This window comes from Euphorbia lathyris, chromosome 7 (genome assembly GCF_963576675.1).
Source record: "Euphorbia lathyris chromosome 7, ddEupLath1.1, whole genome shotgun sequence".
NCBI classification, from domain to species: Eukaryota; Viridiplantae; Streptophyta; class Magnoliopsida; order Malpighiales; family Euphorbiaceae; genus Euphorbia; species Euphorbia lathyris.
The window spans coordinates 35,713,617-35,785,705 of record NC_088916.1 but is presented as its reverse complement, the minus strand read 5'-3'; the positions used below and the strand labels follow the sequence as shown (position 1 = coordinate 35,785,705).

The window sequence follows — 72,089 nt, the reverse complement described above, 5'->3', positions numbered from 1 at the left end:
GGAAGTCACCTACGAAGGAACCAACAAAGTGAAGGAGTCCAAGGTGAACCAGCAGATGAGACTATACGAGCTGTTCGAAATGAACGATGATGAAGGAATATCTGACATGAATGCAAGGTTTACAAACATCATCAACGAGCTCAAGAGACTTGGGAAGATCTTCACCGAGGAAGAACAAGTCAAGAAGATTCTTAGGAGTCTTCCTAAAAACTGGCAAGCAAAGAAGACTGCTGTTGAGGAAGCTCAAGACTTAACCACCTATAAATATGATGAACTCATCGGCTCACTGCTGACCCATGAGATCTCAATGAAGAATTTCGAGGTGAAGGAAAAGTCTGAAGACAAGAAGCAAAAGTCTCTTGTCATGAAAGCTGACTCCACTGATGGGAGCTCAACAGATGATGAGGAGATGGCTATGTTCACCAGGAAGATGAAAAGGCTGTTCAAAAAGAATGACAAATATTCTAAGAAGCCCTACAAAAAGTTTGATGAGTATAAAGCTGAGTCCAGCGACAGCAAATACAAGAAGGACAACTCAAAGCCCATTACATGCTTTGAATGTCATCAAACTGGCCATATTAAGTCAAGCTGCCCCACGCTGAGGAAAGAAAGGAAAAATGAAAAAAAAGGCAATGGTGGCAACATGGAGCGACAGTGATGAGTCTTCATCATCAGAAGCTGATGCCACTGAGTCAGCAAAGATCTGTTTTATGGCTGACGAACTTGCTGAGCCGTGCGTCTCTGAGCATACTGACCCCTACATTGCATCTGACGATGAGGAGAAATCAAATGAGGTAATATCACTTCCCCAGCTCAGAAATGAAATGGTAAATACCCTGAGTGACCTCTACACACTTGTCAAAAAGTGTAATAAGAAAGTTAGAGCACTCAGCAGGCATTGTGACGAGGTTGAAGAGGTCAAGCTGAGTGACCTCAGATTCCTTCTTCAGGACAACTCAACTTTGCATGATAACATGGAGATCATACATAAGTCTGTCTCTGAAGTCCAATCAGATTCTAAGAAACTGAGAAAGGACGTCACAACTATCCAGAACCAACTAAAGGCTCCAAACAAAAGAAATATTCCTCTGAATACTCAGTACCGAGGTACTGGTCAGCAGAGATGGAATCCTCAACGGAATGTCCAGTGTGACTTCTATGGGAAGAAAGGACACACCACAAAGGTGTGCTGGCACGCTCAGCACTGGGGTGCTGACCAGTCAGTGAGAAATCCTAAACGGAAGGCCAACTGTGACTTCTGTGGAAAGAATGGCCATACTGTTCAAGTATGTCGCCATAAAATAAAATATGATGCTTTACCTGTTGAACCTAACAAGCAAGGACCCAAAAAGAATTGGGTACTTAAGAGTAACTAGCTACATTGTAGGTAAGCCTGAGATGTGCCGAGAAGTCAAAGACGTGGTATATTGACAGCGCATGCTCGAGGCATATGACTGGTGATGAAACTCAGTTCATCACATTTGAGCGTAAACGAGGAGGAAGCGTAAGTTTTGGAGACAACAAAAAGGGTAAGATAGTAGGGTCAGGAACCATTGGAGGTAATCCTACTATTGAGTCAGTCTCCCTAGTCAGCGGACTCAAATATAACTTACTCAGCGTAGCTCAGCTATGTGACAATGGGAGAAAAGTTATATTTGATAACACTGGATGTAAAATATTCGAGGGTAAAACTAATGCGTTAATTTTAACTGCCCCTCGCATTGATAATGTCTTCATGCTGAGCTTGGAGAAAAAGTTTTCAAAAACTGTATGCTTAGTTTCAAAGGAAGAAAATTCCTGGCTATGGCACAGGAGACTTGGTCATGTAAGTATGGACCTCCTGGCCAAATTAGCAAGAAAGCAATTGGTTGAAGGACTGCCAGAACTTAAATTTGAAAAAGATCAACTATGCCACGCTTGCCAAGCTGGAAAACAAACCAAACAATCTTTTCATAGTAAAAATGTTGTCTCAACTAAGCGTCCGTTAGAGTTACTACACTTGGATCTCTTCGGTCCAGTCCAGCCGCTGAGTCTGGGTGGAAGAAGATTTTCCTTGGTCATTGTAGATGACTTTTCTCGGTACACTTGGGTCATCTTGCTGAGTAGCAAGGATGAGACCTTTGAGACATTTTCAAATTTGGTTAGAAAACTTGAAAATGATAAAGACCTAAAATTGGCTCACATCCGAAGTGATAATGGTGGAGAATTCAAAAACCAACAGTTTGTTGAATTCTGTGAAGCCATCGGCATTGACCATAATTTTTCTGCTCCTAGGATGCCTCAACAAAATGGGGTTGTTGAAAGGAAGAACAGAACCTTGGTTGAAATAGCCAGGACAATGCTGAGTGAGCATAGGCTTCCAAAGTACTTTTGGGAGAAGCTGTTAACACAGCGTGCTATATTCTTAATAGGGCTCTTGTTAGACCTATACTAAAGAAAACCCCCTATGAACTTTGGAAAGGACGAAAGCCCAACATTGGATACTTTCATGCCTTTGGCTGTAAATGTTTTATTTTAAACACCAAAGATAGCCTAGCTAAGTTTGACTCAAAAGCTGATGAAGCTATCTTTTTAGGCTACTCAACAAACAGCAAAGCATACGGAGTTTTCAATAAACGAACTCAAGTTTTAGAAGAGTCAGTACATGTTGAGTTCGACGAAACTAACCCTGCAGGAAGATATCTGCCGCTGACCGAGGATGATCCACACTCAGTACCCGCTGATCAAGATACAGCCGCTGAGTCATTCCCTCAAGGGCTGACCAAAGGTAAAAGTGAACCAAATATTGTTTTCACTGACCAGTCTTCACCTGCAGAGATTGTTGAAACACAGACAGCACAAGACATAAATCTACCAAAGGAGATAAGGATACCAAGAGGACACTCAGAGAGTGCTATTCTTTATGCCGCTGAGAATACCCTGATGACAAGAAACCAACTCAGGAGATACCTCAGCAACGTAGCCTTCGTCTCAGTTCAGGAACCTAAGAACTTCGCTGATGCTGAGGAAGATGAATTCTGGATGAGCGCAATGCAAGAGGAACTTGACCAATTCAGAAGAAACGATGTATGGGAGTTAGTGCCACATCCAAGGAGTCAGAAGACCATTGGAACAAGATGGGTCTTCCGCAACAAGCTGGATGAGCAAGGAAACGTAGTCAGGAACAAAGCAAGGCTTGTAGCTCAGGGCTACAGTCAGCAAGAAGGTATTGACTACGGTGAGACCTTTGCCCCAGTGGCAAGGCTAGAGGCTATTAGAATTTTATGCGCTTATGCAAGCTATATGAACTTTAAACTGTTTCAAATGGGTGTTAAGAGTGCATTCCTTAATGGAGTTATAAACGAGGAAGTTTATGTTAATCAACCTCCAGGGTTTGAGGATCCCAAATTCCCAAACCACGTTTATAAACTCAAAAAGGCTCTGTATGGCCTCAAGCAAGCACCACGTGCTTGGTATGAAAGGCTGACCAGTTTCCTGCTGACTAAAAATTATGTCAGAGGTAAAGCTGATACAACCTTATTCATTAAGAGAAAGGGTAAAGATACCCTGCTGGCTCAAATATATGTTGATGATATTATTTTCGGTGCTACTAATGAGTCAATGTGCAAGGAATTTAGCAAGCAAATGCAGACTAAGTTTGAAATGTCGATGATGGGAGAACTCAACTTCTTCCTTAGACTTCAAATCAAACAAGGGAAAAATAGCATCTTCATCAGTCAAGCTAAATATGCCAAGGAGATATTGAAGAAATATGATCTTGAAAATTGCAAGCCAATATCCACTCCTATGGGCACTGACACTGTCCTCTGCGCTGACGAGAATGGTAAGTCGGTAGACAGCAAATTGTATTGAGGTATGATAGGCTCTCTACTTTACTTAACAACAAGTAGACCGGACATTCAGTTCTCAGTATGCTACTGTGCTAGATATCAATCTAACCCTAAGGAATCTCATTACATAGCTGTAAAAAGAATCCTTAGATATTTGCAAAGCTCAGTGAACGCAGGTTTATGGTATCCCAACACTCATGGCTTTACACTCGTTGGATACACTGACGCTGACTATGGACGAGACAAGCTAGAACCAAAAAGCACCTCTGGAGGATGTCATTTCTTAGGAAGCTGTCTTGTATCCTGGTTCAGCAAGAAGCAGGCGTCAGTAGCCTTGTCTACCACTGAAGCTGAGTACATTGTTCAAACAAAGACAATTGAGGTCAAATGTGACAACAAAAGTGCAATTGATCTATCCAAGAACCCAATTCAACACAGCAGGATGAAGCATGTCAGCATAAGACATCACTTCATTAGAGACCATGTACTCAAGGGTGAGATAAAGCTGACCTACGTCCCAACAGATGAGCAGCTTGCGGATATCTTCACAAAGCCACTGGCTCGTGAACAGTTCAGCATACTGAGAGAAGCCATTGGTATGTTTAATCCTCTTCAGTAAATTCCAGCTCTCAATATAGACTCATGCTGAGTAAATTAACATGCTGAATGATCTATTGTTTGCTGAGTGAATAAATGTATGCTGAGTGTTTAATGCTAAATGAATGAATATCACATACTGAGCAAACATTGGCACCGAGTAATTATCTCAAACTGAGAAATCATCCGTATGTATAAAACTGACCACTCAGAATATAAAACGTTTAGTATTCTAAACGCTGAGTATAAGATCCGTTGCATTTAATGCTAGAGCACGCGAATAGCCACCTAGGATGACGTATGCGCCGAATGTGTCATAAAGGCCAGGATCATTGTCGGTTCACAATCCCAAGGCAAAACTGACACATGGATTCGATAAGATCCACTTTTCAACGCTATAAATAATGGGCAAATCCCCATTGTTATCTCTTTACACTTACCGAATTCTCTGGCAAAGCATTCTCTCTCTAAAATTCTCAAAACTTCCCAATCTTTCTCTGAAACTATGACTAAGGTTTCCGTTAACATCTCCGGTGCCGGTCACCCTAAGACCAGTTTCGATGAACCATCCAGGCAAACTACTTTGCCTGAAACGACTAAAGCCACCACACCGAGCAAAGGCAAAGCTGGCCAAGCCACTTCCTCCAAAGAAAAGCCGACCAAAGTAAGAACCTATACTAAGGTTTTCGAGGACGTCAGAGAGTGGAAGATAGACTTCTCAAGATGGTTCTCTGAGGCCTTCGTAACAACCGAGCAACCATTCTGTGAATGGATATCCAAGAATGGCTGGACCGAGCTATTTTCAATTAGAGATTCCACTTACCCTGACCTAGTAAGGGAATTTTATCACAATCTGCGGGTTGCTGACGACAACCAGGACTATCTGGTAACCGTGGTAAAGGAGAAGACAATCTTTATCAACCCTACCTACCTTGCCAATTTTCTGAAATTGAAGAATGAGGGAACAAAGCTGAGAAGGAAGGGTGATCATGAAGGAACTGGGTAAGTTGCCACCTTCTGCAAGCCCGCTGGCCATTCTGGAGAAATCTCAAGCTCATCAATGGGCCAGCACCAAAAGATGGCACACTATCTGCTGACCAATTACATCTACCCCAAGATTAATTGCACCAGCTCAGCGACAAATTTCGAGCAATGCTTCATATGGCATATGCTGACCTACAAGCCCATCAACATGCCAGTTTTCTTAATAGCCGGTTTTCAGAGGAGCACTAGAACTTTAAGGCTGGGCTCACTCATAACCAGAATCCTCAAAGACCATCAAATTGATCTCTTCGAGGAAACTGAGGCCCAAGGCTCTGAGATCACAACTGCTACGCTGCGTGCCTTGAAGTATGACCAACCGATTAAGAAAGGCAAAAATGCTGATGAGGAGACAACTGTCTCAAAGAAGGGGAAAAGGACAAAGCCTCCAGCTGCCCGAAAAAGGAAAGTTGTTGAGATCCTTCAAAGAAGGCTGAGCCTCAGGCCAATAAGCCTAAATCAGCTGCTCAAAAAGGTCAGGAGAGACCTAAGTCAGCTGAGAAGAGAAGTATGCAAGATGAGCCTGATACAGAGGAAAGACTGGAAGCTGAGCAACCTCTGAAGAAGAAGAAGTCTTCAGAGCTGACCCCAATTGATGCTATCCCCACTGACATCATTGTTCCTGGTGATTCTCACTACACACAGTGTCAAGGAACTGAAGCTGAGCATCAAGAAGATGATGTGGAACTGGATGATCACTTCATCACTCAAGTGGAAGAAGAATTAGATAACTCAGATCAGGATGAAGAAGAAGAAGAAGAAGAAGAAGAAGAAGAAGAAGAAGAAAGCGGTCAGGATGACGCTGAGGAGACAGCTAGTGAAGAAGAAGCTGCTGACCCAACTAATACTAAGTTGGGTGTAGATAAAGAATAAGAACAAGCTGACCAGCTTAATGCCGATCAAGAAGAAACTTCTCCTTCTCACTCAGGAGAGTCTATCCAAGCTGACACTCCTCCTCGCAGAAGAAGATTAGTAAAGGCAAATCAGAAACCTGTCATTGACCTCCCTGTTCAAAAGCCGACTAAAGATCCTTCTTCTCTTAAGTTTAAGTTTTTCAGTAAGCAAACCCCTTCTTCTCAACAAGCTTCTCTTGAAAAGCAAGCCTCTGTTTCTTCACAAAAGGAACAAGCCGACTTGAATGCTTCCGCTAACTCAACGAGCCAAATCGAGCAAGTTCTCGTCAATACTGCTGCTCCAAGCACTGTGATGACTCAGAATATTCCTGCACCAATCATCACTGACAATATTAGGATTACTACTTCACCGACCATCACTACTGCCGATCAATCCTCTCTTCCAGAAAATCAAGTACAGCTTGAAAACACACTTCCAGTCGCTGACCCTATCATAACTCTGACTCCTCCACAAACTGGTCATACTGAGGAAACTAGGCAACATGATGATGAATCCCTCAACTATCTGCATGCCACCGAGTCTGGTAGAAAACTCATCAACTCGGTGCAGTCATTAATTAAGGACATTCATCAATCTGCTGAACCTACTGCTGGATCTAGTAACAATGCATCAACTCAGCTGTCCCAAGTCACTCAGCTCTTAAATGAGGTTAAAGGACTGAAGGATCTGCTAAGTGATATGATTTCAATTCAATCACATCAGCCCAAGCAGGACTCAATAACCAAGCTGGCTGAGCTCCAACTGACAACTGTTCAACATCTTAACACTCTTCAAGGCCAATTCCAGACCTTGTCAGCTGCGAATACCTATGCCACTTCTGATGAAGTTAAGATGCTCTTTGCCCAGCTTCACACTGAGCAAATCAAGACCAACAATCAGCTGGCTTCCTACTCTCAATGCTCGGTAGAGCAAATAAGCGAAGCAGTTCGTCTGCTGAACTTAAATAAACAAGTGATGGACACTGACCATATGAAGCAGAATGAGATTCTGGTCACTACCCAAAGGACCTTCACACATGTGCGTCATAATAATATCCAGCGCCAATACTATGACTCAGCACTGCTGAAGACCTTTCATCAAGTCTTTGCTACCCTGACAAATTCAATTACTTGGGTAGGTAAGTCTCAAGCTTACATACTGAGCCTGCTCAGCGCTGCTGAAATCGGCAAACCAAAAGAGGTCTTGAATGAAGGCGTTATTGTTTTTTACGGCATTAATGAAAGTGCCGACAAACTTAAGGAGCTGTCTGTCGTGCTAACCGCCGCTGTCTTAACCGACACTTTTAGAATTCCTGCTCCTCCCGATGCTGACAAAACGGGGGAGAAAGAACAAGCTAGAACTCAGCAGGAGGCTCCTAGAAGCAGTCAGTCTAAGCAAAAGAAAAAGAAGTAGAAATAGGCTAGCTCAGTTTTGTTTAACTTAGTCTGTAGTCTATATGTTCTTTTATGCTCATCTTTTGCTATGTATGCTGACTACTTCACTTAAATACAATACTTGCATCTTTTATCCTAACTTGAGTTATTTCATATGATGCTGAGTATTATGTTATTATGTATCTTCAATTACATCAACTGTGTTTACTGTCTATAATACTTGTTGATTGTATCCCATGCTGATCAAATGTTTGACATTGTCCTGTATGCTTACAAAACACTGTCTCATAAAAACCATTGAACAAAATGATTACTCAGTGCTCTCTGAATGTTACACCTTCCGCTTAATACTGAGTAAAATAGAATATGTTCCATGAGCTGACCTATATCTGAAAACTGACCTTAGACTTACTCGATTAAACCTTAGAATGTTTAGAGTTAAAACTAAGTCAGTAGCTCAACCCTGACGGGGGAGTTTGCTAAGCAATAATAGGTCAACTATCATGGGGGAGCTCAACACTGAGTTCCTCGCTGAATAGTTTTGCCAACATCAAAATGGTTTGTTGAAACAACTTTCCACATGATTTTGATTTGACAAAATTGTTTAAGTAAAAATTAAATATATTCTAAACACACTAAGTTTAAATGCTTTGATTTGTTATACTAATGTGTTTGTTCAATGTTGAGTTAAAATTGTTTATAAGACATAAAGAATAAAAAGCCCAAGGCCCATACGGAAGTCAAGGCCCAAGTCAAACAGATCAAGACAACTCGGCCCGCGTGTGCAAAACGCTGTCGTTATGATCAAAACGCAACTCAGTAAGAGAAGGATCTAGAAGACCTTCGTTGAACAACTTCGGAGTGAAGCCACTGAATTGAATCGACAAAGAGTACAAGACAGCAGCTGAGCAAGAACAACTTCCAGACAAAGTGTTTCCACTTTGGGTAAAGTTCAGAAGACACAGAACGTTGTCTAGTTGACCTTACCATAAATGGAGAGACATTCTGCCGAGCTGACTAAAAGTTGCTCAACACTGACCGATGACAGAAGATACTCAAATCTGATTGGCCGAGAGCTCTGAGCAAGACTGAGTGACAACGACAAGAAGCCATTTCCCTCTAACGGTTATTTCGAAATTCGAAATGACCGATGTCTCAGACGTTTCTATAAATAGAGCCCTTCAGTTGCTTCATTCAACACAGAACTTTTATCAAGCCATTACGCTGACCAAAATTCTACGCAAAGTTCTGCAAGAAAAAGCAAAGCAAATTCTTACACCAAATTCTATATCTTTTGTGTAAAAGTCTAGAGTGATTATTCAATCATCTAAAGTGTCTTAGCAATTGTTGTTTAGGACAAAACTTTATCACTTCTAGAGATTAGAAAGGAGAGGCTGAGTACTCGGTTATAGTACTCAGCGTGAGTTTAGGAGTGAGTAGAGGTATAGAGGAAGGTACTCTTATTATACTCAGCTTCTAAGTTGTAAAAGGTTTGATGCTCTACCGTTAAAGAGCTCAGTAGAGAATTCGAAATCTCGGAATGTGTTCCGGGGACAGGACGTAGGCTTGGAGGCCGAACCTGGATAAATCTGTTGAGTAATATCTTTCTAACCTTAAACTCCTTAATATATATATTGCTTGCTTAAACAAAACTGACCAAGTAAAGAGGTCACGTTGAGTTGTGTGTATTGAGTATCTGAGTTCAGGAATAGACTCAAAGTGCTATCTCGTGACTCAACGAAAGAAGCTGACTTAGTCACCAGTTGACTAAGCTAGTGTCTTATTGACTCAGCGCGCTGTGTAATCCTTTTTCAAAGAAAAAGAAGTCAGCCTTAACGTACTTAAATTTTAAATAGTTCATATCCCCCCCTTGGAACTAACTTGTTACATTATAAGGGACCAACACATTTTGCCTGGTATTGTCCTAGAGAAGATGACGAAGGTCACTGAGTTTGACCTCCTCAATCTTATCACATCGCCTGCTGAGTGCTCGAACTTTCTTGTTACACTTTTTGACAAGTGTGTAAAGATCACTCAAGACGTTGATCATTTCATTTCTGAGCAAAGGTAGAGTTGTTACCTCGGTTGGTTGTTCCTCATTGTCAGATTCACATAATGAGTCACCTTGCTCAGAAAGACAGGGGTCAGCAGACTCATCTGCCATGAAGCAGATGTTTGCTGACTCAGTGGCTTCAGCTCCTGATGAGGATGATTCATCGCTATCGCTCCATGTGGCCACCATTGCTTTTCTCCCACTTTTCTTGTCCTTCTTCAGAGTAGGACAGCTTGACTTGATATGGCCGGTTTGATGACATTCAAAGAATGTGATAGGCTTTGAGCTTTCCTTCTTGTATTTGCTATCGCTTGACTCAGCTTTGTATTTGTCATATTTCTTGAATGGCTTTCTGCTGTACTTGTCATTCTTGCGGAACAGCTTCTTCATCTTTCTTATGAACATGGCGATTTCTTCATCATCAGATGAGTCACCATCAGTGGAGTCAGCTTTCATGACAAGAGACTTTTGCTTCTTGTCCTCAGCTTTTTCTTTCACCTCAAAGTTCTTCATCGATATCTCATGGGTCAGCAGAGATCCAATGAGCTCATCATACTTATAGGTGGTTAGGTCTTGGGCTTCCTCAACGGCTGTCTTCTTCGATTGCCAGCTTTGGGGAAGACTCCTCAGTATTTTCTTCACTTGCTCTTCCTCAATGAAGTTCTTGCCGAGCCTCTTGAGTTCGTTAATAATGTTGGTGAACCTTAAGTTCATGTCAGAAATTCCTTCACCATCATTCATCTCGAACAACTCGTACAGCCTCATGTGTTGGTTCACCTTGGATTCCTTGACCTTACTGGTTCCTTCATAGGTGACCTCCATCTTCTTCCATATCTCCTGTGCTGACTCGCAACCTGAGATTTTATTGTACTCTACAGCATCTAACGCACAGCGAAGCATGTTTATAGCAGCGACATGATTTTGCAGTTTCTTGAGGTCATCCTCTGACCACTTAGCCTCAGCTTTGACAGACGTTTGTCCGTCAATAGTTTCAACAAGAACAAACGGGCCTTGGACTATGGAAAGCCATGCACTCATGTTTGTTGCCTGAATGAAGTTTTTCATTATGTTCTTTTAAAAGGTATAGTTAGACCCGAAGAACAGAGGAGGCCTAGTAATGGACAGTCCCTCAAGAAGAATCTGAGTTGTCTGATTTCCTGGGAGGAAACGAGTGCTGTTCTCAGCCATTGTGGGGATCAACTCAAGATAGTTATATCTTGTTTAGTGAGTTGTTAAGCTCTGATACCACTTGTTGGTCCCGTGTAACGTGACAAGATTAGTTCCAATCTAAGGGGGGGTTTAGGAACTATTTAAAAAATTCACGTTAGGTTGACTGTCAGTTCTTAACTTAGACTTTCTCGAAGTCTTTTAGCACGGTGACACTGAGTAAGTTTCAGATACAAGCTTAGTCAACAGGTGACTAAGTCTGAATCTGTCCTTGAGTCAGGAGATAGCACTTGAGTCTATTCCTGAACTCATCTTCTCAGTTCACTCAACTCAGCTTATGTTCTTTTTAGTGTTTAACTAGGCAGTATTATAGCAAGCAATGATTTAAGGAGATAAGGGTTAGAAAGATATTACTCAACAGATGTATCCTGGTTCGGCCTCTCTGTCTACATCCAGTCCCCGGAATTCCTTCCGAGCTTTTCAGAATCCTCTACCTTTAAAGGTAGAGCACAAACCTTTTACAATAGAAAGCTGAGTATACAAGAGTACCTTCCTTTATTCCTCTACTCACTCCTATTTCTACCGCTGAGTACTAGGACCGAGTACTCAGCTTCTCCTTTCTATACTTCTAGAAATGATAAGTGTTTGTTTGTCCTAAACAACAATTGCTAAGACACTTTAGATGATTCAGATCACTCTAGACTTTTACGCAGGATTGGAATTGGTGTAAGATTTGCTTTGCTTTTCTCACAGAACTTCGAATATCAATTTGGTCAGCGTTTCGACTTGATTGAAGATCTACATCGAATGAAGCGTTTGAGTGGCATATTTATAGTGACACTTGATGCACCGGTAATTTCGAATTTCGAAATAACCGTTGGAGGGAAACGGCTTCCTGTCGCTTTCACTCAGTACGTGCTCTGATAGCTCCCATTTATATAGGGTTTTTAGGATTAATTTAGTTTGTTTTCCCTTTGTTTCTATTTAATTTCAGTATCGTTTTATTACTTTTTAGTTAAATTTAGTATTTTCCTTTATTTATGGCATTTTCGGTGTTTTCAGGGATTTTTAGGGACTTTTCGTGCATTTCCGAACCAGACCCAAGCCTATTGGAGCATTTTCGGATCATTCAGGGACCATCAGAGCACTTTTGGGATTCGTCAGGGACCATTAGAGCACTTTTCGGAAGCCCAGGGACCTAAATAGATAAAAGCCGGAGCCACAGTTCCTCAAATAGGACCTATCTCGGCGAGACATCACCTGTCTCGTCGAGACAGGCCCTCGTCTCGTCGAGACAGGCCTTGTCTCGACGAGACGAGGCGCGCCTTCCCCTTTGTTGAAATTCGCGGATCAAGGCCCTAAAAGCTCATTTAATACTTTGTAAATGCCATTTTTACCCCTGAGGCATTAGGGTTTCCTTCCTAATTCTATAAATAGGGAGCTAAACCTAATCTTTCGGGGGGGATTAGCCACTTAATAAATTGGAGAGCCGCTAGGGCTTTCTCTCCTCCATAATGTAAATTTATATTTTTTAGATTAGATTTCGAGCTTTCTAGGTTAGATTTATTTTCAGTTTTTATTTCTTACTCAAGAACAATTGATGGGAGAAGTTCCTCATCTTCTATTTCTGTAATTGGAATCGGCAAAACGGGTTTTGGATTTCTATCTCTCCCTCTTATCTTTTCCTTTTATATTCAATTGAAGCTTTTTCCATTGTTCCTATTTTCCTATTGCTATGATTGGTTTGTCTATGAACTGATCTCCATCCAATTTGGGATGGGGATGAAATTGATTGTAAGAATATGTATGATTAGGGATCTAGGACCTTTGATTGATCAGTTTATACATGCTTAATGCCTAGAAATTGTTAGGAACAGGATTTATGCTAGAATGAACATTGATAATGATCAACTAGCCTGTTTATGTATATAATGTGCTTAATGCCTGTGACCCTGACATTAAATAGGATTACAGATAGATGAGAACCTGACCACGGAATCGTCTATACCGAACTTGTGTAAATCTGACTTCGCTAGAGACCACTAGGAATGAGGCTTTGTGGCTGGGCTACGGCTTTAGCCTTAGTTGTCAATAAACCTAATGCTTTGCATGACCTAGGGTATATGCCTAATCAAGCCGTCACCCGAATGCATGTGAATAGGTTAGACAAATCCCATACAAATTTGTCTTTCACTTAGGATAATTACCTTCAATCATTGGTAAAACACAAATCTGAACTCCCTAAACTCATACCTATGATTTAATCAAAGGAATCCTCAACCTATATTGTGTCATCCGTCAATTCACCTTCTACCCTGTCAATTGTTCGCTTTATTTTGTTATCTTTATTGCTTTAATTCATTTAATTAGTTAAACAAAAACCCAAACATTTATCCAACCCTCTAAACAATTAGATCATTCTAGGTAGATTTGCTAGTTATAACAAATAGTCTTTGTGGTTCGATCTCGTGCTTAGCACAATATTACTTGTTGCGATAGGATACACTTGTCCTATTAAATGCTATATATTTTACGAGCATCATGCTCAGCGTCCTCGGCCAATCAAATTCTCGTATCTTCTGTCTTCGGCAGTACTCAGCAACTTTCCATCAGACAAGACAGAATGTCTCCACATTTATAGTAAAGTCTTCCAGACAACTTTCTGCGTCTTCTGAACTTTACCCAAAGTATAAATACTTTGTCTTCAAGTTTATTCAGATCACCCGCTGACCTGACTTTCTTATCGCTCAACTCAGCAGCTTCGTCTTGAAGCTTTTGGTCGAAGGCTTCTCGATCCTTCTCATTATTGGTCTTGCGTTTTACTCAGTACGGGCTGCGTTTTGATCTGCTCGGGCCGTGAGGATTTTATCCGTTGACTTGGGCTTGACTTTCTCTTGTGGGCCTTTAGGCCTTACAACTTAATGTCTTATAAATTAAATAACTCATCATAGAAAAAACACATTAGTATAAATAAACCAAAGCATTTAAATTTAATGTGTTAGAATATTTTTATCATGGAGATTTAATTCTTGTTAAATAATTTTGTCAAATCAAAATCATGTGGAAAGGTGTTTCAACACAAAAGGCTTTTGATCCACTCAGCGCAGCATGAAGAAGGATCCAGAAGGATGCCTAACTCCTTCACAATGAAGCTGCTGAGTTCAACGGACACGCAGACAAAGCAGAAGTTGACTTGATAAACTTGGGGGCAAAGGCTATCCAAATGAGGAAAGGTTTAGACACAACAGAGAAGGTTTCTAGGAATCTTTGCCAAAAATCGAGAGACAATCTGACGCTTACTGACTAAAGCAACTGAGGCACTAATCAAACAACAGAGAAGACTACGTTCTCATTGGTCGCGACACTGAGCACTGGGGTTGAAAGGGACAGTAGAGTCGTTTCCCTCCAACGGTTGTTCGAAATTTGAAATTGATTATATAGAGAAAAAATTTAATAAAGAGAAGAGAGAGAAAGTAGAAGAAAAATAAGAAACAAAAAAGAAATAGAGAAGATGGTGTAATTGATTTTTATTTTTTATTTTGGAGTTTGTTTGTGATAATTAGATAATAAAAGGGTTAATTTATAAAATAAATAAATATAAGAATAAAATTAATTCGTTTCCCTTTGACTTTTGAATTTTTTTAACACCGTTAGTCAATTTGGCATGTGTTTGCTAACGGAATGAACCTCAAGGTACCATTTTGTAAATTTTTAAACCACAAGGGTGCCGATCGAAAATAAGTGTAACCACAAGGTTTCTTTTTGTACTTTTCCCTAAAATCAACTATTCCCCGGCAACGACGCCAAAAACTTGCTGCGGAATTTCTGTCAGTGCATTGTTTCCTTGTAGTAATGAAAGATATCGATCCCACGAGAAAAAATATTTATTACTCACTACTACTTTTATTTAATTCTTTTGTTTATAGTATCTGAATTTTGTTGGGTTAAGTTATCTAATTCTAATAATCTAAAGTAAACTAAAGTAAACTAGGAACAACTTTGATGAATAAATGAATTTGATGGAAATACAGTAGGATGAGTATACTTAAAGTATGTTTTCATATACCGTTCTTTCTGACTTTATAACCTAAGTTAATTACAATTTCCAATTTACTTTCTCGACATAAATTAGAGTCCTAAAATGTTTTTAAAATATTTATTAATTTTAACTTTGAAAATATTTTACTCCCTCCGTTCCATAATATTTGTCTTTCTAGAGAAATTTTTTTGTTCTATAATGTTTGATGTTTTGATTCAATACATATACATTAATTGATGTTTTACCAAATATACCCATATTTAAGTTTGTTTTTTATTTATTTTAGGAATAGATAAATTAATTGATGGATGCAATTAATACAAGGGTAGTAAAGTCTTTTTATTAACATTAATTACATTTCTTAATTCTTGTGTCTTAACCTTAAAAGACAAATATTATGGAACAGATGGAGTATTAATTTGTGATATTTAAATTTTTAACAAAATATATAATTAATATACATTAATTATTTATCCACATTGTTTTAGAATATTAAATTTTAATAAGTATATGATACAAGACACTTAAAATAACATTCAAATAGAAAATAATTCTACATATAAATAAGCAGATAAATAAAAAATATTATTTTAATAGTTCACCACCAATTGGGAAACCATTAAATCTCCCCTTTAATTATAGGAAAGAAACATTAACTTCCATGCCAAAAGTATTAATTGATTATTTAGTGATCTAATATTAGAAATTTATTTTTGTATTAATACCCTCCAAGAACTTATCCTTTTTCATTTCAAGTAACCTAAACTCATCTTGTGGTCGTTGGACATTTGGCCCACAGTTTGGATTATTTAACCATGAAGAATTTTGATTTGACCTCTAACCAGCATTGTAATTATTAGGATATGAATTTCCCTGTGATTGTCCTTGAACATAATTAACTTGCTCCTATGTACTTGGTTGTCCCAAGGGACATTCAAGTTCATATGTTTACATTGTACATCGTACAAGTTGGTTGATTATACACACTCATTTTCTCAATTTTATTAGTTAATGTTGAGATTTGTGCTTGCAAAACAGTCATTGGGTCAGCAGTAATAATTTTTTTCATAGGTTGAGAAGATGATTATTTTGCCCTCTCACTTGGCCACATGCAATTAGCAGCAATTTCTTCCAATAACTCATAGGCATCACTAGTAGTTTTCCTCATAAGTGATCATTCTGATGCTCCATCAATAGTACCCCTCGTGGATGGATTAACTCCATTATAGAAAGTCTGCATAAGCAACTCTCTTGGAAGGTTATGATGTGGGCAACTCCGCTGCAAATCTTTAAAACGTTCCCACGCTTCATATAATGATTCAGAATCAAATTTTGTAAATGTAATAATTTCCTTTATCAACTTTGCCAAAGAAAAATATTTGGATAAAAATGATTGTGCCAATTGATCTCAAGTTGTAATGGATCCTAGTGGCAATGAATTCAACCAAGCTTTGGTCTTATCCTTCAAAGTAAATGGAAAAAATCGAAGCTTAATTACTTCTATTGGAACGTTATTAATTTTAAATGTATCACATATCTCCATAAAAATTGCTAAATGAGAGTTTGGATTATCATTCGGCAAACCATAAAATTGTATATAGATTGGCATCATTTGAAGCAAACCCGGTTTTGTTTCAAATTGATTTGCATTAACCGATGGACGAACCACTCCTTGTTGCGCTCCATTCAATGTTGGAATTGCATAATCCATAAGTCTTTGCTCGGGTTGATTGACCATCTTGTCTTTCAATTTTGTTGCTTTTTGTTTCTGTTTATAAAGTTTTTGAATTTCTGGAATAAATGTTTCAAGTTTTTCCTTGGAACTTCCTATCCTAGGCATATACTTGAATTAAAAATCTACAAAATTGGAAAAGAAGAATATTAGTAATATAAAAACAATTGTAATAAAAAATTAAGACTAAGTAAAATAATGCCCATAAAATCAATTATTCCCCGGCAACGACGCCAAAAACTTGTTGAAGAATTTCCGCAAGTGCATTAGATATCGATCCCACGAGGAAAAAAAAAGTTATTACTCACTACTACTTTTATACGTTTCTTTTGTTTACAGCAAATCTGAATTTTGTTGGGTTAAGTTATGTGATTCTAATAATCTAAACTAATCCAAAGTAAACTAGGAACAACTTTGATGAATTTATGAATTTGATGGAAACATAGTGGGATGACTATACTTAAAGTATGTTTTCATATATCGTTCTCTCTAACGTTACAAGCTAAGTTAATTATAATTTCCAACTTACTCTCTCGATATAAATTAGAGTCCTTTATAACTCATATGAAGCATCAGTTCTTAGTTCTCACCTCGAGAATTAATTTTACTAACATACAAAATTATAAGTATACAAGTTAACATACAACAATCATTTAATAAACCTGATCTCTCTAGTGAATATTGAATGACCAATTCCTTATAATCTTAGATATGATCAATTTCTCAATCTGTTTCCTAACTTAAGAATATCAATACATGAAAAGATTGAAAACATTCATATAAGGACACTCTGTAATATAAATTTATTATAGTAAATGAAGAACACTTACATATTTACTTGATTGTAAAATGTAATCCATTAACATCAATATAACATTAAACATAAATGTACATAAATGTAGGTAGAGATTCAAGTAAGAAAGAATGAAGTTAAAAGGAATGATGATCTTTCTATCATTTACATGTGGTTTCTTCTTCTTCTTCTTCTTCTTCTTCTTCTTCTTCCTTGATCTCTATTTCCTAAAATTCACTTTGCAAAATGATGAGTTGCTCTCTAATTCTTATGTAATAATTCTCAGATGTAATTCTGTATATCTCATTCTGAATTTGGCTTCTTTTAATTAAGGAAATGAAAGGCATCTCTCAATGGGGACATGACTTTTCAAGACACCTTTCTAGGAGAACATGGCCCTGTTTGGTAAAGAGCGTTTTGGGATAAAAAGAGCGGGTTTGACCAATTTTAGAGGTTTGACCACTGAAACCGCTGATTGGAGTGTTTTGTGGTGAGAGGTTTGGGAGAGAGGTTTGGGATGAAAACGCTAATTTAGAAAAAGCTCTTAAAAGGAGCTTTTTCAATTAGCGTTTTGGAATATTAAAATTAATGGACTTCTTTAACCCTAATAGATAGACTCCATCTTTTCCTGCGCCAAAATTAATGCCCTTATTCGTCTTTTTGCACAAACCGCTATTATAAATCAGCTAATTTTTACCAAACAGATCTACACAATCAGCTAGTCAAATCAGCTAGTCAAATCAGCTAATGTAATCAGCTAACAGCTAACAACTAATGTAATCAGCTAACAGCTACCAGCTAATTCCCAAACAGGGCCCATGTCTTTTGGGAGGAGGAGAAGATGAAACTTTTGGGAGAAGACAAGTCTTCTACAATGTTTCTAAAATGATATGACCTTTAGAATCCGGGAAGGAAATCGTTAGGTGAAACGTCTGTGACTTTGTGTAAAATCTGAAAATTGCACACTCGCGTAGTGTGGAATTTCAGCTTTCTTAATAAGCTTGGTTCCTTTGCATTTTAGGGGCAAGTTTATCCTCAATCCTTCTTGAGTGAAAAGAAGAATAAAACACGCAATGAATATATAATACTTGAATCTATTAGTGAACTGTTGAATTACTTAATAAATAAGATAGTAAGGTACTTACAATATGAACTTTTTAGGTTCATATCATGATACTTAACTTTTATCAATATAAATACATTTTCCTCCATTGGAGTAAGGTTTCTACATTGTTAGGATTACTTCCTGCTAGTTAAGTTAGTGAAGAGATTTTTTTTGTTAGTTCACATTATCGTCACTGATCCGTATCAAGGGGTCGTACTATTTTTTTTCCTATTTTTTGTTTTGAAACAAAATTTCATTAAATTAATTCTAAAACCAATATATCGATAAGGAAAGGAGGTGAGTATTACCCAATTCGTGACAGTGACAGTTTAAGCATGTCATAATTCCGAGCGGAATCACCACTTAGGGGCTTTGTTTTGAGGATTTTGTGAAAGGGTAAAGATAAAAAGAGGTTTCATTTCTTGTTGGTGTTTGTTTTATACAGAATTATAATTGGAGTAAAAGATAATAAAATTTGGTCCAGCGTATAAATATGAAGTTAATTTGAGAAAAAAAACCCTAGAAGGAAAAGGGCTAGTTTAATCTGGGTTTCAGTTTGGACGCAGCCGCCTCTGCTCGTAGCAGCCAAGATGAAGGTTTTTAATCTTTCAAAGTTTCGTAGTTCGATTTGGAAACACTTCAGTTTCATGATTTTAAATCTCATTGTCTTTGCAGTTCAATATTGCCAACCCCACTACGGGATGCCAAAAGAAGCTCGAAATCGACGATGACCAGAAGCTGTAAGCTCTCATTTCTCTTTTTATGGTTATGCCGTAGACTTTTTTGGCTTCTTCCTTCATGTATTCTTTTTCTACTAGATATAAGGATTTCTGGTGATACATATGCCTGACCGAGCTTTTGTTTGGAATTCATCGTAATCTTTTGAATCTTTAGCAATCTTTATAATATGAGGAGGGCTTAAATTTTGTAAACAGGGAAATTAAAGTTGGTAAGTGGATGTGCGTTTGTTTGAATGAGAGGAGACGCAAATGTCCGCTTAATTTGTAGGAAATCTGGTCTAAGTGGTTAAAGGTACAAACAACTATTTGCCACTAGAGTATCTGAATGAGGAACGAGATTACATGTTGATGACGAAATGAGAGTCAAATGAATTAGGAATTTTGTTTTGTATTTTTTAAATTTGTGGATGATAAAAATTAACCATTGACATGGTCAGTGTGATTATGATTTATGATGGAAGGATGCTTAAGACTGGACCGGGTGAATCTTTTAGATACATATTTCATTATTATAATTTAGCACTGTTCTGATGTTTTATCTCCTTCCATGCTTTAGGCGGGCTTTTTTTGACAAGAGAATCTCACAGGAGGTCAGCGGAGATGCACTTGGGGAGGTAAACACACTGCATTTTGACATATATTGTTCAATGTTCAATGTATTTTATGTTTATTTACTGCCTGTCCTTGATTTTGTTCCCTAGGAATTCAGGGGTTATGTTTTCAAAATCATGGGAGGTTGTGACAAGCAGGGATTCCCCATGAAGCAGGGAGTGTTGACTCCTGGACGTGTCCGTCTCTTGCTTCACAGAGGTTGCTGGATGCATCTGTGTTGTGATTTTACTCCCTCTCTCTCTCTCTAAATCTAGTTAATAATAATGGGGTATGCTTGATTGTTGGGTAGGAACTCCATGCTTTCGTGGATATGGAAGGCGCAATGGAGAGCGTAGGAGAAAGTCGGTGCGTGGGTGCATTGTGAGCCAAGACCTCTCTGTTTTGAACTTGGTGATAGTAAAGAAGGGAGAGAATGATCTGCCTGGACTGACTGACACTGAGAAACCAAGAATGAGAGGACCTAAGAGGGCATCCAAGATCCGCAAGCTCTTTAATCTCTCAAAGGAGGATGATGTTAGGAAGTATGTGAACACATACCGCAGATCATTCACAACAAAAGCTGGTAATCTTCTTAAATTTCTTTGAATAGTACAATTAACTGTGAGTACCTTTTCTTAGGCTATAACATAGGGTGTAATTCGAACTTTTTGGTGCAGGGAAAAAGGTCAGCAAAGCCCCTAAAATTCAGAGGTTGGTTACACCACTAACATTGCAGAGGAAGCGAGCAAGAATTTCCGATAAAAAGAAAAGAATTGCAAAGGCGAAGGCTGATGCTGCTGAGTACCAGAAGCTCCTAGCATCACGATTGAAGGAGCAGAGGGAAAGACGAAGTGAGAGCTTAGCCAAGAAAAGATCTAGGTTGTCAGCAGCTTCTAAGCCATCAGTTGCAGCTTAAGTCCATCTTTGGCTCAAGTTCTACTGAATTTTGGTAGCAAACATGAATATCACCATGTTTTTTCTTTCAATTGAAATTTCATTTGCCTTGACTTCTTAGTTGATTGGATTATTCGTATCATTATGACTTTATATAATTTTATGGGAATATATTTTACTTTTGCCATTTTGGTGAATGATCACTGCTTTGATGGTTGCATTTGGGTGCCTATAAGTCTGTGGGTTTGTTTTTGACAAAGTGGCTATTACTTTGTTTATTTTCACCAATCGATGATACAATGGTGAAAAAAACAAACAAAGTAATGCTTACTTCGTCAAAAACAAAGTTAGCATAGCCTCTGCCTAAGCATGTGATTACATAGTTGTGTTTCATAGTAATATCCCAATGGTGCAAGAATACATGAGAGATGGAAACAAAACTTCTTTCCCATTTCTACTTCTCTATATTCCTTCTTTGTTATTGATAGTTTCTTGCTTGGCTCTTTTTTATGTTGTCTTGTGTAGTTTTACTTAACCCCGAATCATTTCGGTGTTAGGGTTTTGGTGTCCTATAGACAATTGTTCTAGGATACAAACTTAATGTAAATGAATTGTTCTTTATATCATTTGTTTTAATGAGATGTATGTTTTATAAATTATATAAAGGCAATCCCTTTTAAGTACTAAATAAAGTCTAATAAAAAGAAATCCGTAAGTTTGTTTAAAGTGATTATAAAGTGTTCATACAAGCATGAAGTGAGACAAAACTTTATAATAAACTAATAAACTTAAAACCACCCTAAGTCAAGTGATATGTTTAGGATTGATATATCACTGTTGAGACTTGTATGTAACAATGTCTTCTGTCCGACAAAAAGCTGATCTCACAAGCTTCATATATACAGATATCTGGACAGTTACATAGATCCGATGAAACGTTGTTCATTAGGATTGGGGATCCGATTTGAGATAACAGGATGGGTAGATTCATCATTGTCACATGTTCATCTCATTGGTATTAATAGGTATAACTAATCCTCAGACTCAAAGGAATGTTAATTGGTCATCCTGAATTACTGAATGTGAGACTTTGATCCTGCTGCCCCACGATCCTTAACAGAGATGACTCTAGGGTGTGCACGGGAAAGGTTGGGTGTCACAGGAGGTAATGTCAGGGTAGTTATACATTGGATTGAGCATTTATCACTCCCGATTAATGGGAGATACATCCAAGGATCGCTTGTGGAAGACTCGACTCTAAACCCTTGCAAGGTGATAGCTTAAGAGTAAGAAATACAGATTTCACTTAACCTATCTTTTTGAGTTGACTCGGCCTGTACAAGTAAAACGAACGTCTCGCTATATGTGACTTGACATCACCCATAGTCATAAGATTCAGTTCAAGGATGTAGTTGATAAAGGATCGAATTATACTGTAACTAATACGGAAAGGTTAACGACAGAATCAACCTGTCTTCTTAACGGACTCTGGGGGAATGATTACAGACTTGCCAATAACATACTCAGTACATCATTCCGTTATGCAAAGATTAAATATAATTCTTGAAGAAATTAATTTAATAGTTGCATACGGCTAGAAGTAGTAAGAACCTAATGGATCACACATAAGACTTGGAACCAAAAGAGAGATGGATGTTATTAATTGATGGAAGCCCAATTGAGCCCAGTAAGACCCATTTAATTAGAGGGGGGCCGAAATTTATATATAATAAATAAGGAATTATTTTAATTCTATTAATCCTAATTTGATTAGGAATATGAATTAAATTAATTAAGAGATAATTAAGTTAGGAGTTTTAATTAGATTAATATACTCCTATTATTATCCAATTAGGTTATTTATTATTATCCTACATATATTAGATATATAATGAGATAATAATTGGGAATTCTATTCCGAATTGAATTCCTATTAAGTAACCTATTCCTATCTAACTAGGGTTTAGATACAAGTGATTATATATACCCCTCTATACATGAATTTCGACTAACCCTCTATAACTCCCCCTTGTGATTTTCGAAATTTGCAAGTTAGAGAGAGAAAGAGAATTCGACTCCCCTAGTTCGTGGACAAGAATTCATACGGCTTCCATCGATCGATTAATTTCATCTATCTCCTTTTTCTTTGATCTTGTGTTGGTTAATTAGAGGCAATTTATTTTGGTTGCATCTCATACGGTTGATTCTAACTAGGGATGTAAACGGCGCGGGGACGGGGATGGGGCATCCCCGTCCCCGCCTAAACGGGGATTCCCCGTCCCCGCCCCACGAGGAAACCACGGGTACGAGGAATCCCCGTTTACCCATTTAGTACAATAATCATAATCCATTATTTAAGACAGTGAAAAAAGCAAGTTAAATTGAAAATAAAAAAGCAAGAAGAAGAAAGGGAGAAATGGTGGTAGTTGAGCACATGGGGATGTGTACAAGTGCAATGATCTACTCAACTCTTCTCTTCTCTCTGTCTTCTGTATCTGTTTTTTATGGCATTTCAGAGGCTTGGGAACGTGGGTTACTTTTCCTTTGACTTCTCCCTTTCTACTCTCTTCTTCTTCCGTTTCAACAACATGTCAATTGCCCACATAGCCTTGTCAATGAGAGTGGAGCTTTGGAATTTTTCATCATCTCTGCCATTGAAACAAATGGTGTTCGTTCTATTTCCCGGACATAAACCTTTATGGCAAATACAAAAAGATGTTCAAATGTGTCAGCTCTGAACATTGCATAAACAAAACACACTCAAGAACATCACAAACCTTTCTCTCCTCTTTCATTTATATATAAACGGGGAATCCCCGTCGGGGCATTATGGGTACGGGTACGGGGATCCCCGCGGGGCGGGGATACCATTTCCCGGCCCCGGCCCCGTCCCCGTCCCTACCAAAAAACGGGGCGGCGAATCCCCGCCCCGTCGGGGCGGGGCCCCGGCGGATACGGGTATTCCCCGCCCCAGTTGCATCCCTAATTCTAACTTAACCTCACCGTGTTTTACTTCGTGCTTGGGAACTCGGAGAAGAGTTGTGGACGCTTCATTAACAACGGTAGATTGTTCTTCAAAATGTATTTCTTCTTATCCCTCTTTATATGAAATAACGATTAACGGATCCTATGGTTAAAAGGAAGTAGGCTAAAATTTTTATATTTCCGCTGCTATACCTTAGCCTAATTTCCTTCAGTGGTATCAGAGACATCGTTAAATCCGTTATTTCATATATGAAAATTTAGAAGTTTTTCAATAGGATTGAATAAATATTTATGGTTAGGATTAATTAACAAATTGTTTGATTAATTAATTCTAAAGATAAATAAATTTTAATTAATTGTTAATTAAAATAGATTATGCGTATGTTCCCAATTATTTCGGTTGATAATCATTATAACAAAATCTATTAGTTTTATAGTTAGGTTAATAAAATTAGTTTTATTAATTCTAAAAGATAAAACGGAAATCTATTGTAGTTTTTCCTATTTCTGAAAATCGTTTTTAAAATCGTTTTAAAATCTGATATATATATATACATATATATATATATTTTATAAAAAAAATACGACAGAGGCTCGGGTCGCGCCTCACGGCGCGACCAGCCGCCGTCGCGCGGCTGCTGCCTCGCGGCAGCAGCCGCCGTCGCGCAGCCCGGCTTCGGGCCCCCGGCCCGAATCCCACTTGATTTTAATCGTTAAAATCGGCTTGAATATAACTTGTATATATAAATATATGTTTCGAAAATTAATAGTTTTCTGTTTTGATTATCGAATGAAAATTCGTTTAAAAGTTTGTTTTTACCAAGTTGTAAATCAAAGTGTTAAATGAATTGAAATCAAAATAATTGGGACATGCATAATCGACGTTTTATATGGTTATATTAATCTAAGAATTAATATAAAGATACAAAACGATTAGAAGTAAAATTGGATGAAAGTTAATTTGACGAGTTAATGTGATTAACCTAAATATTACATAAGACGGTTATGTAATCAACCAATTAAATTTATTTAATTGAGTCTATGCATGTTTGTAGTTATGGACATATTTGGACCCTCTTTTAGTCTTTTGATATTTTTGAAATAGGGCCTGCGCGTCCTGCCTTTCTACTATCTATTGTAATTTCTCCTCTCATCTGATTCCCTTCAATTCAATTGAAGTTTTCTTATAGTAGTATAGAAATTAATATGTAATTTCAAGGCGCCATGGAGAAGACGGAGGACCTAAAGAGAAATATGTAATAGTTAGTATTTCCTTAGGTTTGCCCTTTTATTCCGTCTCTGGCTCGACGGAATAATTTAGATGATATGTCCATAACGCCAATGTATGTGAATGTATGTGTCTGATGTATGCTAAAGCAAATCAAGACTAAGTTAGATTATGAGACTTAAATAAAATCCCTCGTTAAAAAGTTAAGTAAATAAGCAAGTTATTAAAATCGGTTGCCCCTCCCTAATATTATAATTCAGCCGGCAATACTGGGGGCCTTTGGGTTGTTGAGCAAACTCAAGCTCGGGGTCTTATGGTAACACCTGAATTATCGAAAATCATTCTTTCATGAATATGGGGTAATACTTAAATTAGATTATGATAATTGGATGAGCAAACTCATGTTGTCATAAACTAATGGGCAATATGGTTGGGATTAATGTGAATAGCATATTAGTTACTAATGTGGTTAGTAACCCAATAACCTAGGAGTCACATTCGAGATGTGATTGATTACATGAATCTACCTAACAAATGAGACTAGCTTGTTGAGCAAACTCAAGGCGAAATCTCAGGAGTTAGGATCCTAGCTCACTAAAGGATTTGTGAAATTCTTCGAATTGATATGGAGGGCTATTAATTTGGCAAAATAGTGGGAGCAATCTGAAATAAATTAAAAGGCCTATAATTTTAGATTGTTATACTTTAAAGCAAATGAATGACATACGTTTACTCTTTCTCACTCTCAGGTTTTGTTTAAACACACTCTTAAAATCATGACTAACACCGATCTGCGTTACATCCTTACCGATAACAAATTGAATGGTTCAAACTTCACCGACTGGTTTCGTAACCTCAAAATTGTTTTGAAGTTCGAGAGGAAAGGGTATGTACTTGATACACCGATACCCCCTTACCCAATTGATGATGCTCCCTACCAAGAATTTTATGCTTACTTGAAGCATAAATCTGATGATGATCAAACGGGAGACATCATACTTGCATCTCTGACACCGGAAGTTAAAAGGCAACTACATTCAGATATGGATGCCTATTCCATGGTCAAGCACCTCAAAGAGTTATTTGTGAATGAAACTCGGTGCGAACGCTTCGAAATAACCAAGGAGTTATATAAAAGCAAGATGCAGGTGGGCACATCTGTAATGGCACATTGTGCAAAGATGATCAGCCTTATCACCAAGTTTTCTAGTATTGGAGATGCGATGGACCATGAACTAAGTGAAAACTTACTTCTTCAGTCCCTCCCCGAGAGTTACTCATAGTTCATAATGAACTACCAAATGAGTGGCTTGCAAACCTCTCTTGTAGAGCTTGCACATATGCTCGAGTCAGTCGAGCCCATTATAAAAGAAAACGAGGAGATACTGGCCCTTGCTATTGAAGGATCGAGAAAAAGGAAAGGGGTCTCTCCCAATCCAAACCATCTTGATAAAAGCAAGGGGGCTGTGCTCACCGAAACGAAGGGAAAGGAATCTAAGAAGCCCAAAGGAAAGTGCTACTATTGTGGTGACTTGGGGCATTGGAAGAGGAACTGCATGGAGTACCTAACCTTCCACGAGAAGGAAAATAACGGTGCTTCAGCATCTGGTATGTTTTATATTGAAATAAATACAGTTTCACTGTCTGAATCTTGGGTACTTGATACCGGATGTGGATCTCATATTTGTACGAATATGCAGGAGCTAAATCAGAATAAGGAACTAAAGAAAGGAAGCATAAACTTGCGAGTGGGAAATGGAGCAAGAGTTGCCGCCCTCGCAATTGGAGATTATGTTTTACCTTTGCCCTCTGAGGTTGTAATAGAATTAAGGAATTGTTTATACGTTCCTGAGATGTCTCGTAACATTATTTCTATTAGCCGTCTTGTTGACGACGGTTTTCATATTTCAATAAAAGACAAGAGTTGCAATTTTTATAAAGATTCGATCTTTTATTTTTCAGGAATTTCACAAAATGGGATTTATGTGTTAGATAACAAAATTCCTGCTTTTGCAATTGATACCAAAAGACATAAGCTAGATAATTCAACTTACTTGTGGCATTGTCGTTTAGGCCATATAAACAAGAGACGCATGCTAAAGCTACATTCAGATGGGCTTATAGATCCAATCGATCCCGAATCATTGGAAACATGCGAATCATGTTTAAAAGGTAAAATGACAAAGACACCCTTTAGCAATAAAGGTGAGCGTGTATCAGACACTCTAGGACTCATTCATTCAGATGTATGCAGTCCTATGTCGGTCCAAGCAAGAGGAGGATTCAGATACTTCATAAGCTTCATAGATGACCATACTCGATATGGTTACATCTACTTGATGAGGCACAAATCAGAAGCTTTTGACAAGTTCAAATGCTTCAAGAATGAAGTGGAAAATCAATTAGGAAAGAAAATAAAGACGCTTAGATCCGATCGAGGTGGCGAATATCTTTCGGATGATTTTCTGAATTATCTAACTGAATGTGGGATATGCTCACAATGGACACCTCCCTATACACCACAACATAATGGTGTATCCGAGAGGAGGAACTGTACCCTATTAGATATGGTACGATCCATGATGAGCATGGTCTTACTTCCAAAGACGTTCTGGGGCTATGCCTTAGAAACTGCCCTTTTCACCCTGAACCGAGTACCAACTAAATCCGCTAGTTCCACGCCATATGAATTGTTCGTTGGTAGGAAACCCGTGTTCTCGTTTATGAGAGTATGGGGTTGTTCAGCGTATGTCAAACGCATTGCGTCCGACAAACTAGATTCTAAATCTGATAAATGTTTCTTCATTGGATATCCCAGGGAAACCGTAGGGTATTACTTCTATCATCCAGATGATCAGAAAGTAATAGTATCCAAGCACGCAACCTTCTTAGAGAAAGAGTTTCTCGAAGAAACACAAAAGGGAAGTGTGATTGAACTCGATGAAGTTCAAGAAGAAGAAACACCGACTGAAACAACAGAAGCGGTTGAGGTACTCGAAGTAGTCCCATTAGATGAGACTCCAGTGGCACCTATTCATAGATCACGAAGAGTTCGTGAACTCCCAGTTAGATATGGTTTTCTAGTGGGAGATGATAATGAGGTTCCCGTGTTAGACGACGAACCAGAAAACTACGAAGAGGCTCTTACTAGTCCAGATTCTAAAGCATGGCTTGAAGCCATGGATTCTGAAATGGATTCCATGTATACTAACCAAGTGTGGACTTTGGTTGATCCACCCGAAGGGATAATTCCCATTGGGTGCAGGTGGATCTTCAAAAAGAAGACAGACATGGATGGAAAGGTTAGCACCTACAAAGCTAGGTTAGTAGCGAAAGGATATCGTCAGAAGCAAGGAATTGATTATGACGAAACTTTCTCTCATGTGGCTATGTCCAAATCAATCAGAATCATGCTTGCAATTGCCGCTCATTTTGATTATGAGATTTGGCGAATGGATGTGAAAACAGCTTTCCTGAACGGAAACCTGCTTGGGGATGTATATATGATGCAGCCTGAAGGTTTCATATCGAAGGATGCAAATAAAGTTTGCAAACTTCAGAGATCCATTTATGGACTCAAGCAAGCATCTAGAAGCTGGAATAAGCGTTTTGACGAAACCATAAAACAATTTGGTTTCGAACAAAATTGCGAAGAAGTTTGCATTTACAAGAAAGCAAGTGGGAGATCTATAGCATTTCTCATACTATATGTGGACGATATACTGTTAATGGGAAATGACATTGCTCTATTACAGTCGGTAAAAGTATGGTTATCCGGTAACTTCTCAATGAAAGACCTTGGTGAAGCAGCTTATATACTTGGTATAAAGATCTATAGAGATAGATCGAGAAGACTGCTTGGTCTTTCACAGGCTACATACATTGAAAAGGTGCTAAATCGGTTTAGCATGCTTGAATCGAAACGAGGTAACTTACCCATGCTACATGGAGTAAAGTTAAACAATCATCAATGTCCTAAAACTGATGATGACAAACGACGCATGGTTGTAGTCCCGTACGCCAGCGCGATCGGTTCGATTATGTATGCTATGCTATGCACTAGACCTGACGTAGCGTTCGCGTTATCTGTAACGAGTCGTTACCAAGGGAATCCGGAAGACGAGCATTGGATTGCCGTCAAGAACATTCTTAAGTACTTGAGAATGACTAAAGATATGTTCCTAGTGTACGGAGAAGGAGATCTGAAAATTGAAGGATTTTCAGACGCTAGTCATCTCACAGATGAGAATGATTTTAAATCCCAATCAGGATACCTGTTTATCTTGAATGGGGGCGCGGTCAGTTGGAAGAGTTCCAAACAGGGAAGCGTAGCTTTCTCTACGACCGAGTCAGAGTACATCGCTGCTGTGGAAGCAGCAAAGGAAGCAGTTTGGATTAGAAAGTTCATTACAGAACTAGGTGTGGTGCCTGACATTGTCAATCCCATTACTCTGTACTGTGATAACAATGGAGCCATTGCGCAAGCAAAGGAACCACAGTCTCATAATGCATCCAAGCACTACCTAAAGCGATACCACATCATAAGAGAGATTGTGGCTAGAGGAGATGTGAGAATAGAAAGAGTACATATAGAGGACAACGTTGCAGATCCGTTGACAAAGCCTTTAACCCAGAAAGTACATGATCGTCATTTAACTTCTACTGGGATAAGTTTTAGAAACAATTGGCTTTAGTCCAAGTGGGAGTATGTTAGGATTTTGGTGTCCTATAGACAATTGTTCTAGGATACAAACTTAATGTAAATGAATTGTTCTTTATATCATTTGTTTTAATGAGATATATGTTTTATAAACTATATAAAGGCAATCCCTTTTAAGCACTAAATAAAGTCTAATAAAAGGAAATCCGTAAGTTTGTTTAAAGTGATTATAAAGTGCAAGCATGAAGTGAGACAAAACTTTATTATAAACTAATAAACTTAAAACCACCCCAAGTCAAGTGATATGTTTAGGATTGATATATCACTGTTGAGACTTGTATGTAACAATGTCTTCTGTCCGACAAAAAGCTGATCTCACAAGCTTCATATATACAGATATCTGGACAGTTACATAGATCCGATGAAACGTTGTTCATTAGGATTGGGGATCCGATTTGAGATAACAGGATGGGTAGATTCATCCTTGTCACCTGTTCATCTCATTGGTATTAATAGGTATAACTAATCCTCAGACTCAAAGGAATGTTAATTGGTCATCCTGAATTACTGAATGTGAGACTTTGATCCTGCTGTCCCACGATCCTTAACAGAGATGACTCTGGGGTGTGAACGGCAAAGGTTGGGTGTCACAGGAGGTAATGTCAGGGTAGTTATACATTGGATTGAGCATTTATCACTCCCGATTAATGGGAGATACATCCAAGGATCACTTGTGGAAGACTCGACTCTAAACCCTTGCAAGGTGATAGCTTAAGAGTAAGAAATACAGATTTCACTTAACCTATCTTTTTGAGTTGACTCGGCCTGTACAAGTAAAACGAACGTCTCGCTATATGTGACTTGACATCACCCATAGTCATAAAATTCAGTTCAAGGATGTAGTTGATAAAGGATCGAATTATACTGTAACTAATACGGAAAGGTTAACGACAGAATCAACCTGTCTTCTTAACGGACTCTGGGGGAATGATTACAGACTTGCCAATAACATACTCAGTACATCATTCCGTTATGCAAAGATTAAATATAATTCTTGAAGAAATTAATTTAATAGTTGCATACGGCCAGAAGTAGTAAGAACCTAATGGACCACACATAAGACTTGGAACCAAAAGAGAGATGGATGTTATTAATTGATGGAAGCCCAATTGAGCCCAGTAAGGCCCATTTAATTAGAGGGGGCCGAAATTTATATATAATAAATAAGGAATTATTTTAATTCTATTAATCCTAATTTGATTAGGAATATGAATTAAATTAATTAAGAGATAATTAAGTTAGGAGTTTTAATTAGATTAATATACTCCTATTATTATCCAATTAGGTTATTTATTATTATCCTACATATATTAGATATATAATGAGATAATAATTGGGAATTCTATTCCGAATTGAATTCCTATTAAGTAACATATTCCTATCTAACTAGGGTTTAGATACAAGTGATTATATATACCCCCTCTATACATGAATTTCGACTAACCCTCTATAACTCCCCCTTATGATTTTTGAAATTTGCAAGTTAGAGAGAGAAAGAGAATTCGACTCCCCTAGTTCGTGGACAAGAATTCATACGGCTTCCATCGATCGATTAATTTCATCTATCTCCTTTTTCTTTGATCTTGTGTTGGTTAATTAGAGGCAATCTATTTTGGTTGCATCTCATACGGTTGATTCTAACTTAACCTCACCGTGTTTTACTTCGTGCTTGGGAACTCGGAGAAGAGTTGTGGGCGCTTCATTAACAACGGTAGATTGTTCTTCAAAAGGTATTTCTTCTTATCCCTCTTTATATGAAATAACGATTAACGGATCCTATGGTTAAAAGGAAGTAGGCTAAAATTTTTATATTTCCGCTGCTATACCTTAGCCTAATTTCCTTCATTCGGGACTGAGGCTTTGTTGTTGTTGTTGTTGTGTAGTTTTATTAAAATTTTATCGCATCTCAACATGTACACTGGTTACAGCAGTGTGACGCCTCCAATATAGACCATAACAATATAGACAATGACAATGGATTAAGGGTCAAAATGGCTCAAAAGTTGGTAGGTAGGTCCAAATTGAAGTTTTAGTATCATTTCTATTACGTGTTATGCTAATGTGGTATTTTATTTTACTCTTTTTATAAATACTGTAAACAGGTTATAATTGATAATAAGATGAATAATTCAATACTTGGCTACTAAAAAGCTATTATGCATATGGAAATTGAAGCATGTATTATATCAAATAGATTCTTCGTTAATAGAGTCTTCAGTTTTAGCAAATAAATTGAGGATGGTTAATCAATGTAATACTTGGCAGGCTTTAACTAGTATGTCAAAAAGCAATGATGATTTGCTTTTGAGATTAGGACTTATGTCTAGTTCTAAATTTGAACACATTCCTAATTCACATTGGAAGAGATGCGGTGCCCATCATGGATCGCACCATATCCAATAAGGCACGGTTTCTCTTTTCAGATACACCATTGTGTTGTGGTGTGTAAGGAGGTGTCCATTGTGAGCATATTCCACATTCAGTTAGATAATTCAGAAAATCATCTGAAAGATATTCTCCACCTCGATCTGATCGAAGTATCTTAATAGTCTTTCCGGTTTGATTTTCTGCTTCATTCTTAAAGCATTTGAACTTCTCAAAAGCTTCTGACTTGTGCTTCATCAAATAGATATAATCATATCTAGTATGATCATCTATGAAGCTTATGAAGTATCTGAATCCTCCTCTTGCTTGGACTGACATAGGACCATATACATCTAAATGTATCAATCCTAGAGTGTTTGATACACGCCCACCTTTATTGCTAAAGGGTGTCTTTTTTATATTTCATTCTAAACAAGACTCGCATGTTCCCATTGATTCACATTCAATTGAATCTATAAGCCCACCTTGATGTAGCTTAAGCAAGTGATGCTTGTAAAATATATAGCAGTTAACAGAACAAGTGTACCCTATCACAACAAGTAATACTGTGATAAGCACGAGATCGAACACAAGGACTATTCGTTACAAATTGATAGATCTAATTAAGTTGAACTAATTATTTAGAGGGTTGAATAAAATTGGGCTGAGTAATTAACTAAATGAATTGAAATTAAAAGTAAACAATTAACAGGGTAAAGTTTGGTGAAATAATGATAAGTACAATCTAGAATGTGGGATCCCTTGATTAATTTCTATGTGTGATTTAGGGGATTCGGGCTTATATTCTTGCTATCTATTGACGGTAATCACCCTAATAAGCAATATGAATGTGATCAAGACCCATATAACCTATTTACATGCATTCGATTAATAGCTTGGTTAGTCAATATAACCTAGGTCATGCAAAGCATTAGGTTCTTTGGTGATTAATTCTAAAGTTGTAGCCCAGACACAAAGTCGCACTCCTAGTGTCCTAGCGAGGTCAATTTATGCAGGTTTAGACTAGATAATCTCTTGTCGGTCTCATATCTATCTAAAATCCTATCTCCTGTCGGTCTCAAGGCATTAAGCATACATAAACTGATCAATCAATAACAATCATATAAACCCTAAGTCCCTGTGCACACATATTCATATAACCAATCTCACCCCCATCCTAGATTGGATGAGGATTAGTTCATAGACAAACTAATCAGGCAAATAAAGTAAATGTAAATGATAATAAACATCTTTATTAAATGTAAAAGCAAAAGATAAAAAGGGGAAGAGAAATCTAAAACCCGATTATCGAAATTGATTACAAGAAGGAAGATCGGCCTCCACCCGTCAATTGTTCTTCGGAAAAAAGGGAAATACAGAATTGAAATTTCTCCTTACAAAAGAGATATCTATTTATAGTGTTTAGAAGAAAACCCTAATGTAATAAGGGGTAAAATTGGCATTTACCAAGTCTTTAAAGGGTTTTAGGGAGCATCAGTCCGAAATGTAGAGAGTAAGGAGATATCAACCTCCCCACACTTAGATCTTACTTGTCCTCAAGCAAGTCAGAATCCAAAACAGAGAATACAAATAGCACCCATACGAAGAAAAGAGTCATCTGCACTTTATGATTCACAACAGTTCAAGCTACTAAATTTGCAATTGAAAATACAATGGACCTCGGACGAGTCTCCAAAACTGATTAGGCGATTTATCGATCCCCACTTCACGAGAATGAGAGAAAGGAACTAGAATTGATAGCTCACAGGTGGTCACTCTGACACTCAAGTGTTTGGGTGTAAATATTGTATTTATAATCGCTCTACATTTTATCGTACAATATGGTCACATTGGGATTGCATCATCCATCCGGTCAAATTAATGCGTTAAAATTAAACAAGATCATATGTCTTTAATTGGGTTGTAACGTAGGCTAAAGGTTGGGGTAGGAAAACGAGAAATTATATGTATGAAGTTAATGACTCGATTAATCAAGATTACTGAAATAGGGACACATTTTCCGCTGTGTATGTAGATATAGGCCCAAGGTCGTTTTTGCGAATTGATAATTTCTTCGGGAAGCAACTAACAGTTTAAGCAAGTCTTTTCTCCTTTCCTCTACAATTTTTTATTTTTTTTGTTGGTTTTTCTCTCTTTTTTTTTGGAAGAGGGGAAAAAAGTCAGATGAGTAAGGTTGCTTCATCTACTAATACTGCAACCTTTTTAATAATCGCTAGCGAATATTTTGAAAGGTAGATGTGTCTCAAAATTCATCAAAATTAGTTCGAGTCAATTAACTTGGGTGAGAAAAGATATTTAAGAAGGCTAAGGTTTGTAACATGGTTAATCAAAGAAAATGGTAAATAAAGGCTCAAAGGGGCTAATCTAGTGGAAATGTTAAGGGATTTGGGCTTAACAATGAATAAGGCTAAATGTTTGCAAATGTCTACACCTCAGTTGCCTAATCATTTAAAGTTCAATTAAAACACAACATTCGACCAGTATTGGATGCAATTCCTATGAGCACAAAGGCAATAAAAATGTAATCCCACACCTAAAAGATCAAAATTTCCTAATCATGAGTCTAATAATTTTGATCTTTATGGCTCTAAACTCACAAGTCAGGGGTTAGATGTATCAATCCTAGTCTCGGCTAACATTCTGTTTCATGTCAATCTTGGTCAAGAAATACTCTTTGGAGACTCATACGTTGTTCAAAGTTTTTTTGCATACATCAAGTTCATTTAGAGTGTGCAAATTTGTAAGTGCATTTTCATCTGTATCGTTGGGTTAGCTAAATGCATCAAATTCAGCTGTCTAGGATCTTTATTATTTATTTTATTTTATTTATTTTTCTTAAACAAACACTAAAAAAGAAGAAAGAAATAGAGAAAAAAACGTAAAAGAAAACTAAAGAAATAACTAATCTAGAAGCATATCTATTTATTAAAAAGTAAAAAAAAACCTGAAAAGTTTTATTCAAACTTGGGTTCCTTCCAAGAAGCGCTATGTTATAGTCGGTGAGCTCGACATAGAATTCCTTCCTAAGTGTATGCTTCCATTGATGTTAGGAATTCAAATTCCTGAATAAATAATCAGTACATGTGAAACGGATTATCAGTATCAAAGAAATTTAATAAAAATAAAGGACAAAATTTAAATAACTTATGAAAAAATTTAGTTTGCTCCCTTTGTGATTCTCTAGGTAGATCAAAGAGAATGAAAAAAATTTGGACATGGAGCAAACTCGAACTCCTCTATTTTTACATTCTTCTTTAGAAGCTCAATTTCAACTGGTTCCACAATTAATATTGAAACTTTTGGTTTCTCATACTTAGGGATCAGTTCTTCATTGTTACTGGGAAAACATATTACCTTATCAGCCTGACCTACCAATTTGGGTTTTTTAATTGATTCATCCGCGGTTGAATCAACTAGGATCCCTTTTTGTATGCATAAATTTTTAATTGAATCATACAAATCATCAGTTTGATCTTCGTGAGTAGATAGGAAGTTAAGCAAATGCGCAACAGAGTCCTTATTTCCATTGTTCTGAGCAATTTTCTCACAAAAGAAGAATAATTAGTAAATAAAAGCAAAAATTAAAAACAAATATTAACACAAAAACTATACACAAAAATCTAAACAATTATTTCACCTTATTCAATTTATACAAATTATAACCAAAATAGTCCCCGGCAACGACGCCAAAAACTTGATGCTTGTAAAATATATAGCAGTTAACAGGACAAGTGTATCCTATCGCAACAAGTAATACTGTGCTAAGCACGAGATCAAATACAATGACTATTCGTTACAAATTGATAAATCTAATTAAGTTGAACTAATTATTTAGAGGGTTGAATAAAATTGGGTTGAGTAATTAACTAAATGAATTGAAATTATAAAGTAAACAATTAACAGGGTAAAGTTTGGTGAAATAATGATAGGTACAATCTAGAATGTAGGATCCCTTGATTAATTCCTATGTGTGATTTAGGGGATTCAGGCTTATATTCTTGCTATCTATTGACGGTAATCACCTTAATAAGCAATATGAATTTGATCAAGACCCATATAACCTATTTACATGCATTCGATTAATAGCTTGGTTAGGCAATATAACATAGGTCATGCAAAGTATTAGGTTCTTTCGTGATTAAGCCTAAATCTGTAGCCCAGACACAAAGTCGCACTCCTAGTGTCCTAGCGAGGTCAATTTATGTAGGTTCAAACTAGATAATCTCCTGTCGGTCTCAAGGCATTAATTAAGCATACATAAACTGATCAATGAATAACAATCATATAAACCCTAAGTCCCTATGCACACATATTCATACAACCAATCTCATCCCCATCCTAGATTGGATGGGGATTAGTTCATAGACAAAACTAATCAGGCAAATAGAGTAAATCTAAATGATAATAAACATCTTCATTAAATGTAAAAGCAAAAGATAAAAGGGGGAAGAGAAATCTAAAACCCGATTATCGAAATTGATTACAAGAAGGAAGATCGGCCTCCACCCGTCAATTATTCTTTGGAAAAAGGGAAATACAGAATTGAAATGGAGAAGCTAAAAGCTAAAAGAAAACAATTTTGAAATCTAAATCTGATCTAAAAAGTGAATTCTCCTTATAAAAGAGATATCTCCCTATTTATAGTGTTTAGGAGAAAACCCTAATGTAACAAGGGGTAAAATTGGCATTTCCCAAGTCTTTAAAGGGTTTTAGGGAGTATCAGACCGAAACGTAGAGAGAAAGGAGGCGCTTGGCAGTCTTTGTCCACCTCGTCTCGTCGAGACAACTCGTCTTCAGCTACCCAAAAACGGATTTTTCACTCTTTTGATCCTCAGTTTCGTCCAAAAGTGCTCCAATGGTCCTTTAAAGTCTCTGAAATTACTAATCATGCCATGAGAAAGATAAAATAACAAAATTAACCCTATACTATTAAATTAAGATAAAAAATAACCAAAAACTAAACTAGAACGAGCTAAACTAACACTAAAAACACTATAAAATAGGGAGATATCAGCATGCGTCTTTTGTTTATCCTAGGTGACAATGCCACAAGTAAGTTGAATTATCTAGCTTATGTCTTTTGGTATCAATTGTGAAAATAGAAACTTTATCATTCAAAGCATAAATCCCATTTAATGATATTCCTGAAAAATAGAAAATGACATTTGGTCTCTGGTTATGGGACACTAGCAAGTATACTAGGTCAGTCGTAGTTGGGCAAAACCATATGTCATTTCCACAGGGATTGGGTTAGTATCAGGAATAGTTACCTTAATCACTATATCTAATAACTTTGAAGTGGGTATAGTGAACATGCGATAAAGCAAGAAAACAAGAATACATTGAATCAAATATCAGGTTGGAACAGCTGCAGGTCTAGCACTGTGCCAGATGGTAATTTGCTCGCATAACTAATCTGTTAACATAGGCATCCTTAAAGTTCATGGCTTGAGTCTCTCCTTCTTACGTTACTAAGGTCAGATGTCCCTTTTTCCATAAATTCTAAGAATAGTGCTTAACCAAGTGTCCTTGAGCTAAGTTATTCCATCGTTACATTTTAAGAGCATTCATAAATGAAACCTCAACATATGGTTATATTCGTGTCCGTCCAAAACAATATGCATCAAATGGCTGTTTTCATGAATCAGGAGCACGGTCATGTCATCCCTTTTCACTAGCATTTAGACTTGATCATTATCTAAACCATTAAATATACCATTTAATAGCCATTCATTGATAAAGATGCTTCATTAACAAAAAAGGAATACTTACAATCACCATTTATGGCTGGCTAGACCGGCAACAAGTAAACTACTCACTCATTTCCATGAGTGAACAGGATGTTCGTGCCCAAAATAAAACTAAAAACAGAAACTTGAAAGGAAAGCTAAAAGAGTGGCTACCGGTAATAATAATATCCTTCACCTACCACAAAGCAAACTATTTATAGGATGAAGTTTTAACCCTAAACAGTGAGGGCAAAATGGTACTAAAAGCAAAAATACAAAAGAACAATAACATCACAACCATCCATTTCATCTTGGTGCACAAAAGTTGTCTCCCACGTTTCACTCTCCCATTGGCTCCTGCTTGACCCGCGTGTTTATCCGAAACGTGTCTGTCCGACCCGTTTCTGTTGTTGAACATGTGATTTTGCACTTGTCTGCAGTTGTTCAGGAGGAATCCTTTGTGAACTGTTATTTCTTACTGTTTCCTTCCATTCTTGGTGGAAACTTTGATCTTTGTAGGTCTTTTCCATGAATGATCGGCCTCACAATTTTGTTCTCAATTGTGTTGTTGTTATATTTTTATTAAACAATAGTTGTTATAATTTCATCTTTCAGGTCCATTTCTGTCGTTACCCATGTTTTATACCTCTCGCTACCTTATCCATGTTTTCTTTTTTATTTGTCTTTTTTTTCCAAACTGATATCTCCAATTGAAGAAATGCGATAGAAATAGAAGATTCATGGACAAATAAAATCGGAAAACACAAATGTGTCAAAAATTACAAAAAATTCTTATGTTTCTTGAGGTAATTATTCGATTTTTTTTCATATGTTATAGTTATTTTTGTTCTCAATTGTGTTGTTTTTATTTTTATTTTTATTAAACAATAGTTGTTATAGTTTCATATTTCAGAAATGAAATTCCACTCCTGTCGTTACCCAGGTTCCATACCTTTCGATACTTTATCCATGTTTTCTTTTTATTTGTCTTTTATTTTTCAAAATGAATAAACTAAAGATTTTGTATATTTGCATTCTTTTTTAGTATATGTTGTTAGGTGTTATCGTTTCGATTGTTAAGTCCAACTAAAATTTAGATTTTCGGTTTTATATGAACTCAATTGTTAGCTTTAATTGAAGTTAAATTAATTTTTCTAATTCAGAACCTGTTGAAATCCACTCATTTTTTAGTTTGAGTTTATCTAACCGATATGGATTGTATTTTTTTATTTTCATGCATTTTGGTACAAATAGATATAAAGTTTCACACAATAGTTGTTTATTGAAGTTTGAGACATATTGAAGAGGTATTGAAATATTATACTTACAATGAAGTTTATTTTAATTATAAATTATGTTATATCATTATTATTATTATCAAGGTCTTGACAAAGAGATTGTAAGCGTCTAATACATTTGATAAGATGTTTATTCTCGAAAAATTTGGATTATGCCAGATACGAATTCAAAATGAAGGTAAATAAAAATAAATTTTGATGCTCGAAATCCAAAAAATGTACATTAATTATGGGATATTGAGATAATTATTTTTGCAATATTGGTTATATAGTTTTTAACTATTATATTGTGGTTTGTAAAAAATTGTTAGTATTTCAAGAGTTTTTAACAGATGAAAATGAAACATGAGCATAGGACAAGTTGTTGGAAAATATTAATTAAGAAATATTATTATTTGAATCTCTTCAAATTCTCAAATGTTGAGCATAATGATTCTAATTAATAGAATCAATTTCACATATTAATTATAAAACATTTTTTTTTGTACTGAGTGGTTACAATTGCGATTCAATTCTATTTAACTAAAATTAATTTATTGACTTAATACTTCATTAATAAAAAATAAAAAATTTAATTAATGGGCAAAAAATATTCCCACTCTCCTCTTTATATGCTTATATCTTACATTCTCTCTTATTTTCGAAAAAACGAGAGGAAGATAGTTCTCTCATAATTATCTTTTTTTGTCCCTTCATTTTTGTTTTCTATTCTTTTATTTGTTTTTCTTGCTTACGAAATTCAAGAATATATAATTATTAGAAAATATTAATAAAGTCAGATAAGTGATATCTGCGAACGTGACTGATATTCTATATAGTGAGAGAATGAAGAACAAATTGATTGAATGTCTTGATGAGATATTACGATATAAAAAATAGGACAAATCACTACCTTAAGTTGATTCAATTGCATATATTGGGTTATTGTAGCATAATGAATAATTGAATTCGAATACTTGGTGATCATGAAATTCCATCAAGCAAAATGATTATCATCAATATGAATTTGTGACTAATTCTTATGAATTTTATTTTATTTATATGTAACATATAGAATTGATACAGTTTCTTCATGTTCAATATTAGAAAAGTATTTATGATAATAGTTTATAGCATAATATTGATGTTGCTTCCATTTGAACATAAATTGTAATTCTTTTGTATCGTAAATATAATATTTAATTTTAATTGTAGTTTAATTCGATTTTTATTTAACATATATTGTAATTCTTTTATATCATATATATAATATTTAATTTTAATTGTAGTCTAATTCAATTTTTGGTTTTTATTATATTCTAATATATTTCTTAATTAATCTCCTATTTTATTATTATTGTTTCATAGAATTCTAGTTATAAGAAAATATTAAAATATATTAAAATTACTAAAAAGTATAAATCATTGAATTTTGTAAAAATAAATAAATCATTCACTTTAGTTAAATTTTTATAAAAAAAATTAATCAATTATTTTCAAAATTAATTTGATTTGATTTGAATTATTAATAAAAAAATATATATTAATTTCAAACATACCTAATATATAAATTTCTCATCGCATGATATACAATTACTTAAAAGTAAATATATCACTTTATTTATTTATCTAAATTATATAAAAGTTTTGTATCCCATACATCGCACGAGTTTTTTTACTAGTAAATAATTAAATACTAAGGTGCTGTTTGATAAAACTGAAAATTAAGTACTGAAAAAATAAGTACTGAATTTTAAGTGCTGAATATTATAAGTGCTGAAAATATTGAATGATTTAATTTATATAAAAATATTAGTTGATAATGTTTAACTTAAAATGTTAAGTTAAATATTTTGACTTATCAAAATAAGTAATTTTTAACTTAATTAGCTAATTTAAGTGGTGAAGAAATAACCGTTATCAAACGCACTTAAATTAAATAAGTGCTTAACATTTTAATTTAAGCAATTAAGTGGTTTATCAAATATCACAAAGAAATACAGAAATATAATAGGAGTAAAACATAATAAAATTTGGTCCAGCGTATAAATGTGAAGTTAACTTGAGAAAAAAAAACCCTAGAAGGAAAAGGGCGAGGGTAATCTGGGTTTCAGTTCGGACGCAGCCGCCTCTGCTCGTAGCAGCCAAGATGAAGGTTTTTAATCTTTCAAAGTTTCGTAGTTCGATTTGGAAACACTTCAGTTTCATGATTTTAAATCTCATTGTCTTTGCAGTTCAATATTGCCAACCCCACTACGGGATGCCAAAAGAAGCTCGAAATCGACGATGACCAGAAGCTGTAAGCTCTCATTTCTCTTTTTTATGGTTATGCCGTAGACTTTTTTGGCTTCTTGCTTCATGTATTCTTTTTCTACTAGATATAAGGATTTCTGGTGATACATATGCCTGACCGAGCTTTTGTTTGGAATTCATCGTAATCTTTTGAATCTTTAGCAATCTTTATAATATGAGGAGGGCTTAAATTTTGTAAACAGGGAAATTAAAGTTGGTAAGTGGATGTGCGTTTGTTTGAATGAGAGGAGACGCAAATGTCCGCTTAATTTGTAGGAAATCTGGTCTAAGTGGTTAAAGGTACAAACAACTATTTGCCACTAGAGTATCTGAATGAGGAACGAGATTACATGTTGATGACGAAATGAGAGTCAAATGAATTAGGAATTTTGTTTTGTATTTTTTAAATTTGTGGATGATAAAAATTAACCATTGACATGGTCAGTGTGATTATGATTTATGATGGAAGGATGCTTAAGACTGGACCGGGTGAATCTTTTAGATACATATTTCATTATTATAATTTAGCACTGTTCTGATGTTTTATCTCCTTCCATGCTTTAGGCGGGCTTTTTTTGACAAGAGAATCTCACAGGAGGTCATTGGAGATGCACTTGGGGAGGTAAACACACTGCATTTTGACATATATTGTTCAATGTTCAATGTATTTTATGTTTATTTACTGCCTGTCCTTGATTTTGTTCCCTAGGAATTCAGGGGTTATGTTTTCAAAATCATGGGAGGTTGTGACAAGCAGGGATTCCCCATGAAGCAGGGAGTGTTGACTCCTGGACGTGTCCGTCTCTTGCTTCACAGAGGTTGCTGGATGCATCTGTGTTGTGATTTTACTCCCTCTCTCTCTCTCTCTAAATCTAGTTAATAATAATGGGGTATGCTTGATTGTTGGGTAGGAACTCCATGCTTTCGTGGATATGGAAGGCGCAATGGAGAGCGTAGGAGAAAGTCGGTGCGTGGGTGCATTGTGAGCCAAGACCTCTCTGTTTTGAACTTGGTGATAGTAAAGAAGGGAGAGAATGATCTGCCTGGACTGACTGACACTGAGAAACCAAGAATGAGAGGACCTAAGAGGGCATCCAAGATCCGCAAGCTCTTTAATCTCTCAAAGGAGGATGATGTTAGGAAGTATGTGAACACATACCGCAGATCATTCACAACAAAAGCTGGTAATCTTCTTAAATTTCTTTGAATAGTACAATTAACTGTGAGTACCTTTTCTTAGGCTATAACATAGGGTGTAATTCGAACTTTTTGGTGCAGGGAAAAAGGTCAGCAAAGCCCCTAAAATTCAGAGGTTGGTTACACCACTAACATTGCAGAGGAAGCGAGCAAGAATTTCCGATAAAAAGAAAAGAATTGCAAAGGCGAAGGCTGATGCTGCTGAGTACCAGAAGCTCCTAGCATCACGATTGAAGGAGCAGAGGGAAAGACGAAGTGAGAGCTTAGCCAAGAAAAGATCTAGGTTGTCAGCAGCTTCTAAGCCATCAGTTGCAGCTTAAGTCCATCTTTGGCTCAAGTTCTACTGAATTTTGGTAGCAAACATGAATATCACCATGTTTTTTCTTTCAATTGAAATTTCATTTGCCTTGACTTCTTAGTTGATTGGATTATTCGTATCATTATGACTTTATATAATTTTATGGGAATATATTTTACTTTTGCCATTTTGGTGAATGATCACTGCTTTGATGGTTGCATTTGGGTGCCTATAAGTCTGTGGGTTTGTTTTTGACAAAGTGGCTATTACTTTGTTTGTTTTCACCAATCGATGATACAATGGTGAAAAAAACAAATAAAGTAATGCTTACTTCGTCAAAAACAAAATAAGCATAGCCTCTGCCTAAGCATGTGATTATATAGTTGCGTTTCATAGTAATATCCCAATGGTGCAAGAATACATGAGAGATGGAAACAAAACTTCTTTCCCATTTCTACTTCTCTATATTCCTTTGTTATTGATAGTTTCTTGCTTGGCTCTTTTTTCTGTTGTCTTGTGTAGTTTTATCGAAATTTTATCGCATCTCAGCATGTACAGTGGTTACAGCAGTGTGACGCCTCCAATATAGACCATACAATATAGACAATGACAATGGATTAAGGGTCAAAATGGCTCAAAAGTTTGTAGGTAGGTCCAAATTGAAGTTTTAGTATCATTTCTGTTGGATTGTCCAAATTAGTATTACGTGTTATGCTAATGTGGCATTTTATTTTACTCTTTTTATAAATACCGAAAACAGGTTATAATTGATAATAAGATGAATAATTCAAGACTTGGCTACTAAAAAGCTATTATGCATATGCAAATTGAATCATGTATTATATCAAATAGATTCTTCTTTGTTAATAGAGTCTTCTGTTATAGCAAATAAATTGGGGATGGTTAATCAATGTAATACTTGGCAGGCTTTAACTAGTATGTCAAAAAACAATGATGATTCGCTTTTGGGATTAGGACATATATCTAGTTCTAAATTTGAATACATTCTTAATTTACATTGTAGAGGAAAATTGTCTATATGTGAAGTTCGTTATCAGTCAAAACAGTGTAGAAAAACTTCTACAATGAGTAGGATACAAAATTTAGCTGCATTTAATTTGTTACATGTTGATGTTGCAGTTACTTGGAGTTTGATATTTAAAACCAAAACTAAAAGTCAAGTATTTAAATGCAGTTCAAGCAAATTAAGACTTATAATGGTACTGAGTTTGTGTTTGCAGACTCGGAGTGTTTACATTCCATAACGGAATGGAATTAGTAGAACAAATTGGTCAAATTTTTGTTGTTCAAGCAGGCATCGTGGAGGCAATGCTTCATGCTGCCTGCTAAAACTCATTAATTTGCATCCTATCTGGGATTTTAAATTGGAAAACTCATGAGATGTTGTACCATAAAGTTCAAAACAGGCCTTAAAGTTTTTGTCTATATAGTTTATGCCATCAACTTGAATCCATGCAAAGAGAAACTTGATTCCTGTGTTATTAGAGATACGATTTTTTATCTTCAAACTCAAATAATCTTTGTTACTAGAGATATGGTTTTACCATGAGAGTGTTTTCCCTTTTCTAGGTTTATATACATCACAAACTTATCAAATTAAACACCTCAGTTTTACTTTTACTTCTATCTCACATCAATGATTTTATTGATACATTTTCAAATATTGTCCATACAGACCAACTTCTCTTGATCTAATACTTTCCATTCTGAAGATCTTATTTTTATAGTCTTGAATTAAATCCAGCCCAACCTAATTCTATAGCTACCTCATTTTCTTCATTTCTGGATTCTATACTAGATAATCCTCCTCTAAGATATACAACTAGGGTATGAAAACATTCAGCTTGGTTAAATGATTTTGTCACTAATTAAAAAAATTCAATCAGTGAAATGCAATTATTCCAGTAAAACAAAATGTTTTTGTCCTTTCTAAGAAATGGTATAATCCATATTCGACCAAGCAAAACATTTATTAAAAGACAACAGAATGTCACCACCGAGTTTGAGCTAGTTCATGGTAAGTAATAGTCTTAATAATTTAGAAAATAAAACATTCCAGAAGTCATCAAGAATAACATTATTATTATGATCTCACGTCAGGCGAGGTGTCTACCAAAAAAATAAATAAGAAAAGCAGTGGTGGTAGCAATTAGACCAAATGTTATCACCAGCACCACAACACCTTGTAAGGACAATCAGTACCACCTTCGTTGATAGTAGAGTAAAGGTGAGGGAGTTAAAAGGAGAACACATCCATAAATAGGTGGGCAGTCAAATATTCTCTTGTAGGAAAAAGATGAGGGCGGTGGTATATCATACTACTACTTTTTTTCCCTTTAACCACACAACACTATATCTTTAAGTGTGACAAGGACATCACTTTAAGTTCTTCGTTCCCTATCAATTATTGCATATTTCCTACTCAATGCTTTATTATAACTCTACAGCTTGCACGCCTTGCCTTCTCAATGAAATTTAGGCTTCTTCACTGCAACCGATAGACCAACAAAATGCAACTCTTCATGTCTGATATCGCAGACTTGGAAAATAATAAAATAAATAAATAGAGAATATGGGTTTGCCTTGGTCACACACAAAAACACTAACTTCATGCAAACCATTCAGGACACACAAGTAATAGCTGCTAGCATTTCCAATGCCTAACTACTAACATTTTCAACTCTAGACAAACAATGTTTATCATTAGTTTCTTTCTCTAACTTCTCTCCACCATGTTATGTTTGTTCCACGGATGGGATGGGATGCTTCATTTAACAAGGCTTAATATTTGGAAAAAGTCTTACTGCTGAATGACCCAAATCTACTCCTACCCCTACCCCTAATCATTAACCACCTGATTTGTGGACTCATGTGGTCACCACTCAGCAAATGACATAACCTAGATAAAATTACAATTTCAATAATCAAGACAGGAACAGGTTACACAAGTGCTTTAAAGATGTCCAACATGCTACACAAGAAAATTAAACAAAGGCCAAAGTAGCAACGGCTAAATATACTTGGTGGGTCTAAAACTTCTAGACTTCTAATTCAGATGCGAATGCAAGTGACTCAAATACCATAATCAACTATATGAATAAATGATTATTAGATAGAAGCTGTCAAAGTGAATTGGAAGATTCTTGCAACACCAAAGTGTACTTGGAGGATCCACACTCTCTATTGATATGTTCTTAACTTCAAAGGAGATCGAGTGTCCATAATATACAATCCTGGAAACGTTTTCTACTCTAAATAAAAATTTCGGAACCAATCAAATCAATCGTGCAATTCAACAGAACTTTCAACAAACTCTAAAAATAATTACAGCTTCAATAAACTTCACTGTGGAATTCTTTCACAAACAATCAACTCAGATTGATGATGATCTAAACTTGTATGCTAAAAATAGGCATTCACCTTAAGTTCAAGACCTCAATCAAGCCTCTCACAGACAAAAGGAATTATGCACAATGCAGAGTAATTCAAGGGAATGGCAACAAATTTAGAAAGCAGCCTAAATTGAAGTATTTAGATTAGCAATATAAACATTTTTCAACTAACAATTACCCAACAGAGCAATAGCATCCCAAAGAAAGCATGACTAAGTAGATACATGTAAATAGAAAAAAAAAAACTATAGAGACATTGTAACTTGTAAAATCAACTAGAAAAAAATGTAACAGTACAACTACAGTTTCAGCAAATTGTAACCATCTGCCCGAAAAGAAAAATCCAATGAAAAGCATACAAAAATGGGAAGAAAAAAAAACAAATATAGGGCTTTCCAGTTTCTTATGTGTTTTGATATGCATTTACAAAAGCAAACAACGTCCTAAATAGCCAATGCTGGACACTTGTTCAATCCATTCACTGCTAATCCAAAATATGTACAGAAGATATGCATTAATGGCCTAAAGCTCCTAATCCTAAATTCGCTGTGTATAACGGAATAAAGTAACTTGAGAAGAATACTAATCTCAAAGACTTCTCCATCTCGGGCTTGGCATTTGCAATGTCGGCGATACAGGAAACGCTGAAGGCGATAGCAAGAGACCTGGGGAAAAAAAGGGGTGTGGTGAACGCGGCGAGTTTAGGCACCCAAACGGCAGAGGAGACGGTGGGTGTGACGTCATCATGGCAGAGACCTGCTGGGGAGTTGAAAATCCCGAATGGGCGGTGGGGATGGAGTTGTGAAGATAACGCATATAAGCAGAAACCGGAGATTCCGCAGCCGCATGGACTGGTGGAAAGGGCGGTAAGGGTGATAGAGGAGGCGGTGGTGGGTGAGGGGGGCGGTTGGTAACGTGCGCCAAGGGAGGAGGTCGGATACGTTGCAGGCGAGAGCTGGGAGGCTTAGGCGGGTGAATAGGCGGAGGAGTAGAGAAGGTTTGATGAGCAGGAGAGCCGGTGAGCTTCTGGACAACATCCCTAAAATCATTTTTGTTAATATTATAGACCGGTGGCTGTGATTGATGAAGATTATTATTGAAAAGATGAGAATTGTTGGAGGTTGGGATGATTGGTTTAGAGATCTTATGGGATAATTTATTGAGGTTTTTAAGGTAGTTATTTCCACTCGTAATGGTAGAATCAACAGAAGAAGATGATTGACAGCTTTTATCCATTACTCAACTCTTTATTAGATCTAACTATACACACAGTAGTAGTGTATGTCTGAAAGGCTTTTCTTCTTCTTCTTTGTGGCAAAGAAGAGAAGAGATCAAGGAAGGGAGTAGAAGAAGGCTGCGTCAGCTTTTTTTTCTTTTCAAACAATTCTGGTCAAAATAACCTAATAAATGGAATGCTTCAGACTGTCTTCGCTCACTTTACAATTGGATGGTTATCATTATCCGATTCTCATTTTTTTTTTCTCTTTTTTATTTAAATTTTGATTTACAACCAAAAGTTTTTCAAACTAAAATATACGACCTCCCATTAAAATATACAACCGGTTTTTATGACCGGTCAACGCCGATCAATTATGTCAGATCACCAATTTAACTCCTAAGAAATTATGGTGGGATCCACAAATTAATACTTATTTTTATTTCATTTTAATATTTTTTTACAATTCATCTATTCTCTATTTTACCCTCATTCTTCTTCCTTACACATTTCTCTCTTTTCCATTATTTTCCTTTCTCTCTCTTCAACTCATGCTCCTTTCTCTCTCTTCAACATTTCTCAATCTTTGATTCAAACTCGTTGAGGATAAATTGGTTCATCTTTCAATCTTCTGTTGTTCCATCCCTAGCCTATTTCACGATTTGGTGGGTTTAGTTATGCTTAAATAAAGAATCTCAAATTTTTTTCTTTATCGCACATCTTTCCTATTCCTGCAAATTTGAATAATTAATTGCTAGATTTATCACTTTGCATCTCAACCTCCATTTACTTAAATTATGCCTTGAACGCCGATAAGCCACCATTAGTGGAGGAAATATCAATTCCTTGTGTTCCAGAAGTTTCCAAATCAACATTCACAGGCCCATACTCTACATAAACAACCAGCTTCAATTTCCTACTCCACAAAAGCAATTCCTCAATTTCCTACTCCAATTAGCAATTCCTCCACATTCTCACCATTCATAGGTCCATACTCCATAGAAGCAATTCCTCAATTTCTTAATTTTGATCCAAAAACACCCTAACACGAACACCGCACAATCCACCGATCGTATAAAAAAATGATGCAGACCCGTAAATACCATCCATTTCTCCATTTCCAGACAAAAGCCATTTACCCGAACCTAAACCCTAAAGATGTGATGAAGAGGGTAAAATGGCAATTTCATATTAGATGGAAGAAATATTAGTTTTGGAAGCATGAAGAAATCTGAGTTCATATGGCTTGAAGAGAGAGAAAGAAGAAAAATTATAAAGAGAGAAATGTGTAAAGAAGAAGAAGAGGGTAAAAAATATAATATATTAATTGCAAAAAATATTTAAATGGAATAAAAGTGATTATTAATTTGTGGGTTCCACTATTAAGTTTTTAGTTTTTAGGAGTTAAAATGATGATGTGGTATAGTTGACATGCGTTGGCCGGTCACAAAAACCGGCTGTACACTTTAGTGGGAGGTCACCTAAAGGTTGTACACTTTAGTGTGAAATTTTTTTTGGTTGTACACCAAAGTGTAAAAATAGATAAAAGTTATACACCACGTATGTAATTTACCCTTATTTTATGCTATTTTCCCTTTAATGTAGGGGTTTTAACTTCATATTTATTCAACCATATATAGTAATCTCTTCATTTTGTGTTCATTCCTTTTACATCTTCATCCTAAACAAAATCCTGGATTACTTCTTATTTCATATGACTTTGATGGTTGTAATTTTTATTCATTTATGTATAAAGCTTTAATCACCAAGAATAAGATTGATTTTGTGGAAAGTACTATTAATCGTCCTCTTGCGGGTGGGGACACTAAGATTACTTAGAAGAGATGCAATCAAATGGTCCTTTCTTGAATAAGTTATTCTTTCACAAGTCATGTTTAAAAGAATCTCAAAGATAGATTTACTCAAGGAGATGTTCTTCGAATTGGAGAAATACAAAATGAAGTTTCTAATTTTCAACAAGGAGATCTTTCTATGATCGCATATTTCACAAAACTTCATATGATATGAGAAAAATTAGCAAGTTCCGGGCTTTTGTCTAAATGTAAGTGTAATTTGCTTTGCCATAATGATGAAAATTTTAAAGCAATAATGCAGATTAAGAATTTTCAAGATTAAGATTATAGCATTAAGTTTTTGAAGCCACTCATCTGTTGCCAAGACCCTATCCAGTTTTTCCAATCTAATTTGGCATACCACACCCTCGATCCTAAGTGAATTTGCCTCCCTGAAAAGAAATAGCATGTAAATTGCAATCCGCAATAGAAGCCACAAAATTATTTATAAGGTACTGTGGGAAACAAGGTCCTCCTTTTTTTCATTTTGTGCCAAGATGCAGTTAAAGTCTTCGATGAATATAGTTGGGAGAATTGAAGTAGCAGTAATGTTCCTTAAAAGATCCCAAGAGAGCTTATGTTGATTCCTGCCAGCATATCCGTAAAATGGAACCAGTCTCCAATCCCCTTTTAGTGAGTCAAGCACTTGAACCTCAATATGTCGATCTGAGTATCCAGTTATAAAGAAGTTTGAGTTGTCTTTCCACATCACAACCATACCACCACTGTCTCCTCGACTATCAACTGCAAAGCAACTATCAATATTAATTTTACCTTTAACGAAATCCACTCGTTTCTCATCACACATAGTTTCAATCAAACATACTACAGTTGGGGAATAGGTCCTGACAATCTCCATGAGACTTCGAACTGCCCGGGGATTCCCAAACCTCGATAATTCCAGCTAAGACAACTCAATGGTCTCAGCGGACCTCATCGCCAAGTCTCACCGTGTCAAAAAAAGATGATGAATCTAAATCCTTATTTTCAAAAGAAATGGAGCCATCTATATGGTCTTGTGGGGATTGAGTAGGCAGACGCAAACTGATAAGAGTCAGAAATGTTACTACAAGAGATGCCGTAGAACTTAGTTTAAGTGTCTCCCTGTGTCTTTTCTTCTCTTCTTGGAGCTCCAATAATGCATTTTCATCCTGCACCATTTCAATATCTGAATCAAGCATTTGACCGGATTGAGGTGTAATCTGCTCTCTAGCCTGCGCCATGCTACCAAAACTCTACAGCCCTATCATTTTTCCATTATGTAAAACCGGAGATCTCCCTATAGGAACTCCATATCCCATATTTGTGCGGTGTGACAGAATAGTAGCTACTTGCTTCAGCTGAGGAGGTAAGGTGCTGTTATTGATGAATCCAGATTTCTCAAAACCCTCAATGTCACCCGATTCTCTTAGCCATTTCGCTCCAATTTGCTCCCCTCCTCTATGTATCGGGGCTTTGAGCTGATCAGCCCATTCCTTCCTCAACTCAATAGCTGACCGCTGAAATAAAAGCTCACAAAATTTGTCTGAGTGTCCTAAAACTTGACACAGATAATAGAAGTTGCTCAATTTCTCATATTTAAATAGAATATAGGCATCATCATGCCCTAGTTTCTTTATTTTTTATACCTTTTAAGAGGTTTGCTTATGTCGATTAGAGCCTGGATCCTCATGAACAGTCGTCGATAATTAGAGTTGTTTGTGGCATCATATTCCATAAACTGTCTAATAAAGTTTCCGATTTGTTTTCCAACTGTAATTCATAAAATTCAATCCAAAAGGCCGTGAAATCCAAACATACATCCTTTGGGGCGCAACCGACTTTCCAATCATTTAGGACAAGAATGTTATTATTGAAAGACCAGGGACCCCTTGATAAAACCCGATCACGATCCACCATATGGAAAAATTCAAAAGAAAATAGATTGGCACCAAGTTCAAAAATCGCCACTCCCCATCCTAGACACCACAGACTCACCAGTTGGTTTTTCATTGCCAGATAATTAATCAGTCTGTTTGTTAAAAAGTGACATATCATACACAGATTGCTACCAGCCGGATTCCGTTCTCCACAAGTCGCTCCAACATCCAAAGCATCCTCTTTGCCCTCCTCCAACAATAGATTTTCGATTCTTGCCTCCATTATTCGACATGTTCAATATAGTTAGGGAAAAGTCCGGATTGGAAACAAAATAATAGCAAACATAAGATTAGAGAAAAATAAGAAATCAGGCCACCGAATCACAAGCGACAGAAAGATAGATCACAAACAGCATGCACTAGTCGAAAGAAGACGACCATATACACACAAGAGTGGGCACCATGATGAGGAGACGATGAACACTCCTACAGAAATAGGAGACGATGAACACTCCCAAGGAAAAAGGAGCCTCAAGCTACAAGATTGTTAAATTACCGTGTTCAACATTCTTAAATGTTCTAATTGAAGATTAACGTAGAACTTAATAATGTATTGATAAACATATGAATTTATATAAGAGTGAGCCAAATCCTAACCGTAGAGTGTATACTTACAAATATAACCCTAATATATATAAACATATCACGCTCCCTCAAGTTGAGCAGGGGTATTACAAATTCTCAACTTGGAACATAATAAACAAAATCTATATTTAGACAACAGTTTACTGAGCACATCAGCAACTTGATCAATAGTCGGAATGTATTGAACTTGTAATAACCACTTGGACACACGGTCTCGAATAAAGAAAAAGTCAACCTCTATATGTTTAATGCGGTGATGAAAAATCAGATTCACCATAAGTTAAGTAGCTGAAATATTATCACACAACAAGTGAGGAGGTCGAAGCATAAGAAATCCAAATTCTTGGAGGATGATACGAAGCCAACCAATTTCAGATGCGCCAGTAGCAAGAGCTCTGTATTCAGCTTCAATGGAGGAACGTGCAGTAGATTGTTGTTTTTTGATGTCCAGGAGGCAAGAGACCCCAATTACAAAGCATAACTAGTGGTGGATTTGTGATTATTAAGACTTCTAGCCCAATCCGCATTAGTGAAACCATGAAGAAATAACTGTGACTTGCTGATGCGTATAAAATGTATACGTGCTTTCAGAGCCAGTACACTCTATCGTACCAAGTAATATAGTATACTTTCGTATAAAGATCGATCCCACAAGGATTCTATATAAGCATTAGTTGTTTATATGTTTCTGAAGTCTAAACGATTGAATTGAAATGGTTGGTTGTGAATAACAACGGAAACTTTTGTTGTTAAAACTATAGAGTAAAACACTAGGGAATCGGGTTCACTGCCTAAACTTGAGTCGAATGAAATCTATTGAGATAAAACACCGAAGAAAAACTAGTGATTTTAAAGATGGTGATTTCTATAAGAAACTCGGTGCTAAGAACTTAGACCACCTTGTTCTTATTCTTCACTCCTATTTACTTAACCAGGCCAATAGTTACTTAAATACGATAAAAAAAAGCTTTAATTTCAATGAGAAATCCTAGCATTGAAGTGCTAGAAACCACATCGATTTGCTATTGAGTCTAAGAATGCAGTTTTCCATCAACCTCTTGATACTATGGTGAGTAAAAAACGATTAACTGAAATGTGGATTAAGCTTACTTTCTTAGTTCTTTAATACAAGTTCTTTTCAGGTGTTTACCTATTAGACTTCTAGCTTGACTCAAAACATTAGAAAGATTCCCCTCATCCCTGGTCGGGAAGAATTAGTGCATAGTCATTGGGGAAATAACACTTGAAATGAAATGAAATAAAGTGAAATTCATTGAAAGTAGAAGATGGGAAAATGAAAGATGAACAAACTTTTACTTAACTATGAAATCAACTTACAAACCCAAAGGGAAATAACCTTGAAACTAGAAATTATGCTTAAAAACTACAGAAATTGACTAAAACAAAAGTAATTGACAAATGCCCAAAGCTTGGCTACAATGAAAAATGGAAATTGTGTCCTCTACCCTCAAACATCTTATCTATTTATAGGCTAATTGTTGCTCCAATCTAGATGATAATCTGAATTTGATCATTAAAAGCCTCCAAAAACACCAATTTATGCATTTAATGTCCTTGAGAAGTCCATTGAGGAAGGGCATAGGCGAGCATTGAGAAGAGTAGATGTCTACTTGCATGTTGCTGGAGATTACAGTTCTCGCCGGGACCTAGGGAGGTCTCACCGAGATCTATACATGTAGGCCTAAATCTGTCCCATTTGTTTGCAGCTTATTTTTTCGAAATTGGGGAGGTCTCGCCGAGACCAGCCCCTTGAACTTTAAGTTCCATTTCTTTTCCAGCTAGGTCTCACCGAGACCTATGTAAAATGTCCATTTCCGTCGTTTTGTCGTTTCTTCTTGGAACGCGTCCCCATTTTTATCCTGTAACTTACTAAAAAAAATTGTCAACTTGTGGGGTGTGTGAGAGTGTAAGAAATATGTTAGAAAACTTGTGAATTAAATTAAAACACGTGATAGTGTGTGAAATTGTGAAACGAAGTGAAATTTAACAAAATTAACACTAAAACATTAGAAAGACACAAAATAGATGAAAATATGACTAAAAATTACGATGAAAGAAGACAGCAACACTTGCGATGAAAAAAGATACCATCATTTTTGGAAAATTGCAAGTACCTGAGAATACGTTTACCCACTCTGCCAATGGATAGTGGTAGGAGCATGCATGAACTGAGCAAGTTTTTAAGCAGCAAAGGAAATGTCAGGTCTAGTGAAGGATAAGTATGGGTGGCTACCCAATACACCCTTGTATAGAGTAGGATCTGAAAAAGGTCCGCCCAAACTAGCTTGAAATTTCTCTCTGGTGCACATTAGAGTAGAAATTCCTTTATAGTCAGCCATCTTAGCCTTATGAAAAAGTTCAGTGGTATACTTAGCTTGATTCAATAATAAACCATTTGAGGACCAGTGAGCTTTATCATCTAAAAAATACTTCAACTTGACAAGGTCGCGGAGTGCAAAATATTGCTTTAACTGATGAATAAGACTTGTGCTTTGTTACGAGAACCAATAAGAACAATGTCATTCAAATGATATCATGTTTGATGCTCTGTATAAAGCAGCTCGATCCCAAACTTTGAAAGTTGGGATGGGAAACACACTAACTAGTATTGTTTTGGCTGCAAGAGATGAATTAAGGACGCTTATTCCAACAAATGCCCATCTTCCACTTCTTGATTTTGCTTTTCTGAAGAAATCCGAATTGGTTAAGGATCATGGTATGTTTATTCCTTACCATAAAAAGGCTGCTAAACCTTTGGTTATTTATACTAAGGAGGGTAATAGTTCTAGAAAAGGAAAAACTGTGGTAGATGAAGATGAGGCAAAAGATGATGATGAAGAAGAAGAAGCAGTTGAAGAGGTTGAAGAGGAGGAATATGAAAAGACATACCACTCGGATGTTTCGGGTTGGCAATAATTTTAACCATGGTTGGACCGTGTTGATGAGACTAATGAGCAACTGTTGAGAAAGGTCGACAAAATCGACCAAGATGTTGAGACGTTGAAGAATGATCATGCTTCAACTCGTCAGAAATTGTTTTCCTTTTTTCGACGTTAAAATCTTAAGTTTACACCATCTCCACCGAGTTCGCCTCATGATGACTAGGTTCTATGTTTTCATTTCCTTTTTTTTATTTTTCTTATTTTTCGTTTTTCTAGTTTTTCTAGTTTTATTTCAACATGTTTTCATTTTTCTGTATACCCTCACTCAATGAGGACATTGTCCAATTTAAGTGTAGGGGGCATATCGAGTCATTGAGTCTATGTATGAAAAAAGAAGAAAAAAGAGAAAAAAATCATCAATGAGAAGAGCAAAAAAATTAGAAAAATCAAGAAAGTTGTGTCTCTTTACTGACTCAAATAAGGGAAAACAATCGAAAAATAAATAAAAAAGTCGATCTCGGTACCCTTCCTCTTTATCATTTTACATTATTCTTGTATACTTCTATCTTTATTCTAAAATTGAACGTTTATATGCAATTTTTAAACCTATGATTTCTTATGCATATTTTTAAAACCTGTTTGACTTGATTATTTCTCAAATTTTATTTTAAATATGCAAATGAGGAACTAGGGAAAGTACAACCATAATACATATAAGGTCATTAGTCAATAAAGGATGAGCGTACTTTGCATTTGAGAGAAAAAAACAAGTTGAGAGAAATATCCAATGTGATATAAAAAAGGTGAGAAGTGGTATGGAGCATTAAAATTCAACCACTTATGTGAGCTATAAAAGAAAAAATATATTTGGAACTCGGAAAAACTAGTAAAAGAAGAAAAAACAAATGCAAAAGAGATCAGAAAAAAGCGAAAAAGGCAAGTATGGTACGGAGCATAAAATGCAATCACATGAGCGAAATAGAAATTGGGGTACCTAAAAATGCCTTGAGGTTTTTGATCATAAATGTGTGCTTAAAACTCGTCCTGAAAGATTCATTTTGTTACCAAAAGTACAAACGAGATAGTTGTCAGACATATCTTTTACATACTTCAGATTTTGCATATAAATTGTCCTATGGAAATTCTTCAAAAAAATTCAGTTTTTTAGGTAAAGATGGATTTATATAATCGTAATTTAAAACGATTGAAGAGGAGGAAAACGTCTTTGCTTGAGGATAAGAAAAAGATTAAGTGTAGGGGATTTGATAAGTCCAAAGTTTACATATTTTGCATGCATCTTCACGTTTATATTTATGCATTTAGCTTAGTTTATTTAATATTTTGGAAAGATTTCACGTGATTGTTTATGATTTGAACAGAAATAGGCTAAAAATAAATGACAGCTCAATATAAAGAAATATCAACAAGAAACAAGCAAAAGGCAGGAAAAGAAGTCTGAATTAGGGCAAAATCAACTATCAAGTTTGTGACCCACATATAAAGCCACCTCGAGGAAAAAAGCATATGTCGCGATCGTGACCCTTGTCACGATTGTGATAGACAAATTCTATCAACTTTGTAGTTTTCTTCATATCACGAACGTGACACCACTGTCTTATTCGTGACAGTCATTTTTACAGCAAAAAGACATGACTCTTCATGTCTAAGGCATCTCCTTTTGTTTAGATCAACATTTCTCTTCATCATTGGATGTGACTGTTCATCATATCAAAGGACACAATCTTTCATCAACTATAAGAAGAATCTTCCTCTCCATTCAACATACAGATTGATAATTACAGAATTTCACAAGAAACATTCAGAGATATACTGAAGTTATCAAGTTACAATTATTTCTAAGGATTTTTTTTCAAGCACTGAAGGAAGCAAGATCGAGAGATAAACCTCCTCCAGATACAAAGAAAAGACACAATAGAAGAAGATGAACCGGAGGCTTGACAACCTTATAGAGACAGTAAAAGGATTCACAACCCCTATACTTTCATCTGTTAGTCTTTTATTCCATGTATTCTTTACTTTTGATATATGACCAACATTGTCAATACTTGTTCATCAAAATCAGATCAATCTAATGCAAATTATTCTATGTTCATTATCTTATTTCATTATTGATTTATGAATGTTCTAGGGAAATCCATATTATGAAGTTAGAAGAGATTCAGTTCATAAAAAGATAATTGTATCATATTGTTTACTTATTTTGTTTTTAATTTTTAATTCTAATTCACTAAGGTAGGTCAAGGAATTAGAATTATATATCTAAAAACTCTTAAGTTATTTAATCCTGGATCGAGAGATTGGATTAAATATATCCTATCCGATACAACTGCAGAAAGATTGAAAAGTATTAACATGGTTTATAATTAATAAAACCTTTAATGTATCCCGAGCTATGCATGGAAACGAATCATAGAAATCTAGTTTACATTTTATGTTACTTACAACAAAACCATTTTACAACTTGAATCATTTTCTATAATCAAAAGAAAACGATTAGTAAAATAATAACTCTTTAACAGTCAATAGCTTTCCATGTGGATCGATATCTTTTATTACTACAAGTGAAACCGTGCACTTGCAGAATTCGCATAACAAACCGAGTATCCACCAAATCCGCCTATTCTACTCCATTTGAATTGTTCATTAGAAATAAACCCAGTTTTCTCTTTCATGAGAATTTGGGGATGTTCAACATATGTTAAACATATAGCATCAGATAAGTTAGATCCTAAATTTGATAAATACTTCTTTATTGGATATCCGAAAGAAAGAATAGGATATTACTTCTATCATCTGGATGATAAAAAAGTAATAGTATCCAAACATGGTGTATTTCTAGAGAAATAGTTTTTGCTAGAAACACAAGTAGGAAGCGTGATTGAACTTGACGAAGTTCAAGAAGAGGGATCGACTGAAACAGCGGAAGTGATGGTGGAACCCGAATCTGTCTCACAAGATGAGATGCATATGACACTACTACCTTATAAGTCTGATTGAGTTCGTCGAATCCCGAAAAGATTTGGATTTTTAGTGGGAGACGACGAAAAGGTTCCCATGTTAGATAATGAACCTACGACTTATAAGGAGGCTCTTATAAGACTGTACATGTAAACTACTGGGAGCTTGGTCGTTTACTTAGTATTATATGTCGTTGATATTTTACTAATGGGAAGCGACATAGCTATGCTGCAATCGGTGAGAATTTTGGTTATCAGATAAAATTCTCCATAATGGACTTGGGAGAAGCATATAATGTCTTAAGAATTAAGATCTATGGAGATAGATTGAGAAGACTGCTTAACCCCTCAAAGTCTACATACATTGACAAAATGCTAAAAGCATTTTGCACTAGACCTGGCATCACTTTTGCTTTAAGCATAACAAAGTCGATTACAGGTTAATCCGAGTGATGGTCACTAGATTGTTGTCGAGAACATTCTTTAGTATTTAAAATGACTAAAGATATGTTCCGTGTATATGGAGGTGATAATTTGAAAGTTGTAGACTTTCAAATACCAGTCATCAAACAAATAAAGATGATTTCATATAATACATGTTTATTCTGGAAAGAGGTACAGTTAACTGGATTAGTTCCAAGTAGGGAACTGTAGCCGAGCCAAGATGAAATCAGAGTATATAACAACTTTAGAAACAGTTAAAAGGGAAGTTTGGAATGAAAGTTCATTACTAAACTAGGCATGGTACCTAACATTGTTAATGGGATTAAAAATAGAGTTGTTGCACAAGGTAAGGACCCGCAATCTTATAATACATCCAAACACAATCCTAATCGTTACTATCTCTTATGAGAGATAACCACTAAAGTAGATGTGAGATTTAAAAGAGTGCCCATCAAAGACAATCTTACAGATCCATTTAAAGAAGACCTTACCCCAAAAGGTTCATGATCGTGATGTAAACACTTATGGGAATGTTTTTTTTTTGAAACAATTGGTTTTAGTTCAAGTGGGAGATGTTGGGGTTTTATGTCCTATAGACAATTGTTTTAGGATATAAACTAATTGTAAATGAATTGTTCTTTTATCATTTGTTTTATGAGATATAGTATGTTTAACTATATAAAGGCATTGATCTTTTTATCATAACTAAGCAAGTTAAATTAAAGGAAATTCCAAGTTTATTTAAATAATCATAAAATGTTAATACAAGCATGAAGTGAGACTATACTTTATAATAAGTCAATAAAATTAAAGCTTCCCCAAGTCAAGTAGTATGTTTAGGGATTAATATAATACTATTGAGACTTGTATGTAATAATCTGTTGTGAACAGAGTGTTGATCTCACAAGCTTTAGATATTCAGATATATAGGCAGTTACATGGATCCGTTGAAGGAGTTCATTAGAATTGGGGACCCGACTTGAGATAACCGGATGGATGGATTTATCTAGTGTCAGTTGTTTCGTCTCAAAGGTATTAGTAGGTATAAGTGATCCTTAGACTCAAATAAACATTAATTAGTGATTCTGTATTATGGAGTGTGTTACTTTGACTCTGTTTAAACATGATCTATAACAGGATGGCTCATGGGGTGTGTCAGAGCAGGCGTTGGGTATCACATTAAGTAATTACAGAATAGCTAATGTTAGATTGAGCATTCATCACTCCTGATAAATGAGAGGTATATCCATGGCCTCTTATAGAGAATTAACTTAAAATCCTTGCAAAATGATATGGTTAAGAGTGGAAATGGAGATTTCACTTAAGCTGTCTAATCAAAGTTAATTCTACTTAGATAAGTAAAACAAACGTCTCATTATATGTAACTTGACATATTCTATAGTTACGGATTCATTTAACGATATAACTAATGAAGGATTGAATTATACTGGACTTAATACGGAAAGATAATCGTCAGTATCAATCTGGCTTCTTATCGCTCTGGGAATGTTTATGGTTCTGTTAGTAACAGTTTGCGCACTCATTCTGTTATACACTTAGTTGAAATTAATTTGTTTAAATTAATTCTAATAACCATATACGTCTAGTAGTAGTAAGAATCTAATGTGTCACACATGAGACTTGGAATCAGAGGACGGAATGATAATTTGAGAGTGCGAATCTAAAGGGACCGAAATTTGTATATTAAAGGGTTAGTTGGATTAATTGATTTATTTAAATAATTATAATTGTTTTATAGTTATGATTAAATCAATTATAGGATAATAGCAATTAGTAAGTATAACGTGATTATATCTCTAAATTATTATCCTAACATAAATAAATATTCTAATGAGATTAGGGTTAGACTTATTAATTATATTTATATTAGCTATAAGATTAATAATTTTCTTTGTTTATCTAATTAGTAAACCTAATGATATTAGAATACTAATTAATTAATTTAACCTAATTAGATTAAGGTTAGGAATTGAACAATATAAATATCCCTACCCCTAGGTAGAATTCGGCCAACATAGACAAGCATGAAGAAAATATTCTTCCAACTCTCACTCAAATAATTACCTATCTCTTTTACTCCCTCTGTGATCTCGTGTTGATTCTTTTAGAGGCATTCTATTTTTGTTGCTATTCATTGGTTGATAATTAACGTTTTTTCTTTTGTAGTGTTCGTGTTCGTGAAATACAGTTAATATCGGCACTTCGTTTGCAACATTAGACAGTTCTTCAGAAAAGTTACATACGTTTAATCCATTTTAATATGAAATAACGATTAACGGATCTTGACAAAGGGAAATAGATAAAAAAAATTATATTCACGCTGTCCGTACGTTTGTCTATTTTCGTTCAGTTGTAGCCTAAACACAATAATAATTTTTTTAAACGAACTTGTAACCTTAATGAGCTCGAGGATGGAGGTTTTAGTCATGCGAATAAAACCTTGAGGAAACGGTTGACGGTTCTTGGAGGATGATATTTGGCATTCCTTGAAGACGATAATTGACGTTCTTTGACATTGTAGGAAAAGTGTTCTTTCACAAACATTCCGATGCTAAATTCAATAAACGTGTCAATAACTTTGTTCCCTCTCTCTAAAAATTCAACTCTTATAACATTAAATGAAAAAGTATTTATAGGTAAAAAGTGAAGATTACCTTTGGAAGTTAGACCATATATAAGTACGCAGATACATGAAAAGTTGATGATAATTGAAAGGTGTAATACCGGAAGTTAGCTTAAGAACTATTTTTCACATTCTTAAACATGATTGCAATGATATGGAGAGTTATTCACGTATATGAAGGATATATCAAACATAGTACTAGATATTAGTTTTTTTATTTTTTTTAATAGGAAAAGTACTGCAATAAAACCACTATATATAGGAATAACCTCTATTTTGTTATAAGAAAACTCGGTCCCAACTTGGTAATAACCTCTATTATCAAACTTTATTTAGTATTAACCTCCCAATTGTTATACAAATAGCTTGGTCCCAAATGTATTCCTATATAGAGGTTTTACTGTAGATAGTTTTAAAAAGTTGAATTTGTGTAAATTTTTTTTACAGGAACAGTGAAAGTTCTCTTATTGGAACTTGGATGAGGCCCATTGTTCGTTGAGTAAGCCCGGACTCCCAGGACCAGCAGCGTTTAGAAATTACCGCGACAGGTTGACCAAAAGTTGGAACGTGGCTCACACTGCGTGGACCGATGAATCCATATTTCCAGCAACACACATTTTACATCCACAGTAACACAGTAAATCTGCTTTTGTCTTAACCTAAGCGCAACCAACCACTCCCCCCTCTCTCTCTTTCCTTCGTTTCCTTATTATTCTACTACGACGACCGCAGGGCCGCTCTTCTGGAACTTACTTTGTCGCAATTTTCAAGCAATGGCGGAAGCTGCCTCCATTACCCAAACCCCATCCTTATCTGAGGTACACTACCCTTTTTTTTTGCTGTATTTTTCAATTTCTTTGAATTGAATGGTATTCCGAGCTTATCTAGATCCGTACGTTATGCTTTGCTTCCTTCCTTGGTTTTCTTGCTGTTTCAATCGTTTTGGGATCTTTGATTGTGTATTCAACGAGTCCGATTGTTTGTTCATATGAAATAATTGGCGATATCAGACTTTTCTTTTGAAGGATTGGATCGGCGTTCACAATGCTTTTACTTCTGTCTTTCCTTTCGATTTGTGATTTTCTTCGAAATATCATAGCATGATCTGTTGGGATAACATTTTGAAATCTAAGTTGAGTGTTGGTTGTGCTCTATGGGTTTGCTCGACTAATTTTATTGAAGCATCATTGTAGATACGCGATCTTCTTTCCTGTAGAAGAGCAAACAAAAGGCAACTAGGGGAATGTTTTATTTTTGGACATGTGATTTTGGTATAGAGACCCCCCTTCCTTTTCTTGGTAATTCTTTGCTATGAAGATGCATTGACCTAACCGCACTTTCTCTTTATGTTAATTGGAATTGTGGGATAACTGGTCACCACTCCCAAATTTTCCAGCCAGCCATTTTAGTGCCCCTTTTTTCAGTTAGTGAATGCTGAAGCTGTCTGTTTCTTCTAACTGAACCAAGCTAGACTGATGCCTGATTTCTGTTTAATAACAATTCACCAATAACTTGTGTAAACATATGCTTTTAGTTCAATTGAATGAGCTGAATGACAATGTTATGGAAATTATAATGCAGCATTTAATGAGCTGCATGTTCATGCTTGAATAGTTGGATTGGATATGAAGTCAAACAGGTAAAACAAAAAGATACAGATATGTCTTAACTGTCGTCGTACAAAATAACATTTATCCACTTGGAACAATCTTGTTAGATTGTACAGGCTCAATTTAAAATAGTTTCACTATCATATATATTTTTGCATTTCATTTTCAGTTTTTGTCCAGGTATTTACCATGAATTTTCTTTCATTGATATAATTCCTGATGCTGATGAAATGTATTGTATTGAAACTCTGAAATGCAGCAATATTTATTGAAGGAGAAAGAGGAGAAACCAGATGTAGTCTCAAAACATGTGGAAGCAAAAGTAGATGTGAAACCAGAAACTGTTATTTCTGAAGAGAAAGCTGCAGAAGCACCTATTGTTGCTGCTGAAGAAAAAGTAGAAGATACTTCTGATGCTGCTGCTGCTGCTGAAGAAAAGGCAGATGATATTTCTACTACTGAAAATAGCAGTGGAGATGCTCCTGCTGTTGATGCAGAAAGCACTGAAACTATAGAAGATAAAAAAGCAGATGAAGAAGAAGCTGCTGATGAGAAACCAGAGTTAAAGGTATTGCTGGGAACCTTTGCTTTCTGACAGCTTGTTGAAGTGTGTGTCTGTCTGTGCTACTTCTGCATGGACTAACTTTGTTTGGGGTTCCTTTGTTGGAATTCAGCTGGAAACTGCACCTGCTGATTTTCGCTTTCCAACTACAAATCAGACGAGGCATTGTTTTACCCGATACATTGAGTATCATCGGTGAGTCAACCTTTGCTTATGGTTTCTACATTATATCATATTTCATAGTAGCACATGGTACAATTTTCAGTTTGAAATAGATAATTTTAGCACTAGATATAATCCTAAAACTTGTTATATTCTCCAGTTGTGTAGCTGCAAAAGGGGAAGGAGCTCAAGAATGTGACAAATTTGCCAAATATTACCGTTCTCTTTGCCCTGGTGAATGGGTAAGTATTTCGGATCATTTTGACATTCTAAGAAGTATTTTATGTCTACTCAAATAACCAAGAAGAGTCCTTTTCTTATTCTTTGACGTGTAAGTGAAGCTGTTGAGGTGTTCTTCATAATAAATGAAAGAACAGAGACCAAGCAACACACTTTTAAGATAGTTGCGGTGGTATTATATTATTAATTTTTATGGATCTTACATTATTTTGATATGAAAATGTTGAAAAGTTAATTGTTGTGCACAAACACTGAACACACACATATTATGTGGCATTGATTGTTATTTGTCCTTTTCAATGAATGACTTTTGTATTGTATTGAACACTTTTTTTTTTTTGAACTTTTATGTAAAATAGAAAAAGTAGCAGTAACAATTTCTGTCTAAATTGATTACACTGGACTTCTATAGGTTTTGACTTTTGATACTATCTAATCGAATTTATTTTATGAGGGACAGCATAATTAAAAGCTTATTGTTATAACTTCTCAATGCAAGCATCCTAAAGAAGTTGAACAAAACAATGATAATTGGATGGCTATTCCTGGTTCTGTATGTTCTTGTGCAGCCTTAACCTGATATCATAGTTATTAAAGGCGCGCCTATGGCGCACCAGGCGCAGGCCTTAGCGCCATGGCAGCCCCATGGCGAGGCGCAATCGCCATGGCGCGCGCCTGGTGCGCCATTTTGCGCCAAATGCAATTGCCAAAGGCGCACCAAGGCGCGCCTTGGCAATTAGAGGCAGTTATGGGCAGTTTTTTTTATATACCTGGGATGAAGCACATGTTCTATTAACAAAAAGTATTAAAGAGGAGAGAGATTATACGTTTTAAACTAATTAGAAGACGAAGAGACTGAGTCATTTGAAGAGTTGAAGATGAACTCATGTTTGAAAATGATACTCTAACATGGGGTTTAGTTGGTAAGGCTGCTGGAGTTGAAGAGATTGCATATAACACTAGAAGAGTAGGAAAAAAGGCTAAAGTATCATCTTCCAAGGATCGAGGAAAAGCCCATGTGGTTGTTCGAGATGAGCAGGAAGAAGAAACTGAGTTTGTTGATGAGGATGAAGAGGATCAGTTTGATGATGATGCTTTAGATGGGGAGTGTGATAGTGATGATGAGGAGTGATGGATTTGGAGAGTTTTGATTAGGAGTAGAACTTAGGAATTAGTATTCAACTTTAAAGTTTGCTAATATGGGGTTTATTTTGCATTTTAAATTTATTTATGCTTAAGATATTTTCATGATTTAGTATTCATTGCATTTTTATGTTAGTTCTATAATTTTTATTTTTGTAAGTGCGCCTTGTCTCGCTATGGCGCGCGCCATCGCCGTGCGCCATGCGCCAAGGCTCCAGGACCCCTTGCGCCTTAGTGCGCCACGCCTTTAATAACTATGCCTGATATTATCATGTCAGCCTGCAGGCTTTGTGTATATTGCTTGGAACTGATTGGTGTGTTTCTTGACCTTGAGCTCTTATCAGGACCTTCTGGACATTAATTCACTTGACGCTTTAAAGAGTTGTTTCATGCAGTTTTAAATTGCTTCGTTAGCAACTATAAGATGAACAAACCACCATGCAATAGCTTGGTGGCTACCACACTCCATTTTTGGAGTGTGGGGAGGTGGGTTTAATCCCCACAATCTACAAAGTTGGCAAAATACACCAGATTCATAAAACAAAAATAGAGACCATCAAATGTCTCCCTATTGCACCTTGACCTTTTTCATATAATAAACGTGGTTAGTGGCAGATAGAGTTACAATGCGGTTAGCAAGAGAAGGGTAGATCTTGAGATAGCTTGTATGAAGAAGTATAGCTGCAAGTTTCCAAACTAATGAATGCAGTAACAAAATAAGCCTATAAACAAATTAGATGGAAAGTGAAGGCAAAAGAAAGAGCAGGAGATTCCGGTACTATTGATATTATTTAGAATATCATTGAATTGTCCATTACTGTAGGCGCCTGTTGAATACCTCCTTACTTGTACCTTATGATTGTTACACGGAAGCTTCTCGTATATGCTTGGTATCACTAAAATTTGAGCAAGTTGTGCTTCATTGGCATAATTTATTTTCTGTGCCTCTTTGAACTAACATCTGTTTTGTTTAATGGGTATCAGGTAGAAAGATGGAATGAACAAAGGGAGAATGGAACCTTTCCAGGGCCCCTGTAGATGGTTCGTGTTTGAAGACATGTATGCTGTTCCCTTTCTGCTGTTTCCAGTTTTCCAGCACCGGACACATTTGATGATGAAAAGAATATCTTTAGGGGATACTATTTACTCAGGGAGTTAATAAGAAATTTTGGGTTGTCTGACTCAGAATGTTGTTTCCCATACAGATGGCTTATCATGTTCAACAAGATAGCTTCTTTATCCATTTTTCTGCCTCTTTTAACTGATTGTGTAATGGTTGGTTATAGAGTACTGGATTGGGCCTCAAAGAAAATTGTTGGCATTACCATAATAAAGAGATGCTGAAAGATTGAACATTTTTTCTTACCAGTGAAAGAATGTGTCAAAAATTGCCATCACAAAACAACCAGATTAGCACCACCTTAATACACTGATTTCTTCCTACTGCTTTGTTTGATAACGGTTGTTTTTCAACTACTTAAATTAGTTAATTAAGTTAAAAATCACTTATTTTGACAAGTTAAAATTAAGTTAAACATTATCAACGAATATTTTTTATAAAAGTTACATCATTCAATACGCTTAGCACGTATAATGTTCGGCACTTAAAATTTAGTACTTATTTTTTCAGCATTTTATTTTCAGTTTTATCAAACTAACACCTTAGTTTTCATACTATTAGTCATCATCACCAAACAAGAATCATTTAGCTGCGTGATTAATGAAATTAAAGTTGTAATATGTAATAATTATAACTAGTATTGTTCTCGTGCCGCGTCGATTAAATTTTTCTACAAAAATTTAACATTTTAATATTTTTAATTATATATTATTTTTATATTATGATAATATTTTTTTTTTGTTTTAAAATAATTGAAATATTAAAAAAAGATTATTTTAAAAAATAACTTTGTATAATTTTTGGTTTGAATAGTTAATGACAAATTTAAAATATGTGTAGCAATTGTATTGAAAATAATATCTTTTTCATTAATTAGATTATAAAGTAAAGTAATAAGTAGTTAATATTTTATTTTATTAGAAAAATAGAGCATGATGATTCTAATAACATTTTGCTTCATACAACATTCCGCTTCATAGGTGGTGTCAAATATGCAAGGGTTCTCGCATGATGGACATGTGTTGGTAAATAAGCTACTCCACAGTAACGGTAATGGTAAGGGTAGGGATAGTAGGTTACGCTTTGAGACATGAGATTAGTTGAAATTGTAGATGTTATGAAGAGGAGGAGAATAAATATAATGTGCCTACAAGAAACCAAGTGGGTTGGAGCCAATGCCAGAGAGATAGCTCATTGAGGTTATAAGATTTGGTACTCAGGAAAGGATAAGGGTAGAAATGGAGTAGGTATTCTTATTGATCGGGAATATATTGATGATGTAGTAGCGGTGTCTAGAAAGAGCGATAGAATTATGAGTATTAATCTTGTGATAGGGGATGAGGTTGTGAATGTCATAAGTGCATATGCACCACAAATAGGATTAGATGCTCTATAAGACAAGTTTTTTGGGAGGACTTGGAGGAAGTGGTGCAACAGGTTCCTAGGGATGAGAAGATGGTACTAGATGGTGATCTCAATGGACATGTGGGTTCTAGGCGAGATGGGTTTGAGAGTGTTCATGGAGGTTTTGGTTTTGGAGATAGAAATGAAGCAGGAAATGATACTCTGGAATTCGTATCAGTATATGACTTGAGTATCATGAACACTTGGTTTACGAAAAGAACCACCACTTAGTGACTTATCAAAGTGGCGGTAATGCGAGCCAAATTGACTTCTTCCTAGTAAGGAGTGCTTGGAGAAAGAGTTATATTGATTATAAGGTGATCCTTGGTGAGAGTACGACAACCCAACATAGAGTAGTGGTGCTTGATTTTCGAAGTAGGAGATGTATAAGAAAACGAATACACAAGTGGAGACTAAGATTAAGTGGTGGAAACTACAAGGGGAGAACCAACAAAAATTTGTGGATGAGATGGCCACAAAAGATATTTGGACTTGTAATATGGATTTAGATATAGATTCAGTATGGATTAAGATGGAGCATAGTATAATGGAAGTAACGAAGGAAGTTTTAGGGGAATTTAAAGGTAGCATACCACCGGGTAAGGACACATCTTGATGGACAAAAGAAGTACGACAAGCAGTAAAGAGTAAGCGAGAATCCTATAAAATTTTGGAGAAATGCAGGAGTGCTGAGAACTACGAAAAGTACAAAAAGACTAAAAGGAAAGTAAAGAAGGTCATACGAGATGCTAAAGCAAAGGTGAATTGGAATATGTATACAAGATTGGATACGAAGGAAGGGGAAAGAGACATATATAGAATTGCTCGGATGAGAGATAGGAAGACGCGAGATCTCGAAAAAGTTAAATGTGTGAAGGATGTGACCAAAAAGTCCTAGTTGGAGATAAAGATATCAAGGAACGATGAAGGTCCTATTTTGATGACTTGTTTAATGGAGATCGTGGACAAGATGTTGGAGATATAAGTATCCCTCACGATATGATAAATCGTGACTGCATGCGGAGGATTCAAAAGGGTGAAGTCAAAATAACATTAAATAAGATAAGCTTGAAGAAAGCAGTATGACCTGATGGCATCCCTATTGAGATTTGGAGATATTTGGAAGAGAGATAAATCGAATGGTTGACGACGTTCTTCAACAAGATTTGGAGAAATAATAAGATGCCATCAGAATGGAGGAAAAGTATCCTAATCCATTTGTGTAAGAACAAATGCAATGTCCAAGATTGTGCCAACTATCGAGGAATTAAATTAATGAGTCACACTATGGAACTTTGGGAGAGAGTGATCGAACAAAGGCTAAAGAGGACAATGAAGATCTTGGAAAACCAGTTTGGCTTTATGCCGGGAAGATCAACTATGGAGGCCATTGTAAGTGTTGTATGCCCTAGGCCATTCCTTTTGTATATTATACAGGGTGAATTTTGTATCCAAATGACAGTTAATAAAATATGTATTCATGTGTAATTATTTGTATTGTTTAATTACTTAATGAATATATATACATTAGTCCAAAGATTATTTACAAAGAGATAATATTATTAAAAGTTAATAATAATGAGATATATTTCTTTGGTGAAATAATAATCTTAAATGTTCATAGTCGGTGGATAATGAATTGGACACTCATTTATCCTTAGACTATCACCTCTGTTTATTTTCTCGATTAGTATGAGATATTAATCGGAAACAGAAAATCCCATTCTGTTTGATATGATGATATCAAAATAAATATGTGGACATTCAAAGAGGTGAATGGTTCGAACTGTGACGTTAGATAATAATTGCACAAAGGTTTACTCCTAGTCAACATAATTATTATCTAGGTCATAATAGTGCATATAGTCCGTTGACTTGAGGAAACTTAGTTGTTCTTGCACAAGTAATTATAGTTTGTTCATACTTTGTACTAAGATCTTAATTCTGGTAATCCGGTAGTGAATCACTATAGTTAGTTGTGTAGTGTAACAAGAGTTTGCTAATAGAGGATTCATTACTCTAAGTAAATAGAGATAAATCCTAAGATAGTTATTGATTGGTTTTTTGATGAAATGAGTTTCTGGCCAGGATAATAAGACTCATCTGATGAGATAAGTGTTGAGGAATGGTTCCTTGATGAGAGTCTTATTTTATCAAAGACTTAATCAATATTTCTTAGTATCTTGATGATTAGTGTTTGACATTTTGTGACTCTAGTCAAGATCGGGATTTTTAATGAAAGGACTTTAGTGCATTGAAATAATGATCGATGGTTCATAATTAGTTTAATTATAAGTTTACTTCAAGTAACTTCATTCTTTAATTGGGACGTCATGGTGCAATGTGTTAACTGGAGATCATGATCTTTAGAGGACTATAAGTAAATATAAGTTAAGCTTATATAGGATACACTTATAGTATAAGGAATTGAATTCCTGACATATTTACTAAGAGTTAGTATTATGCTTCTAATGCCTCTATTCCGGTGAACGAATCCGGGTGGGTGTTTTCTGGTGAAAAAAAAAAGTGCCCATAAAATTCTCAAAAAATGTAAAATATTATTCTGAGAAACTTTAATTCTTGGGTCGAAGTGGGATTTCTTACAGTTTAGTCCCAATAAAACTTTTTCCTTAATTTTATCAATTTTACATGCTTCAACAATTTGTTGGGTCAAAACCGTAAGGAATATCGTCTTGAGCCAAAAATTAAAGTTTCTTAAAATGATGTTTTACATGTTTTGAAATTTTTTGATAATTTTCTAGATACGTTTTTAGTCCTACCTTTCAGCACCATGTGTAGGAAAAACCAGCACATACTGCTAGACGCCAGCACGTTGTTCTAAATCAGTGTACAAATTGGCCTAATTAGTGTACTAATTGTTCAAATCAGTGTATCAATTGTTCCAACAAAATAATTATATTGTTCCAACAGAATTCTTAAATTATTCCAACAGATTACTTACATTATTCCGACAGTGTACGAAATTGTTCCAAATCAGTGTACCATTTGTTCCAACATAATACTTATATTATTCCAACAGAATAAATCAGCGTACCAATTGTTCCAACAAAATAGTTATATTATTCCAGTATAATACTTATATTGTTCCAACATAATAAATCAGTTTACCAATTGTTCCAAACCAATTTTATTATCTATCGTCTCCAATTTTATTTTTGTTTTTTAGTATTTAATATAGTATTTTCAAATTTATATTAGTTATATTATTTAGAAAATAATTCTAATTCTTATATTCTTCCAACATAATAAATCTGTGTACCAATTGTTTCAAATTAGTGTACCAATTTTTCTAACAGAATAGTTATATTGTTCCAACAGAATACTTATATTATTCCAACAGAATTGTTATATTGTTCCAACAAAATATTCCAACACAGAGTGCTGAAAGGTAGGACCAAAATGTGCCCAGAAATTGATCAAAAATTTTTTAAAACATGTAAAACATCATTTTAAGAAACTTTAATTCTTGGCTCAAAATGAGATTCCTTACGGTTTTGACCCAATAAATTGTTGAAGCATGTAAAATGGATAAAATTAAGGAAAACGTTTTATTGGGACTAAACCGTAAGAAATCTTGCTTCCACCCAAGAATTAAAGTTTCTCAGAATAATGTTTTACATTTTTTGAAAATTTTTAAGAATTTTCTGGGCATTGTTTTTTTTCTTGCCAGAAAACGCTTATCTAATCGCTGGATTCCGTTCACCGAAATTTTTCTCAGAATTTATTATCTATCGTCTTCAATTTTATTTTTGTTTTTTAGAATTTGATATAGTATCTTCAAATTTATATTAGTTATATTATTTAGAAAATAATTTTAATCCTTAAAATTTATTGAAAATAAAAAATTACCCTTAAAAATCAATAAATCATTTTTCTTAATTTTATCCATTTTACATATTTTAATAATTTATTGGGACTAAACCGTAAGATATCTTATTTCGACCCAAGAATTAAAGTTTCTCAGAATAATGTTGTACATTTTCTGGAATATTTTGAGAATTTTATGGGCACTTTTTTTTCTCACCGGAAAACGCATACCTAATCGCTGGATTTCATTGATTTGGGACTAAACCGTAAGGAATCTAAATTTGAGTCAAGAATTAAAGTTTCTTAGAATGATGTTTTACATTTTCTGAAATTTTTTGAAAATTTTTTAGACATTTTTTTCTCACAGATCGCCGGATTCCGTTCACCGGAATTTTTTTTACCCGAGCTTCTGGGATCTTAAAATGACTGTCTAATTAAGATGAGTCCAACGGTATAAATTTTTTTAAAAAACGAGGTTGGAAAAGTCGGGAAAATGCATCTTAAAGAAAAAAATAAAACAATTTTCTCGTTCCTTTTATTTACAAATTTGCCACCTTCCCCTACTTAATTACAAAATTGGTTCTTGTCACACCATAAGACTTGTCTCACCATAAAAAAAATTGTCACACTAGATCTCTTCTCTCGCTCTCTCTCTCTCTCTCTCTCTATATAATTATTAATTTATTACTATACAGATGTATAGTTTCTAAAGGTGGGACTTGAAAAGTGTATAACGAATAATGTTTGGGAGGTTATTCCTATTTATAACTGGCTCAAGTTGGGGATCAAGTTTTTTTATAACAAAATAGAGGTTATTCCTATATAGAGTATTCCTATATAGAGGTTTTACTGTAAAAAAATCTTTTAATATAAATTATATAATCCCCTAATTGAAAAAGTTTAAGGATTATTTAAATTAGCGTTTGAACCCAATTCGCTATTTCAAGCCACTTTTTCTATTAAAATTGCTTGAGCCCAATTCGCTATCTCGGTGATATAAAACTCTAATTTTACTCCAAACTTATATTTGGAAAAATTATTTTGAAATATGTATTTAGGAAAAAGAGAAAAAATAAAATCTAAA

At 35.6% G+C, this 72,089-nt stretch overlaps 4 protein-coding genes and 1 non-coding gene across 5 annotated transcripts; 4 read left to right on the top strand and 1 right to left on the bottom strand.

The window, feature by feature from the left end:
* Positions 1 to 16,271: 16,271 nt before the first annotated feature.
* On the top strand, positions 16,272 to 16,378 carry LOC136201598 (small nucleolar RNA R71). Its single transcript, XR_010673946.1, has one exon. It is a non-coding gene; the product is annotated as a small nucleolar RNA R71 (small nucleolar RNA).
* Positions 16,379 to 19,094: 2,716 nt separating this feature from the next.
* On the top strand, positions 19,095 to 21,057 carry LOC136200576 (small ribosomal subunit protein eS6-like). The gene is made up of 6 exons (XM_065990947.1): positions 19,095 to 19,241; positions 19,321 to 19,385; positions 19,942 to 19,999; positions 20,087 to 20,195; positions 20,287 to 20,559; positions 20,654 to 21,057. Exons 1-6 carry the CDS (start codon positions 19,236 to 19,238, stop codon positions 20,890 to 20,892), a joined length of 750 nt encoding a protein of 249 aa, XP_065847019.1. The 5' UTR covers positions 19,095 to 19,235; the 3' UTR covers positions 20,893 to 21,057.
* Positions 21,058 to 41,226: 20,169 nt separating this feature from the next.
* LOC136200679 (small ribosomal subunit protein eS6-like) lies at positions 41,227 to 43,168 on the top strand. The gene is made up of 6 exons (XM_065991101.1): positions 41,227 to 41,349; positions 41,429 to 41,493; positions 42,051 to 42,108; positions 42,196 to 42,304; positions 42,398 to 42,670; positions 42,765 to 43,168. The coding sequence occupies exons 1-6, from the start codon at positions 41,344 to 41,346 to the stop codon at positions 43,001 to 43,003; spliced, it is 750 nt and encodes a 249-aa protein (XP_065847173.1). The 5' UTR covers positions 41,227 to 41,343; the 3' UTR covers positions 43,004 to 43,168.
* Positions 43,169 to 46,646: 3,478 nt separating this feature from the next.
* LOC136235815 (VQ motif-containing protein 9) lies at positions 46,647 to 47,796 on the bottom strand. Its single transcript, XM_066025855.1, has one exon. It carries the CDS (start codon positions 47,628 to 47,630, stop codon positions 46,983 to 46,985), a length of 648 nt encoding a protein of 215 aa, XP_065881927.1. The 5' UTR covers positions 47,631 to 47,796; the 3' UTR covers positions 46,647 to 46,982.
* A 13,799-nt stretch (positions 47,797 to 61,595) lies between these two features.
* LOC136235885 (cytochrome c oxidase subunit 6b-1-like) lies at positions 61,596 to 66,021 on the top strand. Its single transcript, XM_066025966.1, has 5 exons — positions 61,596 to 61,754; positions 62,806 to 63,114; positions 63,221 to 63,303; positions 63,431 to 63,512; positions 65,638 to 66,021. The coding sequence occupies exons 1-5, from the start codon at positions 61,710 to 61,712 to the stop codon at positions 65,689 to 65,691; spliced, it is 573 nt and encodes a 190-aa protein (XP_065882038.1). The 5' UTR covers positions 61,596 to 61,709; the 3' UTR covers positions 65,692 to 66,021.
* The last annotated feature ends 6,068 nt before the right edge of the window (positions 66,022 to 72,089 follow it).

Coding starts and splice junctions, on each gene's coding strand:
- LOC136200576 (XM_065990947.1), top strand. Junction 20,000..20,086: donor GCGGAGATGCACTTGGGGAG/GTAAACACACTG, acceptor TTTGTTCCCTAG/GAATTCAGGGGTTATGTTTT. Junction 20,196..20,286: donor CCGTCTCTTGCTTCACAGAG/GTTGCTGGATGC, acceptor ATTGTTGGGTAG/GAACTCCATGCTTTCGTGGA.
- LOC136235815 (XM_066025855.1), bottom strand. CDS start 47,630: ATGGATAAAAGCTGTCAATCATCTTCTTCTGTTGATTCTACCATTACG.
- LOC136200679 (XM_065991101.1), top strand. Junction 42,109..42,195: donor TTGGAGATGCACTTGGGGAG/GTAAACACACTG, acceptor TTTGTTCCCTAG/GAATTCAGGGGTTATGTTTT. Junction 42,305..42,397: donor CCGTCTCTTGCTTCACAGAG/GTTGCTGGATGC, acceptor ATTGTTGGGTAG/GAACTCCATGCTTTCGTGGA.
- LOC136235885 (XM_066025966.1), top strand. CDS start 61,710: ATGGCGGAAGCTGCCTCCATTACCCAAACCCCATCCTTATCTGAG. Junction 63,304..63,430: donor CGATACATTGAGTATCATCG/GTGAGTCAACCT, acceptor TATATTCTCCAG/TTGTGTAGCTGCAAAAGGGG. Junction 63,513..65,637: donor CTCTTTGCCCTGGTGAATGG/GTAAGTATTTCG, acceptor AATGGGTATCAG/GTAGAAAGATGGAATGAACA.